This window comes from Triticum aestivum, chromosome 4D, assembly GCF_018294505.1.
Source record: "Triticum aestivum cultivar Chinese Spring chromosome 4D, IWGSC CS RefSeq v2.1, whole genome shotgun sequence".
In the NCBI taxonomy this organism is placed as follows: domain Eukaryota; kingdom Viridiplantae; phylum Streptophyta; class Magnoliopsida; order Poales; family Poaceae; genus Triticum; species Triticum aestivum.
In genome coordinates, this window is record NC_057805.1 from 169,090,698 (window position 1) to 169,162,786 (window position 72,089).

The following is a 72,089-nucleotide window of genomic DNA, read 5'->3' on the forward strand; positions in this document are numbered from 1 at the left end:
TCATTGCCACAGTATATAGATGAAACCCACTAGCATGAGTAGAAGTTGCTTGAGCCCTGATGTGCCTACTCATTCATGCTTGTTTGTCATGCCTGCTACTGCTTAGAGTTGAGTTAGGTCTGATTCATCGGGGATGAATTGGAATGGTGATGAACATGTCCTACTGTGTGTGAGATAAGTGTGTGAACACGATTTGGTAAAGGTAGCGGTGAGAGGCCATGTAGGAGTACATGGTGGGTTGTCTCATTGAAGCCGTCCTCAAGAACTAAGTTATGTGTTTGTGATCCATGAATAGCTACTACCACATGTTGGGCCCTGAAATATGACCCCGCTCAACTTATTAACCGCCCTTGTCCTCTGTCCAAGAGTTGCAACTGGTTTCTGGTGTTTGTAGGATATGTGTTGGAGGCTGTGCTTAGCGCTGACCCTAGGGGTGGGCTATGATGCGGTAGATACACCGTGGCCCGGTGTACCGAGTCACCCGTTTAGTGTCTCGGGAACCCTGCACACATCATTTGGGGCTGTGAGCGAAACCCCGGCCGGATCTCCTCGCGGATGGAACCCGAATATGCGATAAACCTGGACTAGAGACTTGTGTGGTTAGTCAGGTCATGGTCTACACCCACGTCGGCTTTCTCTTGAAGTCTGCCGAGCACATGTCGTGTGCAGACGCTAAGTGGGGGAAACTTGTGTGAAGAAGTACACCCCTGCAGGGTTATAAATGATCTATTCGAATAGCCGTGTCCGTGGTAAAGGACTTCTGGGTTGCCTGTACAGTTCATAGAAGAGTGAAAGTGGATACTCTAAAATGCGCAAGATAAGCGTGAGTGCTATGGATGGCATTCTCGTAGGGAGACGGGAGCGGATCCATAGTGGTGTATTGAATGGTGAATATGTGGACTCGTGTGCGCCACGTTTAAAGAGTTACTTGCAGTCCTAGTTTAGGATAGCCACCGAGTCAAAGCTGGCTTGCTACAGTTAAACTCCACCACCCCCTTTGTTGATAATGATGTACGTCTATCCTAAACAGATCTTCAAATTGGGAAAGATGAAAGATAGAAGAAGAAGAAGAAGACTAGCTAGAAGAAAAAGAAGAAAAGGAAGAAGAAAAAGAAAAAGAAGAAGAAGAATTTATATTCTCTTTTTTTGTCCTCTCCTGTTCTTTATCTTCTTCTTCTTCTAACTAAGACAGGTAAAAATGCTAGGTGTGTAGGTCATTTTAGAGCTAAGCTAGGTAAATAGGTCATTTTGGAGCTAACCTAGGTAAAATGGATCATATTGGAGCTAACCTAGGTAAACTTGGTCATTTGGGAGCTAACCTAGGTAAAATGATTCATATTGGAGCTAACCTAGGTAAAATTGGTCATTTTGGAGCTAACCTAGCTAATTATGCCATTTTTTAGTTAACTAAGCATATTATGCCATTTTTGACATAAGTAAGCTAAGTATAGGTCTTTCTTGAGCTAACCAAGATAACTAAGCATATTAGAGCTAATTTAGCATTTTAGAGCTAACTTAGGTCATTTTGGAGCTAACTTAGGTAAAATTGAACATTTTTGGAGCTAATCAGGCTTATTATGTCGCTTTCGAGGAAAATAAGCTAACTATATGACATATATGAGGTTACCAAGATTGTTATGCTATTTCAAACCTAAGTAAGTTAATTATGCCACTTTTTACATAAGTAAGCTAAGTGTATGTCATTATTGAGCAAACCTAGGTAACTAAGCATATTAGAGATAACTTAGCATATTACAGCTAACTTAGGTCATTTTGGAGGAAACAAAGCTAAGTATAGATCATTTTGGAGATCTGACATACCTGACATACTTCACTCCTTCTTCTTCTTCTTCTTCTCCGTCATCATCCTGATGCGCTTATAGCGGCGAGGCAGTGGGATGTACTATTCTAGCACAATTGGCATGGTCATGTCGCCCGATTGTGGGATCGTCAGTGCCACCACCATCGTGAGGTCATTGTCAGGCACCACCACCATCGCAAGGTCATCTTCAGGCAGCACCATCGCTAGGTCATCCTCAGCCACCACCATTACTTGCCCATCGTCAGCCACCACCATCGCTTGGCCATCGTCACCCACCACCATTGCGAGGCCATCGTCAGACAGAATAGGCTGCACCTCCTCATCCCCACTCTGCTCCTCTTCTACCCCACTCCATTCCGGATCGTCCTCGATGCTGCTTTTGCTGTAGCTAGAGCCGATGCTGCTACTCCCATTGTCTGACCAAATGCAACAAAGGATTTTTAACAATCAGTGTGAGACAAAGCCAAATGGACAGGAAGAAGAGGCAGAGCGTACTCGCATCGTCGTCGTCCTGGTAGCGCATGCGGCACATAGTCGTGTTGAACACCTTCAGGGTGAGCATGGCGTCGCCGTCGTACCTGAAGACAAGGAAGTACTCCTGGCGCAGGTCGTAGGCACGGATGAACTGCTCCCAGCCATGATACAGGTACATGTGGTCGTTCCTGATCACCACCTCCACGTCCCAAAGCCTGCGAAGCCTGCTGCTGGCCTGTCGCAGCTTCACATTCTTTGGCCGATGGCCGTCCAGCATCTTCATAAAAGTGTCAGGCAGCCTCTACAGCGTGGGTCAAGGAGTGATGTAGCAAACAGCAAAGTTATAATAAAGAGATGGGTGAAGGGGAGATCTCTCCTTTTATGTACCTGCCTCCTGGAGGAATTCTCAAGTACCATCGTGAAGAACTCAAAACCTTCCAAGTCATACTCCGGTGTGGACGAAAGCAGCCTGCGGTGGTGGCCTCCCCCATCTCTGGTAAGCAACAGAAGATACCAATTACTACCCTTACAACATTATCAAACAACATTACAGCAGAAGAAGTTTTGAGTAGTAGATAATCAACTACACCGACTCATCATTTCATATTCAAAAAGCATTGCACTTGTGGACATATGCTGGCAACAGCTAGAAGCCTTCCAAACTAGGGATTTCTTTAGACATGAAACAAAACTGAAACTGTAAACCAAATTGATGGTGATACCAATAATAAAACATTACCACTACCAACGATATTGATGGTGATATTCAAAGATAACACAAGGTCCATGTGTAACCAATATTTTTTCATTTATTTTTGGTGGAAAAATTATTTGAAATTTGGTGAAATATAGACAACTACAATTTTGCATGACATGCCATGGACCTTATGTCTTCTACTGTCACACTTCAACCAATATCATAATTCATTTAATATTTTTTTGCCAAGTGACAATTACATTGCGGAATTAAAATGGACAACAGTTCACATAGGGTTAAAAAATATCATTGAATGGTCAGTTCCTCACTCCATATCACATAAAAATTGCCGTTTTTGACAATTAATTGTTATTATAATATTTGTATAAAACATGAAAATCTGGAGATTCAACAAACACTCCTGACAAAAACCTATACATAGGATTTTCTCCCTATTTGATAAATTAAATTGATATATATGTCTCTTATATATAGTGGAAGTATGAAAACAGCTGGACAACATGCCACCTTTCTTTGATCAGCTGCACTCACTGCACTAGGTATTTGCTTGTCATATATGCATGTAGAAAATCCCAACCTTTCAGCAGAAATGGAACTGGCAAAAACTTTGGTCAAATAGGTTGCTGCTGGTAAACAGAACCTCATCTGTAAGGCTGTACATGTATGTTGTTCATTAGGATTTTACCCCATCCATTAAAGAGAGAAGAATCAATCTTTCTCGTTGCATCTGAAAATTCTCATTAATGGAAACTAATTGCTTCTTCTTTTCTATAGCACACTTTAATTAATGGGTACAAAATTTTCAGCACACCTAGGTTTTATTTAAAGAAAACATTCCCATGTTCTCAACACGGCCATCACAGTGAATACTTACTTACCATGCATATTTTTGTTATGTGGCAATGATATTCTACAGTTTCTAGCACTACGAGATATGTATAGCCTAAGGATGATGAGCAAAATAATCATGATCAACTAATCAGAAATCCAATAGATCAGCATGTCTCACTCGAACCAAACTGATATGTATGTTAAACAGCACATACAAGTAATATGAAGAAAAGAATGTTAGCGAAACCAGAAGGCACAAAGACATGTTCTCCAGTGAATATTTAAATTAAACTAAATGTAAACCAAAACTTAAAAAAAGAATCAAAACCTAAAGTAAACCTAAACTAAACCAAGCCTAAATTAAACTAAACCTAAACTAAATCTAAAAAAATAGAAAAAAGATACAAGTCCTCACCGGAGCAGGGGTCGCCGGAGCGGCAGGGCGGCCGCGAGGGTGGAGGAGAGGCCGTCGCGGCGGCCGAGGTGGAGGAGGGGGCGCCGGAGCGGCGGGCGGCCGCGGTGGTGGAGGAGAGGGGCGCCAGGGCGGCCGGGGTGGAGGAGGGGGTGTCAGAGCGGTGGGGCAGGCGCGGTCGTGGAGGAGAGGGGCGCCAGGGGATGCTGGGGTGGAGGAGAGGGCACCGGAGCGGCGGGGCGGCCACGGTGGTGGCGCCTGAGTGGCGGGGCGGCAACGGGGGTGGCGTGGGGCGGAGGAGGGGGTCGCCGGGGTGGCGGCGGCAGCAGGGGCGGCGCGGCGATGGGGGTGGTGGCGGCATGGGGGCGGGGCAGCCGGCAACGGGGGTGGCGCGGGGCGGCGGCGGCTCGGGCACGGGGCGGAGAGAGAGAGAGGGGACAGAGAGAGGGGTGGGCGTGGGTGTTGGCTTTTTAGTTAGGGCACCGTTCTTTGCCGTCTGCTAGCAAACAGCACAGAAGCTTTGCCGTCGGGTAGCGGACGGCAAAGAAAGTGGCCGTTAGGTGGCTCGCTCTAGTGGGACACCCTCCCTCTTTGTCGTCCACTAGCTGACGGCATCGCTTTTATGCCGTCCACTAGAGGACGACAAAGATACGGCTGACGGCAAACAATATCTTTGCTGTATGCTCCTTCTTTGCCATCCGCTTTCTGTAAGCTAATGGCAAAGACCATCTATGCTATCAGCTAGCAGATGGCAAAGAGGCGGCTGACAGCAAAGATTCTGATTCTAGTAGTGCATGCACGGATAGAAGCCTTTCGCAATGGCTTCAGCCTTGGTCTTGGGTAGAAGCTTTCTGTATACAATTGTGGGGACCCCGACTCCTAAGTCATGATCACCGAATGGACATGTACAGTGATCCTAGAGGTCAATGCTCACTGAACACACAGAAGCTGAATCACAAGATTCTTACATCCATACATACCGTATTACACAAGTAGGACCATTATGGTCAAGTCTTGAGTATAACTTCTCAACGGAAATCTCCGTCGATAACTTGCACCCATGCCTTCTGCCTTAACTCTACAGCCATTCTGACTAGGAAGCGTCCTTGCTTGCATGTTAGTCACCAAGGTACTCTTCATTATCTCATGTTCTTTCTTGCCTGGCCAATAAAATAACTAGTGGCAAGCCAATGAGTACTTTGAATGTACTCGCAAGCAACCCATGTTGTGGAACAAGGTACAGCAATGCATCATATAGGTAATTTTTTGCGGAAAGCAAATTTTGAGTGCTATGACATGTTCAACAATTTGTAAAGCATGCATCATAAGAACTTAAGTAACCATGAGGACCGGTTACAGATATCAACATAAACAGAGTTTGGATGAACTCCAGTTTAATCAATGAGTCAAGTCTTTTGACTTGATCCTAGTACTCTTCCATACCCACACACCAGGTTTCATAAACATTTGGACGTAGCCCAAGAGTGGTTACCCAACTGTCCTTGACCGTGTACATGGCTATTCGAATAGTTTGACACTCTGCAGAGGTTGCACACTTTACCCACAATACCTGGGAAGCTTTCGTGTCATCCACGACCCGCTGTATCTTAATTACTCGAGGTAAGCACCCGATCACCACGTTTCCCTAGCGTGAATAGCACAGAATCCACTCGATTGGCAACAAACCCCGTCCTAGAGTCATGTTTTAGTTCAGTGGAGCCACACTCCCATATCTATCACATAACATGAGCACGGGGGTACCAACGGTGTGTCCCGTGCCCTATGAAAACAGTCATGGCCGCCTATCCAAGCATGACCCCGTCCCGAGAGTGATCATGCCCCTCCTGTCAGTAGTAATGCGGGCGTCCATGTTAGCACGAACTGGGTAATCAATAATGCCCTTTCCCATATAAGGGTAGAGTGGTTGCGCATGTAAGGTTGGAGTAACGGTCGCAACTTGAACCAATCCATTTTGGAAAACAACACACTCACTTGCCTCGGTACACCACTTCTTTATCAAGTGGTTACCTAGCTCAACATCTCCCTCGGGCATTAGTGGCGCCTGACGGGGTTTTCAAAAAGTGTTTGAGAATACTTTTGTCTCCAACACCATGCATACCCGTCCCATTTGCGTAGCAACTACTTTAGCATCCTATCTACTCCCACCTACATAACCCTCATAGGAATGTAGGGTCATGCACAATGCAAGTATCAACTAGGAAGAAACAGAGGCAACCGAGCAAAGTGGTTACCACCTCAACATGATTCTGATGCAACTGTAATAAAGTGTTATATGACATGCATAAAAAGGGTTTCATGGACATGGTCGGAGGGTTGCTTGCCTGGCTTAACAAAGTCTTCACGGTCTTCATATATCACTGGTCCCACTCCGAGTACTCCATCTACTTCATCAACTATCGTCGAAAGCAATCACAATAAGCAACAGAAAAAGGCAAAAAATAAAAGTGCTCACTGATTTGTGTTAAATATTAGGATGAAAACTAAGAATGCAAAAATTCTTAGTTTTGGATTTGGAGTTGTGTAATATTAGAAATGGATTTTCATAGGGGAATATAAATGCTCAAATTTGAATTGAAATTTGAACAGTACAGAAAAGTTTGATGGATTTGCCTGAAAGTTACACCATTAAATAGGTGCGATTTTTATAAGATTTTAGGAATTAGAATTATTGCATTTGGATAAATATTTTATCCTGTGGAATTTTTAGAAGATTGACAGAAAAAGAAAAACTCGCACTATGCCTCTGGGCCAGAAAGGCCACAGTGCAACAGGCCCAGAGGGGATCCAGCCCGCGCGAGGCCACCACGTCGAAGGCGTAAAGGCAAAATACTCCTTCAGCCGACGGGCGAACCCGTATGCGCGCGTGTGCATTTTTAAACCTAACGTGTGGGTCCCACCTGTGATGACGTGAGGTTGACAGACAGGGCCCACGGCCGTCGTCCTGGACCTTCTTCCAGAGGCGACAGCAAGCTCGTCAGTGGTGATATAGGGCATGGATGGATGCACAGAGGGTTCCGTTGAGCTCAGGGAGCTGCCGCCGTTCGGATGGAGGTGGAGTTGGTCGCCGGGGTGGCCTGGTTCATCGGTGACAAGGACGCAGGGCGGCGGGACGTCGGAAGGTGGATGAACTGCTCCGCTCGGCCTGCACTCGATGCAGAAGAGAGAGGGGAAATGATCAGTGGGCTCTTGCGGCTCCAGATCAAGTGAGAGCGGGGGCAGAGAGCGGCGACCCGAGGCGGCGGAGCTCGAGCTCGAGGCCCTCTGGAGAGGAACGGGAGGTGCAGGGGTCGATTTGTAGTTGGAGGGGGTGAGTGGTGCAGAGAGTGGAGCTCGGGCTCGCCTTAAATAGGTTGGCCGAGGCTCACCGTGGACGTAGCCCACGGGTGCCCGTGGTGATGGCTCTGGTGGCCATGAGAGAGAGCAGGGGAGGTTGTATGGTGTTTGTGGGGGTGGTGTACGGTGCTGCGAAGGGGGAGGAAGAACGGAATGAGCTCGAGGCGGGGCCCCGGCGAGGGCCGTGAGTGGCGGAGCTGGGCGTCGTCTTATCATGCGCGGGGCGGCCAGGGGAGAGAGGGAGGAGGGGGCTGTCCACGTGTCGTGTCGTGGACGTCGAGGCACATCGTCGGGTGCGTGGGGGAGGGCTGAGGTGGTTGGAGGTGTTGGGCAGGGAGCCGCTATAGTGCGGGAGCGCATTGTAGCACGCTCCAAAGCATGTGTGTGGCCGGCATGGCCATATTTTACGCAATGTGGGCATGACCAAGGGTGTCTGGTAGTGCTAGGAGATGGTAAAGAAGAGGGGTGGAGAATTGGATGCCCTGGAGTGGCCCTGGTGAGAGAAGAGTGGTGAGGGACAGGGAATTTGAGCACGTCAAGAGAGAGAAAGAGGTGGTTTTACCCCCCCCCCCAATAATTGATCTATGGACTTGCAAATGTTACTGGAGGTATGAGGGGAATAGGAGGTGTTGTGGTAAAAAAATTGGCTCATGAAGATTAGTGGAGGAGGTCAAAATGGTGTTTTTGGAAATGTGGAAGAAGGTGTTTGACGCAAGTTTGATTCACTTGCACTCAACTACTCCTTGTGCCACTTGATGGGGGTGTTGAGCATGATCATTTGCCATTGTGGTAGAAATTTCAGCTCTTTTGGCCAAGGTTCACAATGTGACTTTTGTAAACCCTAGAAATCAACAGAAATGGACTTTCTTAGATTTAGCTAAGCTAGACTCTTCTCCTTGGTGCACCACTTGGTGTAGTCTCATCATTTCATGATTTGAACATGTCCACAAAAATTGGGATCAAAAGGAGGCAGTTGGCAGTGTAAAGTTGTTCAAACTTGGATCTGGTCAGGGAGGTTTTTGGGGCACTTTTGTGTACCAAAATTATTTGGATGGGAATGAAACTTGGCAAGATCATCACATTTGGCATGTGTGACTTGCTAGAATTTTCCTGGATTTATTTGAAAATATTTCTTATAGAAATATTTCAAATACTTGAAATGGACAAAAATGGTTCTGGAGGGTTTTGTCCAACATTTTGAACATGACCATGTGTTGAAACTCATATATATATATATATATATATATATATATATACATATATATATATATATGGAAAATGTATGTGCTCCGAGTTTCCCTAAATTTTCTCAAATGTTTTTGAAACTTTAAAATGATTTAAACCTATTAAAGACCATTTCCGGCCTTAAGAAAAACCTTTAAATAAAATAGAAAAATAACTTTGTAAATAATATTTTTGTGGTTTTTAGGAGTCCAATGTCTAATAGGAGTGTGATATAGTTTTTGAAAGATTTTTCATGCCCTAAATTAAGAACTTGTAGTTCAAGTCTCAATTCAGGGGTTTTTGGAAAAACCTAATTTAGAAAATACTTTTTGGCCAAATATTTTTGTAATAACATACTATCCTGTCCTGTACACATGGCATGATCATTGGGCAAAGTTTTGGACCAAGGAGAAGGAAAAACAAAGTTTTGGCATAAAAGCTGGAGGATTTATTTGATTTTTAGAGCACTTGCAAACAATACACAAAAATCAAATCAAGAAAAGACCAAAACACTCAAAAGTTTTTGTCAAACCACATTTTGTCATGATTTATTAACTGAAGTCTTGTGACATGAAAAACAGGGTGTGACAGACCTACCCCCCTTACAAGAATCTCGTCCCCGAGATTCCCAAACTAGGCCGAAAGGAATACAGAAACTTGGACCTGGGGTAGTCTCCACGTCCTCATACTGCTTCTGCTTCCGAGTGGTGCTCCACTAAACCTTGAAGTACTTGATGATGTGGCTTCGTGTATGACGTTCTGCTTGATCCAGGTTGCTAAGGGGTCTCTCGCGTGGGTCAGGTTGGGTGGGGGTCGATGGCTCGGTGATCGGTGTCCTTGTAGAGATCGTGCTTGTCGCGGGATATCCGCGGCCACCTATGGGACCGGGTGGCCCCTTGCTGGTTCGGCGGGGGGACGTCGCGTTGCACAAAGAGCAGATCAGCGCACGGCAGCACGGCAGAGGGCACACAAGCAATTTACCCAGGTTCAGGCAGCCACGAGGCGTATGACCCTACTCCTGCTTTGGTGGATTGATGGTGGAATGAGCGTGGTGACGCGCGGTACACTTGCCCCGCAGGGTTTGCCTCGGGGCTGCAGTGACTACGCGCGTATGGTGGCTTAGATTCATCAACATTCCAACCCTCTCTATGAGTACCATGTGCCTCCTTTTATAGATTAAGGGGTCACCACAGTGGCAAAGTGGTCATTATCCACCGATATGATAGCAAACAGTGTTATCATACCTAACTCTACGGGCTGACAGGATGCATTAAATGCGCCGCTTAGTGTCACATCACTGGTTGCCCTGCAAGGCCTGCCGGGCTGTCTTGCCAGCTCCGCACCTGTTCCCTTGACACGTCGCAGGACGGGTGTCATCTATGGGTTTCTTCTGTAGGAAATGGCTGCCATGTGGCGAATGGCTGCCACTTAATCATCTTGCGGCTTGACACCACACTGATTGACAACGTGGGTCATGCTTGAGTGGTTGGTGGGGTGGTCTAGCCCCCGCGAGCCCCCGGCAGGCTCTGCTGGGGAGCCTTGATTGCTTGCTTCTGGTGATGGCCTTGCCCCTTTCCGGGCTCGCCTGCCTGGCAAGGGAGGCCCTTCTCTTGCCAATATCTTTCTCCTCTAGCTTGACCTTGGTCTCTCTGAGCTGCATGTTGGTTCTTCGAATCTCCTTGTTCTTTAATCCCTGGCTTGTCCTCGGCTTTTCCGTGCACGAGTCAGGGGAAAATGTCTGCCCCTGTATATTTTCCCCGACATAAGCCCCAGGGCCTGAGCCACACGTGTCGCGTGGCACGTTGGGTTAGGCCCCAAAAAGTGCGCGGACACGTGGCAGGAGAGGGCTGTGAGCGATGGTTTGCCACAATGACTAGTCAATCCAACGTCCACTTTCGCGTAAATACTGCACGTCGTGGGGTCGTGGGACTGTTGCAATTAAGGTAAAACGGTAACTTTCTGAAGCATCATGCTCCTGCCCCACTTTCCCAGTCTTAACTGCAGGGTAATAGGAGCGGCATGATTCATCTGTCTCTCGCCCCGCTCCCATCTTCTTCCTCCGCAAGCCAAGCGACAGTTCCTCGTCTCGCTTCTCCTTCCATCGCCACTCAACGAATTGCTCCCCTCTCCCTATTGCCGCAGCAATGGGGAAGAAACCCATGAAGAAGTCGACGACCGTGGCAAAAGAGACCGCCACCGAGGGGAACAAGAGGTCGGCGGAGCTGAACAAGAAGCGGAGCAAGGACGTTGTCTTCGTTCCTTCCAACTTGAGCGGCCCGTCCTTCAGGCGAAGTACGGGTATCTGCGGGGTCGGCCCGTTGAGAAAGGGCACGGAGCGCCCTTGGTCTACGAAGTGCGTGAGGTGACCCCCCCCCCATTCTTATCAGTTCTTTGCCACTTATTTCATCTGCGGTCTGTGCCCTCCTTTTTCTGAGTTCTTTGAGGCAATCATGAACATCTATGGATTTCACCTCCTTGATTTCACACCGAATGCAATGGCGACCATGGCCATCTTCATGCATTTGTGCGAGAATTTCGTCGGGGTGAAGCCCAACGTAGATCTATTCCGACATTACTTCGTCCGCAGGTGGAGAGCAGAGTTAACCGCTCTGGGATCATCAGCTGGATACCACGGTCGAAGAAGAATTACCTCCCGAGGTATCAACGTGAGGGATGGGATGAATGGAGAGGGGATTGGTGTTGGATCCAGGACAAAGAAGCCCCCGAGTTTTGTGAAGTGCAGCAGGAGTGCGTCGAGCGCGGTAAGGATTGGAGCGCCAAGGGCCTTTCTTATGACGGGTTGCGCCCGACAATTAATAGGATCATCCGCTTGGCGGCTGCCAAGTTAACCATTGAGCATTTGGGGGCAGATTTTCTCCTCTGCCGCATCTCACCGCTGCAGAAAAGGGATAGGCCTACGTGGATGTATGGCGGTGCTGCGGGTAGGATGAGACTGCTGCCGGGGTTGGCCAATAACTTGTTAGTTTATGGTCATGCTTGGATGTGCGACCAGCTGTTTGGTCGTTTCGAGATGTTCAAGCTCCCGGCAACCATCGTTCCCCTGAACATCAACTCTGCCCGGGATCAAATACTGAAGTGGATGCCGGATTGCAATGCTGAGGGAGTCTCGGGCACTTGGCAGCTCCCTTCTCTGGACGAAGAGCTCTAGTGGTCAAGCACCTTGGTGGAGAAGGCCACCAGGGCTAAAGATGGAATGTATAAATGTACCTCTGTTGCGGAGGTAGCGTATATTCTGAAGAGAGTCGCGGAGGACAAGGATGCCCGCTGTGCAGAGATGGAGAAGGATGTGAAAGACGGGAAAGGTAAGGGGAAGGCTGGGAACGGGAGCTCTTCCCAGGGCGGCAGTGAGGCGCAAACCACGGAAGATACTGCCGGGGGAGAGCTTGCCGGGGATAACTTCGCCGGGCTAGATGCTCTAGCCACGGCTGCAAAGGAGCTCCAGGAGGGAGAGGAGGAGGAGAGGGAGGAGGGCGCGACAGCGGCCCTTGAAGAGGAGTGGCTTGCGGCAGGGCCCCAAGCCCCCGCACCGGACCCAGACCAACGCACCCATAGGCGCGCCATAGTCCGAGGAGCGGCGTCCTCCAAACCGGCACCACCCACCAAGAGGGTGAAGAAGATCTCCACCAAGACTACCAAGGCCAAGGGGTTGTGTCGCCGATCCCTCATCTTGCTCGGGCCAGGTCATCTTCTGCCAAGCGGTCGGTGGTCTCAGAGGAGGAGTCCAGCCCCCACTCTGGCTCGAGTTCCTCGCAGAGCTCGCCCACCCCGGAGCTCTTGATGTCACGGCAGGCACCAAAGCTGCCGGGGAGTTCCACCCATCCGTCTGTGAAGAGAGGACGGGAGTCCCCTCCTCCCACAGACTTCAATTTGAACTCCATGCTTATTGCGGAAGAGTAAGGAGGATTTCTTTCTGTGGTAGATATCTTCCTAAGCAGATTTGAATGCTTATGCCAACTAACCTCTTGTTCTTGTTGTTGCCGGCAGGGAAGTGGAGGAGGACGCGGAGACCCTTGTCCACCACTCCCGGAAGAGACTCCGGTGCCTCGGGTCACTGAAGGGCGTAGTGGGCTCGGCTTCGGTAGCGAAGGATGCAGAAGATCCCGTGCCGAGCCCCCAACTCAGCCCCCGGTCTGAGAGCGGAGACTTGACCCCACCTGCCAGAGATGGTGGAGACGGCCTTCCCGACCCTTCACGCGGAGGGGGCGAGGTCACGCAGGGTGAGCCGCTCCTTGAGGAGCACTTCTACCCTGCCAGCCAAGCCGAAGATATTGTCATGGAATCCTCCGTGGCAGGGACGGCGTAGAAGGCTGCCGAGTCTACCCCAGCAGAGGAAAAAGCTCACGACCCAGCAATGACTGTTGCCGGGGAAACAAAGACCCTTGCCCAGCAGACTTCCCCAGGTATCTAACTAAATTTTTCTTTTATACTCTGGCTGCCTCCACTTGCTTCTTTATTTGCTTCGAGGCTTCCATCATTCCGTTTGTTCACTGGCCCCTTCTATCTACAGACCCCCAGGCCGAAGAACCAGACTTGTTGGAGATGGTGGCGGACATAGGGAGGTCTACCACAGATGAAGCCGTGAAGGTCGCGGCTACTGAGGGGTAGGATCTCGCTGTCGGGGGAACACAAGGTCCCTTGGCAGTGATGGAACATTCTCTAGAAAGTGCCCCAGTTGAGGAAGTGGTTATCGAGGCGAAGATTCCTCTTCAAACCATGGGTCCACTCCATTCCCCCGGGGGCGCTGCTGATGCCCCGCCGTCTTCCTCGAAGACGCTGGTCGTGGTGTCATTGTTGCCTGATATCGGAGCTCCCGGGCCATCCTTGACAGACGCAGAGCGTGATGAAGAGCTTTAGCGTCTTTTGGCACCGCTATGTCTGGGAGGTGGGGAGGTCGACGACCTAGCTACCATCACCATGGACTTGTCTTTCATCGAGTCCATGGCGGTGGGCTTGAAGGAAATGCAGGCCCGACACAATCAGAAGTGGTAGGAGCTCAAGGAGCGGCGTGAATGCGCCGACAAAGTGGATTAGAAGTTGAAGGACAAGTGCCTGGAATTGCGTGAATGGCATGACAAGCAGTTCAAGGCGCTCATGAAGTAGCAAGAGATCCTTCAGACGATGAGGGAAGATGTAGTGGCTCGGGAGGGGCGCCTGGCGGATCACAAAACATCTTTAGATGCCAGGGAGCAAGAGATCTCCCTTCGGGAGGAGAATCTTGAAGCCACCCTCTGCGCCAGGGATGAGATTTTGGAGACCTTGGTGCAGCAACGAACCAAAGAACTGAACGACAAGCATGGGGCTGCTTTGGACACCCTTGCTACTGATCATGCTGCCCAGCTGAAGAAGCTTGTTGAAGATCTGGATGCCGCATCCTCTGCCAAGGCTGAGCTCGACCGGTAGGTGGCCAAACTTAATGAAGACCTTGCCGGGAGTGCCAAGGAGGTGGAGGCACTCAAAGAAGAGGCATGGCAAGCAGAACTTCACCTGGCTGATGTGCAGTCGCAGCTTTCTTCCAAGACTCAGAGCCTTGAGACCGCTAATAGCAACATGACTGATATGAAGGCGAGGATCGGCTCACTGGAGCGGTCGGCAGAGTCCCTTGAATCCCAGCAGCAGCTGCTATCTAAGGAGTTGGAAAACACCATGAGTCTCTGGTAAGATGCAGAGGATAGGCTGGATAATCCGGTTGACATAAGCAACCTCTGGATTAAGATCTTGATTGACATTGCAGAACGTCTTGGCGCCCAAGCTGCGGCGATGGGTATGGACGACCCAGTCTACTCAGCCAGCGAGCATGAGGTCCCGAGTGTCAAGCTGGGGACCTTCTTCGACGAGTTGATCCACAAGTTGAAGGTGCATGAAGAGGGGAGGACCGAGCATTTCACGACCAAGTCGCAGAGGCTCACTCGCAACGCCCTCTTCATGGTCATGAGCAACATCGCCTGTTGTTGGTGTCAATACCGACCGATCTTTGGTAGGGGGTCCCGAACTGTGCGTCCGAGGATCAAAGGTAACAGGAGGCAGGGGACTTGATGTTTACCCAGGTTCGGGCCCTCCTAATGGAGGTAATACCCTACTTCCTGCTTGATTGACTTTAATGAGTATATGGGTTACAAGAGTTGATCTACCTCGAGATCGTAATGGCTAAACCCTAGATGTCTAGCCTGTATGATTATGATCACCACTAAATACTATACCCTACGATTTATATAGACACCGGAGGGGGCCAGGGTTGTACAAAGTCGGTTTACAGAGAAAGGAAACTATGCGACTAGCCGCCAAGCTTGCCATCCACGCCAAGGAGAGTCCCATCCGGACACGGGGAAGAGCCTTCATCTTGTATCTTCACAGCCCATTAGTCCGGCCCATGTTACATAGCCCAACCATCCGAGGACCCCTTAATCCAGGACTCCCTCAGTATTCCCCGAACTTGCCTTCAACAACGATGTATTATCCACCTTATTTCTTCGGCTTTGCAAGGCGGTTCTCCGTTATATTCCTGCCTGATGATAGTTCGGTTGCACATTAAATACCATTTTCTATCGTTTCTTTGCTACCGCCGCCTCGGCTTCCACGTGTCAAACGAATGTGAACAATCTAGGTGTTCTTTTACAAATAACCCCTTGACCGTGCGGGAGAGGCGCCTATTTAAGGAGATTAGATCTGAGCGACCATTCCCAACATGGAAAATCCTTAGAACTCGCCATAGGAAATCACCCCAACATGGCTAGTGCTCCCAGCTCTTCCTCGCGCCCCAATGGCCCTCAAAAAGGCGACTAGGAAAGTTTTTCGGTATCCCATGCTCATCTGAGAAAACTTCAGATGCAGGGATATCTTCCGCCCGCAGATCTAGTCTGCGTTCAGGCTCGATTAACTTCCATCGACGGCGAAGCCCTGGTGGAAAATTTCCCCAATCCCTCTAAGGAGGAGTGGGTCTGCTTTGTCTCCTTCCTCTTGAGAGGCGTAGGATTCCCTATTCATCCTTTCCACAAAGGTTTACTGGAATATTATGGGCTTCAACTGCACAATCTGACGTCGGGCTCCATTCTGCATGTTGCGGGTTTCGTTGCTCTCTGCGAGTTGTTCCTAGGCTGCGAGGCCCATTTCGAGCTATGGCAGAAATTATTCTGCCTCGTCCCTCGCTCCCAAAAGGGGTCCATATTCAAGGTGGGCAGCGCCGAAGTATGGCGCATAGCCGGGACTGGATACCCGACCGGCACTCCGAAGAAGGCATCCGAAGACTGGCCCTCGGAGTGGTTTTATATTGAAGACGTCATTCTTCCGGACCCAATCCGGCATAGTCTTCCCGAATTCTCCAATGATCCTTTAAAGAAGCGCGCCAGCTGGAGTCCCCAAAGCCTCGAAGAATAAGATAGTGCAGAATTTGCGAGACTAGCAAGTAAGATCATAGTACTTGCCAACTCCGGGCTATCAATATTTGAGGTAATGGTGATTTCAATAACGCGATGCGTCCACACGCTCCAATCTAGGGGTTTCCCCATGTGGCATTACAACGAGGAGGACGATGCATCTCGTTGTTTACGCAAGGGTCCCTACAACTTTGCCGCCCTGGCCACCATCTTAGCTGATATTTTCAAAGGGGGGAAGGAAGACTTCACTCGCTTGAAGTGCCAAGAAGGTTTTTCCATGTACAACCCCATCGGCTGGGTAAGTTTTTGATGATCAGCTTCACTCAACTCTTTTCCAGAGTTACGCTAGTCGAATTTAATCCGGCTGCTTGTAATAGGAATGGAGAAAGATCGTCGAGGGGATCTACAGTCCTGCTTCGCAGCCAGAGGATCATGATCGGGACATAGATCCCGGATATGAAGATGATCCAGACATTTTTATAGAGCTTAAGGAGGGTGTTTTTTATCAGGCAAGCTATGATGGCACGGAAGTGGCCATTATAGCTGATTACCCCGGCCTTCTCCCCTCCTCCCATGTAAGTACCCAGGAGACGTCTCCTCCTAAAGAGTTTTCCCATCGCACCTCACCTACCGCACTTTCTCATGCTCCGAAGGGGTGACGCTCGGCTCGCCGAGCTGTATCGAAGGTTTCTTCTAGGAAGGTGATACATGCGCAGGGCGGGTCTTTAAAAAGAAAGGACAATGGTGATACTACCGCGCCCCGCCTTCGCCAAAGAGGTATAGTTCTTTATCACGCACCCGGTGGACAGACCAAATTGTGACATTTTTCATTGGGCCATCTTGCAGGAAGAGCATACGCCGGACTACATCCGGGGACCTCGCCGGCCGTGCGTCGACCAATTCGGCCCTGGACCCTACCATAAGGACTAGGGTTGATATGGGTAAAATGCCGGATTGTCATCTCCAAGAGGATTCAGATAATGTATCTGTCACCAATTCCGAAGTGGAGAGCGCGATGAATCATCAGTGGAGGAAAGAGGCCATGCGCGATCCCCGTTTTACCGTAGAGGCATTCCATGCCCTCAACTCTGCGGATGCATATATTCGAGCTGCTCGGGATGGGCTTACCGGAGCCACACAGCAGCTTTCAAAGGATATGTGGGTAAGAGCTTTTTGTAGATGCAATATTCATGTGCCAGTAGCCCCCGAGACTTGAAGTAGTTTGGCCCAACTGATTTAAGGATCGTTGTATTATCAGGTACTCATGGAGAAAAACGACATGCTATCCAAGGAGCTTGAACAATGGCAGACCAAGCTAACTGCTACCACTGCCGAACTAGAGAAGTCCAAGAAGGCACCAAATGGTAAGGTCAATCATTGTCCGGAAAATACGATTCTGCGCCAACAATGTTTTTTTTGTAAATATACATTGTTTTGTTTACTGTGGTAGGATCGTTGGATCAGCTGGAGGATAGAATGAAGGCTGCGCAGGCGGATCAACAGCGTCCCGAAAGGCAAGAGGCCGCCAGTCAACGTATACTGTCGCGGACCAGGGATGAGAAGAACAAACTACAGGATGCCAACATTAAAGCAAGCTGAGGAGCTAAAGGAAGTAAGAGCCCAACTGTCGGATACCTGGAAGAAGAACCGAAAGCTGAAAGGCGGCATATTTAGTATGTCCCTGAACCTAACTTTCGTAAGATCCCCTGATTGAAATTTTTTACGAGATTTGTTCTTGTAGGTTTCTTAACTGGGCAGCCCGAGGGAGAAGTGTTCGGATTTCAAGGCGACTTTGTGCAAGAGCTATCCAAACTGCACGAGCGAGCTCGGAAAGCAATGTGGAATATTGCGAAGGCTTTAGGGCCATCTGATTCCCCTCCAAGAATAATGGCGGAGCTCGCAGAGTAATTCAAGGGAGCTCGTCTTTGTTTTGAGCTGTGGAAAGCATCGGCATGTCGAGAAGGTGCACGAGAGGCCTGGGCCATGGTGAAAACATGGTATACCGGACTTGACCCGAACCATATGGCCCGGGTCGAACCTCGGGGACCGGACGTACAAGAAATTCCGGTTAGCTTGGTGTACGACCAAGTAAAGATAGCCGCCAAATTTTCACAGCAGGACTGTAAACTAGACGGACCGATAGATGGCATAGACAAAGAGTAGGCGTGTAATTTCATGTGGTGATACACTTTTATCGGCAAAGCTTATCTCCAGCCGAATTGTAAAAGATTTTCATGGCAGATTTTCCGCTTTAACCTCCAAAACCCAAGGGTGGAGTGTTTCCGAATACTATACCTGTGGAAAACACCTAGTATGTTCGGAAACCAGGCGATCCGGTCATAATGCTTGAACAGACAAACTGTATTCGGGGAGTTATGTTATATTGCTTTTATAACGTAAGAAACATCTTGCAGAAAGAATAGTTCCGTTAAGGGTTCCTCTCCCTGGGTCGGCATGCATTTATGCATGACTAAACCGTGATGCGAAAGAATCACAGGAGTCTTTGTATTTTGGTGGTTTATATTGCTAAGAAGGCAGTTCGTCTTTTGTCCGCCGACCAATTATTTCCTTAAGAACGCTAGCTTTCGGCTTCACCCGTTTGAGGTACATGTCCGGATAACCCGGTTGTAACAATGGCAGAGATGTTCCCTTTATGCCCTAGCCGAACGAGCGGGAACGTAGGGCATAAGCATAGGAGCCAGGAAACCCAGCTTGGCAAAAACTTAAGTCATAGAGGTGCATATAATGGTGAAGACAGGATGCATATGACCAAAAAACACGCATATATATGTTGAGCTTTATGCTCGGATAATAAGCTTCTATTGAAGGAAGCCCCCAGTTATGGTGTGGTGTGTACATTTAAGGATGTATACCCATCAAGTGTGCGGCTTAACCGAACACACACTAGAAGTCTTAAAAGAAACGAAAAGAAAAAGGAAAAAACTGAAGAAAGGAGAAAAAGGTGACGAACAATATGTCCGGACTTTAGGCGTAGAATCTTCGGATTCTGGCAGCATTCCATGGGTTCGGCTCTAAGCGATTGTCCAATGCATTGCGAAGGCGATAGGCTCCTCCAGTGAGAACTTCATCTATAATGAAGGGACCCTCCCAGTTGGGCTTGAGCTTGTCCTTTTTCTTCTCTGGTAGGCATAGAACGAGTTCCCCGACATTATAAGTCTTAGCCCGCACTTCTCTGATTTGGTATCTTCGAGCTTGTTGTTGGTAGAATGCGGAATGGGCTTTTGCGACATCGCGCTCCTCCTCCAGGCCATCTAAGTCATATTGCCGATCGAGCTCGGCCTCTCTCTCCTCGTACATGCGCACTCGAGGTGAGTCATGAATAATATCGCAGGGCAGGACAGCCTCTGCGTCGTACACCATGAAGAATGGTGTGTGTCCGGTCGTGCGATTGGCCGTGGTCCGCAGCCCCCAGAGTACAGAGTCGAGCTCCTCGACGCAGTGTTTATCCGACTCCTTTAAGGATTGCACTAGTCTAGGTTTGATTCCGCTCATTATCAAGCCATTGGCCCGTTCAACTTGACCGTTTGTTTTGGGGTGATACACGGAGGCATAATCGAGTTTGATACCTAGATTAGCACACCAATTTTTCACCTCGTCGGCTGTAAAGTTAGAGCCGTTGTCAGTAATAATGTTGTTGGGACATCATAACGGTGTACGACGGCGGATATAAAGTCTATCACCGGTCCGGCTTCAGCCGTTTTAACTGGTTTGGCCTCTATCCACTTAGTGAATTTATCTACAATAACCAGCACATATTTTTTCTTATGGCTTCCCCCTTTAAGGGGTCCGGCCATATCCAGCCCCCATACCGCGAAAGGACAAGTAATGGGGATTGTTCGTAGGGCAGTGGGCGACATATGGCTTTGATTGGCAAAGAGCTGGCATCCGACACAGCGTTGTACGAGGTCCTGTGCGTCTGCCCGGGCCGTTGGCCAAAAGAAACCTGTGCGGAAGGCCTTACTTACAAGGGCCCGGGCTGCGGCGTGATGGCCGCCAAGACCAGCATGTATTTCGGCCAAGAGATACCGTCCCTCCTCTTCGGAGAAACATCTTTGAAGGACTCCAGTAGTGCTTTTCTTATAGAGGTCTCCTTCATGATCCTTGTAGGCTTTAGAACGTCGAACGATGCAATGAGCCTCATTCTGGTCCTCAGGGAGCTCCGGCCTGTTAAGGTAGGCCAGGAAGGGTTCGGTCAATGGGGCGATTACTGCCATGATTACATGGGCGGAAGGCATTGATTCTGTGCCCGAGCCCCTGATGATGTCCGAATCTCCGGGGGGGGCGGGGTGATCGGCGCCGGACTGGTATTTCCGCTCTTGTCCTGCCATACCACGGATGGCTTGAAGAGCCTTTCCACGAAGGTGTTAGGCGGGACGTGGTCGCGTTTAGCGCCCATTCGAGCAAGGATGTCTGCTGCTTGGTTACTGTCTCGGGCCACGTGATGAAACTCGAGCCCCTCAAATCGAGCTGATATTTTCAGCACGGCATTGAGTTAAGCTGCCATCTTTGGGTCTTTTCATCAAATTCTCCATTTATTTGGGATATTGTGAGGTTTGAATCCCTGCGCACCTCAAGGCATTGTATTCCCATAGAAACAGCCATCCGGAGACCATGCAGTAGTGTCTCATATTCGGTTGCGTTATTAGAGTCCGTGTACATGATTTTCAATACGTAACGGACTGTGTCCAATATAGGGGATGTTAGGATGACACCGGCCCCCAATCCGGCTAACATTTTAGAGTCGTCCAAGTACATCACCCAGTTGGAGTATGTGCCATACTCTTTAGGGAGTTTGGCTTATGTCCATTCGGCGACGAAGTCAGCCAACACCTGAGATTTAATAGCCCGGCGTGGTTTGTACGTCATTTCGAATGGTAGGAGCTCGATGGCCCATTTTGTAGTGCGGCCGATGGCGTCTCGATTGTTTATGATATCATTGAGTGGTACCTCGAAGGCCACCGTGATCGAACACTCTTGAAAGTAGTGTCGCTACTTTCGAGATGCCATGAAAACGGCATATGCTATCTTTGCATGGTGTGAGAACCGCCGATACGTAGTATTCGGGTTTTGGAGTGGGAATTTATGTCCCTCTTTCTCTTGTTCCATGACGAGTATTGCGCTCACCACCTGGTGAGTTGCAGATATGTACAGTAGCATGGGTTCACCGATGTTAGGCGCAACAAGGATTGTGTTGTTGGCTAGCAGAGTTTTTATTTCTTCCAACCCGGCTGTTGCCGCGTCCGTCCACTCAAAGTGGTCGGTACGTCGAAGCAGGCGATATAGCGGCAGCGCCTTCTCTCCCAACCTGGAGATAAACTGGCTCAAGACTGCCACACACCCAGCTAGTTTTTGGACCTGCTTTAGGTCTGTTGGAATTGCCAACTGTGACAAGGCTCGGATTTTGGCCGGGTTTGCTTCAATTCCTCTATTAGAAACAATGAACCCGAGCAGCTTTCCGGCCAGAACACCGAAAACACATTTTTCCGGGTTGAGCCGTATGTCATATGTTCGAAGGTTGCGGAATGTAGGACGTAAGTCGTCCACCAATGATTCGACATGTTTAGTTTTGATGACTACATCATCTACGTATGCCTCCACCGTCTTGCCAATTTGTTTTTCCAGGCAAGTCTGAATCATGCGTTGGTAGGTGGCACTGGCGTTTTTGAGTCCGAAAGGCATAGTGTTGAAGTAGAAAGGCCCGTACAGGGTAATGAATGCCGTTGCGGCCTGATCGAATTCCTTCATCTTAATTTGAAGGTATCCAGAGTATGCATTGAGGAAACATAATGAATCGTGTCCTGCGGTTGCATCAATGATCTGGTCGATGCGGTGCAGTGGGAAGGGGTCCTTTGGGCAGGCTTTATGGAGGTCTTTAAAATCGACACAAAGGCGCCAGCATTTGTCCTTCTTTGGCACCATGAACAGGTTTGCTAGCAAGTCAGGCTGTTTTATCTCTCGAATAAACCTGGCTTCAAGTAGTTTGGCTAGCTTCTCCCCCATAGCTTGTCGCTTGGTTCGGAAAATCACCGCAGTGTCTGCTTGACTGGCTTGAACCCCTTTATTATGTTGATGATGTGTTCGGCCAGTCTGCGTGGGATTCGTGGCATATCCGAACGGTGCCAGGCGAAGATGTCCCAATTCTCACATAGGAATGCTCTTAGAGCGGCATCGACCGCCGGATTCAGTTGTGCTCCGATGGCTGCTGTTTTATTAGGATACGTCGGGTGGACTTGGAATTTGACTATTTCGTCTGCTGGCTTGAAAGAATTGGATTTAGGCCTTTTATCGAGAATTACGTTATCTCTATCCACTGTGGAGTGCAGAGCGGTGAGCTCCTCGACCGCAAGGGCCTCGAATAGTGCCTCAAGGGCCAGGGATGCGGTTTTGTTTTTCGCGCGGAGTGCTATGTCCGGATCACTAGCGATAGTGATAACTCCGTTGGGCGTGGGCATTTTGAGCTTCATGTACCCATAATGAGGTATAGCTTGAAAGCATGTGAATGCATCTCGCCCCAACAGGGCGTGATACCCGCTGTTGAAAGGTGCCACCTGGAAGATTAACTCTTCAGACCTGTAGTTCTCAGGCGTGCCGAATACCACATCGAGTTTAATGTTTCCTTAACATCGCGCTTCTCGACTGGGAATAATGCCTCGAAAGGTTGTACTGCTCTGCTCGATGCGGCTCCTATCCATTTGCATTTTTTCGAGCGTGTCCTCATAAATGAGGTTTAATCCGCTGCCACCGTCCATGAGCACTTTAGTCAGCCGACGGTCATCCACAATTGGGTTGAGGACTAGAGTGGCTGGTGCTCGAACTGATCGGGCCCGTGGTTCATTAGTGGCGTTGAAGGTTATCGCCATGTCATTCCAAGGATTGATTGCGGCTACTTGGTTGACTTCGACGAGGTCGCGGAGCGCCCTTTTGCCCTGATTGTTTGAAGAAATGGTCTCGAATACCGTAAGCACATTGAGATCGTTATCCTACGGGGAGTTTTTTTCTGGGGTAGTGTTGGCGAGGATGGCCTCACCGCTCTTTACCACCTGTCGAAGTATCCAACATGCCCGAAGGCTATGTGTTGGTTCGGATTTGGGCGTCATGTGTATCTGGCAAGGCTTATCGAACCATTCATCAAGGATAGTTCTATGTCCCGTTAAGGTCTTGATTTTCTTGTCTGTGGAGTAATGACCAGGTGCCCCGTGAGGGTGCATCCCTTTTGCCCGAGCCGGTGGGTGGCTTAAAGGCCAGTGGTTCACATCGAGCTGTCTAGGCTTTCCAGGTGCTTTCCATTGTGCGGTACTTCTGTACTATCTGTGCCAAATCAGAAGTGTAGTATGCGGCGCCGGTTGAGGGCATTGAGGATCCCCTCGTCCGTACAGTTGCGACAAAAGACTGATACCGCATCATCGTCGCAGCAATCTTTAATCTTGTTTTTAACAAGTAGGAATCTAGCCCAAAAGTGACGGACTGTTTCCCGAGGTTGCTGTCGTACATACATTAAGTCGCATATGTCTGGGGGACAGGAATTGCTTGGAGAGTATTGCTTGTGGTGGGTGGGAGGGCTTAAATCCGAGCCCTGACCCACTGTGGAGTCCGGAATTTGAAAGATTTCTGAGGTAACCGGCCCAGGATCTGAAGTGTCCCGGGAATTTTTGGGCTCAACGCCTGGTTCTATGTTCAGAGGACGAAAGGTCTCTTCTCGAAGATGGGTATCCAGCTCGCAGGGCTCGGAGATCCGAACATAGTTCGTTCGTAGCATAGGAGGAGAGGTATCGTCGACTTGCTCCTCCACAACTGTCACCAGCTGGGGACCTGATTTCCCTCTGATCAGGTTTAAGCCCAATCAGATCATAATCTGTTACGACCCCCAGGGTGGCGATGCGATCTAGCAGTTCATTCAAAGACTAGATATCTGCCGGATCCATCTTACTGACGTTTTCGGGGTCGATGCGGAGAAGATTTTTGGCGATCTGGGCGCCTATAGTGAAACTGCCAAGCTGGAGGATCTGCCCAGGAGCTAGGGCCCTTCCAGAGGTGATTTTGTCTTTGACGACAAGGCGAGCCATCGATCCTTCTATTGACAACACAGAGGAACTCTCAATGAAAGCACCGATGTCGGTGTCAAAACCGGCCGATCTCGGGTAGGGGGTCCCGAACTGTGCATCTAAGGATCAAAGGTAACAGGAGGCCGGGGACATGATGTTTACCTAGGTTCGGGCCCTCTTAATGGAGGTAATACCCTGCTTCTTGCTTGATTGACTTTAATGATTATAGGGGTTACAAGAGTTGATCTACCTCGAGATCCTAATGGCTAAACCCTAGATGTCTAGCCTGTATGATTATGGTCGCCTCTACGGACTAAACCCTCCTGTTTATATAGACACTGGAGGGGGCGTGATACGTCACCAATGCATATATAATTTTTGATTGTTCCATGCAGTTTTATTATCAATCTTGGATGTTTTATAATCATTTTATAGTCATTTTATATCATTTTCTGGTACTAACCTATTGACATAGTGCCAGTTGCCATTTTTTACATCGCAGGAAATCAATATCGGACAAAGTCCAAATGCCACGAAACTCCACAATGATTTTTTATGGGCCAGAAAGAAGGCAATGGGCCCTGGTTGCACCTGGGGGGTGCCCCGAGGGGGCACAAACCATCAGGGCGCACCAGGAGGCCCAGGCACGCCCTGGTGGGTTGTGCCCACCTCGGGTGCCCCCCGGACCGCCTCTTTGCTCTATAAATACCCCAATATTCCAGAAACCCTAGGGGAGTCGACGAAATATTCATCCAGCCGCCGCAGAGTCCAGAACCACCAGATCCAATCTAGACACCATCTTGGATAGGGTTCACCACCTCCATTGGTACCTCTCCGATGATGCGTGATTAGTTCTGTTTAGACCTTCGGGTCTGTAGTTGGAAGCTAGATGGCTTTCTCTCTCTCGCTGAATTCTCAATACAATGGTCTCTTGGAGATCCATAAGATGTTTGCGATGCGTTTGTTGGGATCTGATGAACTTTGAGTTTATGATCAGTCATATGTTTTTATATCCATGAAAGTTATTTGAGTTTCTTTGATCTCTTATATGCATGATATCTTATAGCCTCATATTTCTTCTCCGGTATTTGGGTTTTGTTTGGCCAACTTGATCTATTTATCTTGCAATGGGAAGAGGTTCCCGGTAGTGGGTTCGATCTTACGGTGCTTGATCCCAGTGACGGAAAGGGAACCGACACGTATGTATCGTTGCTACTAAGGATAAAAAGACGAGAACTATATCTACCGCCATATAGATAAAGGGATCTTGTCTACATCTTGTCATCGTTCTTATTGCATTACTCTGTTTTTCCATGAACTTAATACACTAGATGCATGCTGGATAGCGGTCGATGTGTGGAGTAATAGTAGTAGATGCAGGGAGGAGTCGGTCTACTAATCTTGGACGTGATGCCTATGTAATGATCATTGCCTGGATATCATCATAATTATTTGAGGTTCTATCAATTGTTCAGCTGTAATTTGTTTACCGTTTGCTATTTTACTCGAGAGAAGCCACTAGTGAAACCTACGGCCCCCGGGTCTTCTTTCTCATAAATTTGCTTTGCGATCTATTTTATTTGTGTTTTTATTCAGATCCATCAAACCAAAAATACAAAAATACTTTTCTGAACTTTATTTTTTTGGGGATCTATTATTTCAATCTATGTCCCAGCCACGCACCGTTTCTGGCGCCGTACCCCGAAAGGGATTGACAACCCCTTTACCACGTCGGGTTGCGAGGTGTTGTTCTTTGTGTGCAGGGGCTGTTTACGTTGTGTTGATTGGTTCTCCTACTGGTTCGATAACCTTGGTTTCATTTCTGAGGTAAATACCTATCGCCGCTGTGCTGCATCATCCATTCCTCTTTGGGGAAATACCGACGTAGCTTCAAGCGACATCAAAAGGAATTTCTGGCGCCGTTGTCGGGGAGGATCTTCATCATTACCAGGTTCCTAATCACAAATCTCATCTCCTTGTAATTTACATTATTCACCATTTGCCTCTTATTTTCCTCTCCCCCACTTCACAAAAATTTGCCGTTTTATTCGCCTCTCTTTTTCTGTTCGCCGTTTTCTTGCCGGATTTGTTTTGTGTGCTCTCTTGTTTGCGTAGTGATGATCCCTCAAAGAAAATATTATGATGTTCCTTGCCCAAATATTTTTCTTGAAATTGAGAAAAGTACTAAGGAATATATGACTACACAATTTGAGCACAATAAGTATTTTACTGAGGAACTTAAGGAGCACTCCGTTGTGCTGGATGCTATCACAAAACAACTTGATGATATTAGTAGAGAAGTTTGCAATCTCCAATCTAAGTATTCTTTTGCCGAAAGTTTGCTAGGAAAAATATCCGATGCACAAGCTACCTTAGTAAATGAAATGGCTGCTAACCAATCTCGTTAGAGGATAAAAGTGGTGAAGATCTTAAAATGATTTGTGTTTCTTCTATTGATTCCTTGTTTAGTAAAGTTAAGAATGATGAAAAAGGGACTGGAGAAGAGTCAACTTTAGGTAGAAGGCGTCCCAATATTTCGGAGGGTGAAAATCTTGTTGAGAGAATTGATGAAAGTGGGTTTGGAGAGGTCAAAACTTTAACTAGTGATGTGCCCACTATTTTGGATTACAAAGACTTTAATTATGATAGTTGCTCTTTGATTGATTGTATTTCTTTGTTGCAATCCATGATAAATTCACCCCATGCTTATGAATAGAATAAAGCTTTTACTAAACATATTGTTGATGCTATGATGAAAGCTCTTGAAGAAAAATTGGAATTGGAAGTTTCAATTCCTAGAAAATTGCATGATGAATGGGAACCTACTATCAAAGTCAAGATTCAAAATTATGAGTGTTTTGCTTTGTCTGACTTGGGTGCTAGTGTTTCTATAATTCCGAAATCTTTATGTGATGTGCTTGGTCTTACTAATCTTGAAGAATGTTCTTTGAATTTGCACTTGGCGGATTCTACTATTAAAAAGCCTATGGGAAGAATTAATGATGTTCTTATTCTTGCAAATAGGAATTATGTGCCCATAGATTTTATTGTTCTTGATATTGATTGCAATCCGTCTTGTCCAATTATTCTTGGTAGACCGTTTTTATGCACTATCGGTGCCGTGATTGATATGAAAGAAGGCAACATTAAGTTCCAATTTCTTTTGAGGAAGGGCATGGAACACTTTCCTAGAACAAGAATTCAGTCACCTTATGAATCAATCATGAAGGCATCTTATGGATCTCGCACCAAAGATGACAAAACTTAGATCCTTGCTTTATGCCTAGCTAAGGGCGTAAAACTATAGCGCTTGTTAGGAGGCAACCCAATGAATAAATTTTATTTTTGCTTTTTGCTTGCTGTTCTTGTGTGTTTACACAATTATGCTACTGTTATGATTGTGTTTTTTGTGTTTTAATTATTGTTTGTGCCAAGTAGAACCAATAGGATCTTCTTGGGTGATAGTTGTTTGATCTTGCTGAAAAAGACAGAAACTTTGTGCTCACGAAAATAATTGTCAAAATTCACCAGAACGTGATAAAATGATAATTCTTTTTGCAGAATATCAATATGCAAATTATCTAGGTTGTCCTAGTTTTTCAGAATTTTTGGAGTTCCAGAAGTATTCCAACAAATCAGATTGCTACAGACTGTTCTGTTTTGACAGATTCTGTTTTCGTTGTGTTGTGTACTTATTTTGATGGCTCTATGGTTTTCTTTGATGAGTTTTTGCCATAGAGAAGTTGGAATACAGTAGATATAATACAAAAACAAAATATGAATTGGTTTGATACAACACTTATAGTAGTGGTTTATTTTTCTTACACTAACGGATCTCACGAAGGTTTTGTTGAGTTTTGTGTGATTGAAGTTTTCAAGTTTTGGGTTATCTTACGATGGATGAAGGAAGGATGTAAGAGCCGCAGCTTGGGGATGCCCCGGCATCCCAAGCTATTATCCAAAAATGAGCAACCAACTAAGCTTGGGGATGCCCTCGAGTGGCATCCCCACTTTCTTCCAACAACTATCGGTATTTTACTCGAGACTCTATTTTTATTCGTCACATGATATGTGTTTTGCTTGGAGCGTCTTGTATGATATGATTCTTTGCTTGTTTTATTTTGTGTTTTAAGTCATCAATCCTTGCTGGAAACACCTATTTGAGAGAGCTAAAATTATGCCATGACTTGTTAGAATTGCTCTCTATGCATCACTTAAATCTTTTATGAGCTAGGACTTGCTCTAGCGCTTCACTTATATCTTTTGGAGAATGGTGTGCTTTGTTATTTTTGAAGAAATTCTCTCTTGCTTCACTTAGATTATTTTGAGGGAAAGAAAATTTGTTATGCTCATGATCTTCACTTATATTTGTTTGAGCTTGTGAAAAGCAACACATGAAAATTAGTCCCAAACTGATAGATATCCAAGAAGGATAAAGTAAAAAAATGTCATGAAGATAATTGGACAACATAAACTTTATTCTTAGTAATAGTTTTGAGATATGATGATGTGATATGTGAGTTATGTTGATGAGTAATTGTTCTCTAGTAAGAATATTGGTGTTAAGGTTTGTGATTCCCTATGCATGCACGAAAGTCAATAGTCATGCAACGAAAATTATATCCTACTTGTGGTGCATTACTCATTGTTAATTATGCTTAATTCTTTCTTACGAGATTATTCGTTTCTTGGTTGGTCGCTTCTCAATCTTTTGCTAACCTTCATTTTGCACCAAGTATGATCTCTACTTGTGCATCCAAAATCCTTTAAACTAGTTTTGCCACATGAGTCCACTATGTCTACCTATAAGCGGTATTCTTTTGCCGTTCTAAGCAAATTTGCATATGCGATCTCTAATTTTCAAAATAAACTTCTCTTTTATGTGCTTGTTTCGCTCGCAGGACGGTAACGGGTGGCTAATATTTTCCATACTGGATGTGTTATTCTCGAGATGAGTGTTTATTCACTTGTCATTGCATGAGGGTAAGGCAAAGGTCTTAGGGATGCCCAGTCCCGAAATGCAAAAAAATTGAATTTACTTTATGTTGTCAAATAATAAATTCCTTGGAAAGTGTTGGTATGGAGGGCACCCGTGGATACGGTTAGCCATGGAAAGTGAAAGTATGGTGGAAAAAGGAATAAACTTTATTTTCTGTTTGGGAACCGCCTATGGCAGATCTAGCATGGAAAGTGTTGGCAACTCTAAGTCGTTTTTGTTGGTGGGATGGATACACCTCCCAAAATGTTTTTATCTCTAATTTTTTCGCTTTGAGGTCTGGCACATCTACAAATCCCTACTTCCCTCTGCGAAGGGCCTTTCTTTTACTTTATGCAATTTTTATTTTGAAATTTGCGTCTCCATCTTCTCTCATAAAAAACACCAACTAGGAGGCAATATGATCATACTTAAGTATGGGTGTAGTTAATATTCGAGTGTGTTTCATCAATGGATAAATATTTGAGCATGATGGGCTAGGGATAACTTATTTTAGCATTGATATTTTGAAAGACATGGTTGCTTGCTCATATGCTTGAGTATTTAAATTATTATGTCAAAACTAGACTATCGCTTTGAATCACTTAAAAGTCCAAATGTCCATGCTATAAAGAAAAGAATATGAAATGACATGATGAACAACACTCCACATCAAAAATTCTGTTTTTATCACTTAACTACTGAGGACGAGTAGGAGTTAAGGTTGGGGATGCTGGTACGTCTCCAATGTATCTATAATTTTTAACTGCTCCATGCTGTTTTATTATCAATCTTGGATGTTTTATAATCATTTTATAGTCATTTTATATCATTTTTTGGTACTAACCTATTGACATAGTGCCAAGTACCAGTTGCTGTTTTTTCCATGTTTTTACATCGCAGGAAATCAATATCAGATGAAGTCCAAATGCCACGAAACTCCATGATGATTTTTTATGGGCCAGAGGAAGGCAATGGGCCCTGGTTGCACCTGGGGTTGCCCCAAGGGGGGCACAACCCACCAGGGCGCGCCAGGAGGCCCAGGCGTGCCCTGGTGGGTTGTGCCCACCTCGGGTGCCCCCAGACTGCCTCTTTGCTCTATAAATACCCCAATATTCCAGAAACCCTAGGGGAGTCGACGAAATATTCATCCAGCCACCGCAGAGTCCAAAACCACTAGATCCAATCTAGACACCATCTCGGATGTGGTTCACCACCTCCATTGGTGCCTCTCCGATGATGCGTGAGTAGTTCTTTGTAGACCTTGGGGTCCGTAGTTAGTAGCTAGATGGCATTCTCTCTCTCACTGAATTCTCAATACAATGGTCTCTTGGAGATCCATATGATGTAACTCTTTTGTGGTGTGTTTGTTGGGATCTGATGAACTTTGAGTTTATGATCAGTCATATCTTTTTATATCCATGAAAGTTATTTGAGTTTCTTTGATCTCTTGTAGCCTCGTATTTTTTCTCTGATATTTGGGTTTTGTTTGGCCAACTTGATCTATTTATCTTGCAATGGGAAGAGGTGCCCAGTAGTGGGTTCGATCTTACGGTGCTTGATCCCAGTGACGGAAAGGGAACCGACACGTATGTGTCGTTGCTACTAAGGATAAAAAGACGAGATCTATATCTACCGCCATATAGATAAACGGATATTGTCTACATCATGTCATCATTCTTATTGCATTACTCCGTTTTTCCATGAACATAATAGACTAGATGCATGCTGGATAGCGGTCGATGTGTGGAGTAACATTAGTAGATGCAGGTAGGAGTCGATCTACTAATCTTGGACGTGATGCCTATGTAATGATCATTTCCTGGATATCGTCATAATTATTTGAGGTTCTATCAATTTCCCAACAGTAATATGCTTACCCACCATTTGCTATTTTTCTCGAGAGAATCCACTAGTGAAACCTACGGCACCCGGGTCTTCTTACTCATATATTTCCTTTGTGATCTATTTTATTTGCATTTTTTATTCAGATCTATTAAACCAAAAGTACAAAAATACTTTGCTGCACTTTATTTTAATTGCGATCTATTATTTCAATCTATTAGAACTTTCTCCCGTCCACGCACCGTTTCTAGCGTCGTACCCCGAAAGGGATTGACAACCCCTTTAACACGTCGGGTTGCGAGGTGTTGTTATTTGTGTGCAGGGGCTGTTTACATTGTGTTGCTTGGTTCTCCTACTGGTTCGATAACCTTGGTTTCATTTACGAGGGAAATACCTACCGCCGCTATGCTGCATCATCGCTTCCTCTTTGGGGAAATATCGATGTAGCTTCAAGTGACATCAGGGCCAGGGTTGTACAAAGTCGGTTTACAGAGAAAGGAAGCTATGCGACTAGCCGCCAAGCTAGCCATCCACGCCAAGGAGTCCCATCCGGACAAGGGGAAAAGCCTTCATCTTGTATCTTCACAGCCCGTTAGTCCGGCCCATGTCACATAGCCCGACCATCCGAGGACCCATCAATCCAGGACTCCCTCACTTGTCGCCACCCAGAGCTCGATCTTGACAACAGCTTCAGGAAGCCGCCAGTGGGTGCGGACGTTGCTGCTACTGAAAAGAAGGCCACTCCCCGCGCCGACAGGGTTCTTCGCGTTTAAGTTATTCCTTCTGGTTCTATAACGAAACATGATGCATATTTTGTGTTTAGTCGTTTTATCACTAGTGCTTATGCGAAACTGATATTCCTTGCTGATTCTTTAAACGCGTGTTTACCCCGTTGAACTATATATGTTTGTGTCCGTATGATCAATTCCTATATACGCTTTGGATGCCTGCCGATATCATATTGCCGCGATTGTTGTAAGGGTCCGGCCCTTATCAATCATCTTGGCATGGATGCATCTCGGCAGGTTTTTCCTAAGTAGCTCTCGGTGCAGCCTCTCGACCTGCGAGCGTGGCTCTGGACAGGATGATGGTGCGATCAAAGAAACTAGCCGAGGTTCCATTGCATGAGGGATCTCTCGATATGAACACTCGCTAGAGTTAAGGGATAAACAACTGCAAGAATCTGAAACGCATCAACAAAAAGTGATAACATAGACTTAGCTTTCGTTTTGAGCTTCTTTTCCGTCTGCGGGGCCGCGCGCATTCGACTCGTCCGCGGCGCTTGGAGAAGTAGAAGGCAATCGGGTGATTCCCTTGCTCTCGGTAAGGGTTGGCATGTATTTCTTATAGCTGGCGGGCATAGGGGCATGGCATCGGGTTTCTCTGGTCTCCTTCCTTTTTGCTTCCCCTCCCCTCAAGTCAGTGCCGCGGCTGCCATCGCATGGGCTGTGCCAGTGCAGGCAGCCTCGCCGAAGTGTGCTTGCCGGGGCATCGGCCGATGGACTCATAACAACATTCTTCTCAGAATTACCCATGGTGGGGAAAATGCTGGACCGAGCGTCGCATGGTAATCATCGACATCGATGATGCCGAGGCTAAAGCAACTCAACTGCTGACGAGGTGGAGGGACAGGAAGGAGGGAGCTCGCGCCCGCATGCCTTGTGCCCCTTCGTACGGACAGTGTTCGGATGGCGATGACGCCGTACGAACCGCCGGGGTAAATCCAGTGTTACCAACCATGGTCTTGGTCGTGACCGTCGCTACGGAAAATCTTGGAGAGCGACACACGGCGCTAGAGTGGATCTTGCCCCGCTCCTCTTCTACGCTTCCGCGGGTGCCATGGTCGATGGCACCGTTGAACATGAGGATGGTGATGAAGATGACGCGTTGCGCACGCTTTTAGGTTCGCGCAAGCGAGCCCCCACCTGGTGCGCCAAAGATGTCGCGGGATATCCGCGGCCACCTATGGGACCGGGTGGCCCCTTGCTGGTTCGGCGGGGGGACGCCGCATTGTACAAAGAGAAGATCAACGGACGGCAGCCCGGCGGAGAGCACACAAGCAATTTAACCAGATTTGGGCCGCCGCGAGGCGTAAAACCCTACTCCTGCTTTGGTAGATGGATGGTGGAATGAGGATGGTGATGCGCAGTACACTTGCCCGGCAGGGTTTGCCTCTGGGCTGCGGTGACTACGCGCGTATGGTGGCTTGGGTTCATCAACTTTCCAACCCTAACTCTACGGGCCTCTTTTTATAGATTAAGGGGTCACCGTAGTGGCAGAGTGGTCATTATCCACTGATATGACAGCAAACAGTGTTATCATACCTAACTCTAGGGGCTGACAGGGTGCATTTAATGCACCGCTTATTGTCACATCACTGGTTGCTCAGCAAGGCCTGCCGGGCTATCTTGCCAGCTCCGCGCCTGTTCCCTTGATACGTCGCAGGACAGGTGTCATCTGCGGGTTTCTTCTGTAGGAAATGGCTACCATGTGGCGAATGGCTGCCACTTAACCATCTTGCGGCTTGACACCGCACTGATTGACAATGTGGGTCATGCTTGAGTGGTTGGTGGGGTGGTCTAGCCCTCGCGAGCCCCCGACAGGCTCTACCAGGGAGCCTTGATCACTTGCTTCTGGTGATGGCCTTGCCCCTTGTCGGGCTCGCCTGCCTGGCAAGGGAGGCCCTTCTCTTGCCGATATCTTGCTCCTTTGGCTTGACCTTGGTCTCTCTGAGCTGCATGTTGGTTCTTCAAATCTCTTGGTTCTTTAATCTCTGGCTTGTCCTTGGCTTGTCCAAGCACGAGTCAGGGGAAAATTTCTGCCCCTGTATATTTCCCTGATAGTGCTTGTTAGGGAGCTGAAAACACTTCCGAAGTTGTGATATGTGGAGAACATTGTGCACAATGGCTAACTTGGGTGGTAACTCTAGCTGATAGCCATCTTCTCTTCTTCTTGCAGTGATCTCGACGGGGGTCGATAACCATGGTGTGAGCATCTCTTTGACATGTAAATGCTTGGTTCCTTTAAGAGGAGTGGATCACAGATACACCTAGTCTTCGACGCGGAAGTTTACTTCTTGATGACGGTGGTTGGTATAGTTCTTCCTCCTTGACAAGGCGGTCTTCAGATGTTCCCTAACCAGCAGAACGGTTCTTCTTTCATCTTCAGGTAGAAAAGTATTTCAATAGTAAAGATGACAACCAACCTGTCCAAGTTCTCCATGAAGACATGGTTCACGAGGTACAAAAGTAGGCTGGGGTATCGATGGTGGTCACGGTTGAGTGTTGGCCAAGGTTTTCTTGACCTAGAGCCAAAGCCCACGGTCATGATCCGACCATGTTGTGGCTTGGTAAGGCTTAAGGGTTTCAGGGATTCTAGGGTGCGAGTGAACGTTTGTCATCCTATCCTTGAGCTCGGTTTCTGAGATGCCAATACTTCTACCAAGTCCTTCAAACAAATCACCTTATACCACCGAAAGCATTATCTTGTATAGGTCAACTCCAATCATCACTCATGCTATTCATATCCTCATGACTCCCAAGAGGAGCTCTAACAAAACCATACATGTCAACTATCCCCAAACTCATATCTATGCAAAAATCCATGGGTAGAACGTACAAGCTGCTAAGCTTGAATTAAACATCACAATCCAAGTGCTTAGCTTATTCTTCCAAGGTCAAGATATTAGATCCCTATCCTAAGGAAACACGTCATAAGCCACTCCAAGATTTTGTTTCCTTCTTATGAATCAACTCCACAACCCATTAACTTCCATCAATCACTATGTAATCCATTAATTCTACAAATCCAATATCTATGGATTCCCACATGACCACCTAATGTCGTATAATCCCCAAATACTTCAAAGGGTTGTCCTTACTATAGTCAGTCCACCAATTCCCATTATCATGGTCAAGTAATTCCAAGGTCAGGCTTATATAGTTCCTTAAATCAACTCCGACATTTAATCTAATCTCCTAGCTTATTGTCCACCGAGAAACATGGTATCATGACCGAGATTATTAGTCTAAATCCAGTTTACTCCGAACCATGTAGACTTACTCAACATCTATACTCCAATACGATCACCTATCTAAATCCAAATCACATGTCCAACGGAAATTACCACATGTTTCCCCCAAGTCATTATCGTAATATCAATTATCCCCTGGCTAAGTCAAATCCTTACACCTTCAAGAATTTCATCGTGTGATCATAATTGTCCTACAAAATCCAATTTACTCCCGAGGTAATGAATGGTATGCTACTCTATCAACACGATCCCACCAAGTTCATCTACCAACATGAAAGCCTCATAATCCCCCAAGGTGTCTCAGATAATTCCCCATGGTCACTAATATAAACTCATCAACTCATTTGTCCTCTATTCCCATATCCTCAAATTGGTCCTCCCTATGGCATCATCTTTTCTGGTGCTATATTAGGATCGTAATGTGCTAGTTCACTATGTCCACTAGTTCCCTAATGAACCATGTACTAAGCAAAGGTTTGTTGGGGCTCAACTGGTTCTCCTGCAATTATGCGGGTTAAGCACATGGTTAAGAATTCAAGTTGGGGTATGTCGTGAAGTCTCGAAGGGTCTAGGGATGGGTATCCAGTCTGGAGGGTTAAACATAACCCTACGGGGGTTGCACCTGGTCGACGAGGTGGTAGCAAAAGTCTTCATTGCTAGTTGGTTGCCGAGGTAGAATCCTTGGTGTATCTTTTCTTGTCGGTCTCCAGCTGAGGAGAGAGATGAGAGGGAAAAGTAGCATAGAGGAGGGGAATGCCAAAAAGGCAGTTATATAGTGCAAATACAAACAAACAAGTGCAAAATGGGCCAAACAAAAGAAACAAGGTATGGAAGGTGATATAGTCACGTACTTGTTGCCTAGGTAAAAAGTGCGACCTATATCAAAACACAAACAAATAAAAACAAGCAACACACAATCATGGTTCTATTCGAACCATCATACAGACTCGACCACGCATAGGAGGTACACGACTCATCCTACCCTAGGGGTTCTTGGACTCAGTAGTCGTGCTTTGCTCCGTGTCTCGTGCAGTCTTCTGGATTTTCCTCAGGTGTCGCTACGTCTCTTGTAGTTGTTCGATGAAACGATCCAGGTTGAGCCTGAAGAGTCTTCAACAACTTATCGTCTGTTGAAGTGATGGGGCGAAGGTGGCTCCTCGTAGCTGGCATTGACTTGGTCTTCTCTTGTCTGCTTAATCATGACGATCCCTTTTCCCTTCTAAGGCGTCGAGGGTACCAGGTAGGCAATCCTTTATGTAATGACACTAACAAGGCATAGTAGAGGTCCAATCTACCGGACACACTGTTGACAGTATCGTCACCGAGAGCGGGGGATGCCGAGAACCGTTGCGTTCTCATCCACCGGTAGTTGCCGACACAACAATGATAAGGACAGGGTTGCTCTACTAACGATGTATATCATGATCTTGCATATCCTATGCCCTGATCATCGTAGGCCAACGTTGCATCATCCTGGGGGAAAATTCAAAGGTGTCACCCTCCTCTTGGTCTTCATGTCCTTATTCCTCAAGGGTGTATCTTCTATTGGCATCGTCTTGCTATGGTGTCGCCAATTGATACGTCTCCAACGTATTTATAATTTTTTATTGTTCCATGCTATATTATATTCTGTTTTGGACATTATTGGGCTTTATTATACACTTTTATATTATTTTTGGGACTAACCTATTAACCGGACGCCCAGCCCAGAATTGCTGTTTTTTGCCTATTTCAAAGTTTCGCGGAAAAAGAATATCAAACGGAGTCCAAACGGAATGAAACCTTCGGGAACGTGATTTTCGGAACGAACGTGATCCAGAGGACTTTGACCCTACGTCAAGACATCAACCAGGAAGGCACGAGGTAGGGGGCACGCCTACCCCCCCTAGGCGCGCCCTTCACCCTCGTGGGGCCCATGTTGCTCCACCGACGTACTTCTTCCTCCTATATATACCTACGTACCCCCAAACTACCAGATATGGAGTCAAAAAGCTAATTCCATCGCCGCAACCTTCTGCACCCGTGAGATCCCATCTTGGGGCCTTTTCCGGAGCTCCGCCGGAGGGGGCATCCATCACGGAGGGCTTCTATATCAACACCATAGCCTCTCCGATGATGTGTGAGTAGTTTACCTCAGACCTTCGGGTCCATAGTTATTAGCTAGATGGCTTCTTCTCTCTTTTTGGATCTCAATACAATGTTCTCCCCCTCTCTTGTGGAGATCTATTCGATGTAATCTTCTTTTGCGGTGTGTTTGTTGAGACCGATGAATTGTGGGTTTATGATCAAGTTTATCTATGAACAATATTTGAATCTTCTCTGAATTCTTTTATGTATGATTGGTTATCTTTGCAAGTCTCTTCGAATTATCAGTTTGATTTGGCCTACTAGATTGATCTTTCTTGCAATCGGAGAAGTGCTTAGCTTTGGGTACAATCTTGCGGTGTCCTTTCCCAGTGACACTAGGGGCAGCAAGGCACGTATGGTATTGTTGCCATCGAGGATAACAAGATGGGGTTTATTTCATATTGCATGAGTTTATGCCTCTACATCATGTCATCTTACTTAAAGCGTTACTCTGTTCCTTTGAACTTAATACTCTAGATGCATGCTGGATAGCGGTCGATGTGTGGAGTAATACTAGTAGATGCAGGCAGGAGTCGGTCTACTTGTCGCGGACGTGATGCCTACATACATGATCATACCTAGATATTCTCATAACTATGCTCAATTCTGTCAATTGCTCAACAGTAATTTGTTTACCCACCGTAATACTTATGCTCTCGAGAGAAGCCACTGGTGAAACCTATGGCCCCCGGTTCTATTTTCCATCATATTAATCTTCCAACACTTAGCTATTTTTATTGCCTTTTATTTTACTTTGCATCTTTATTATAAAAATACCAAAAATATTATCTTATCATATCTATCAGATCTCACTTTCGCAAGTGACCGTGAAGGGATTGACAACCCCTTTATTGCATTGGTTGCGAGGATTTTATTTGTTTGGGTAGGTGCGAGGAACTCGTGCTTGGCCTCCTACTGGATTGATACCTTGGTTCTCAAAAACTGAGGGGAAATACTTACGCAGCTTTACTGCATCACCCTTTCCTTCTCAAGGGAAAACCAACGCAATCCTCAAGAGGTAGCAAGGAGGATTTCTCGCGCCGTTGCCGGGGAGGCTTACGCAAGGTCAAGTCAAGATTTGGACTCCCGACAATGAGCCATTTCTGGCGCCGTTGCCGGGGAGTGTACGCAAAAGTCAACATACCAAGTACCCATCACAAACCCTTATCTCCCGCATTACATTATTTGCCATTTGCCTCTCATTTTCCTCTCCCCCATTTCACCCTTGCCGTTTTATTCGCCTTCTTCTCGTATGCCTTTCTGTTTGTGTTTCCATGTGCCTTCTATTTGCTTGCATCTTTGCTTGCTAAAAATCTATTGATATGGATCCACTTAAAGTGTTCTACTTGGATCATCTTCGATCCTTGTGCGCTCGTGCTGAAACCCCAACTAGCCTAGTTGATGGGAAATCTTTAGATGAGCATGCTCATTTTGTGCGTCACCTTTTGTCTGAAAAAGGGAAGCTCTTATGGTATCATATAAATAGTTTGCTATGCTATGCTTGGAATCTTTGTGAAATTTGTGATTTTACTTGTTGCTCTAAGAACCCTAAAAAACACCTTCCCTACCTATGTGAGTTTAATGATAATGAAATCTTATCTTCTTATGCAAAGGGTGTTTATAGTTACTACGATATCGAACAAATTGAAGAATTTGTTGCTTTTAAGGGTGCTTATGAAGTTGCTTCTTTGATTGAAAAGTATGATATTACTCTCTACGAATCTGAAATTTTTGACATACTTAAATATTGCTATGAAAACTATGCTCATAATGTCTATGTCAAAGAATTTATTGAGAAAATGACCGTTGATTTGGAAGAAAATAATGATATGCATGAATCTATAGATAATTATGATTCCGATGATTTGATTGAACTATCCCTTGATGAACATGATGCTTGCTATTATTGTTGCCATGATGCCAATATTTATGAAGATGAATTTGCTATAGTTCCTTATGTTAAACATGAGATCGTTGCTATTGCACCCATACTTGATAGTTCCTTCGATGAAAAGCATGATTGCAATGATTTTACTATAAATTCTCTTGATGTCAATAATATGCAAAACCCTAAGCTTGGGGATGCTAGTTTTGTCATGACTACTATCTGTTGCAATGATCATGATTGGGGTGATTCTTCTTATGATCTTGAAAATCTATTTACACCCCATGATGAATATGAGATTGATAATAGTGTTTGCAACAATATTGAAGTGGGTTTGGAAGAGTGTCAACTTTAGATCCCACATATTTGGAGAAGGTTCCATCTTATGAAATTTTTGATAAAAGTGGGTTTGGAGAGGTCATGACTTTAGTTAATGTTAATCCCACTATTTTGGAAGAGTGTCAACTTTGCATGCATATGGATCGTGTTGAAAATATTTATTGTGATAGCTATTTTGTTGAATTTTCTTATGATCCCACATGTAATTATTATGAGAGAGGAAAATATGGTTGTAGAAATTTTCATGATAATAAATTACCTCTCGTTATGTTGAGATTGCTATTGTTTCTTTCCACTTCCTTGCATATGCTAGTTTTTGGTTGCTATGATAATTTGTCTGCCTATAAGATGCCTATGCATAGGAAGTATGTTAGACTTAGATGTGTTTGTCACATGTTTTATGATGCTCTCTTTGCACCTCAAAGAAAACTCGCTGCTGAACGTAGAGAATATGAAATGAGTTTTAATGATCTATCCTATTATTATGGCAATACCTAGATCTATCCTTACCTTTATGCCTAGCTAGGGGCGTTAAACGATAGCGCTTGTTGGGAGGCAACCCAATTTTATTTTTACTTTTTTACTTTTTGCTCTTGTTTAGGAATAAATGTTTTATCTAGCCTCTGGTTAGATGTGTTTTTGTGTTTTAATTAGTGTTTGTGCCAAGTTTAACCTATAGGATCTTCTTGGATGATAGTTATTTGATCTTGCTGAAAATTCCAGAAACTTTCTGTTCACGAAAATAATTGTTGAAAATCACCAGAACGTGATAAAATATTGATTCCAATTTCTGCTGATCAATAAACAAATTTTCTAGGTCGTCCTATTTTGGCTGAATTTTTTGAGTTCCAGAAGTTTGCGTTAGTTACAGATTACTACAGACTGTTCTGTTTTTGTCAGATTCTGTTTTTCGTGTGTTGTTTGCTTATTTTGATGAATCTATGGCTAGTAAAATACTTTATAAATCATAGAGAAGTTGGAATACAGTAGGTTTAACACCAATATAAATAAAGAATGAGTTGATTACAGTACCTTGAAGTGGTGTTTTGTTTTCTTTCGCTAAAGGGAGCTCACGAGATTTTCTGTTAAGTTTTGTGTTGTGAAGTTTTCATGTTTTGGGTAAAAGATTTGATGGATTATGGAACAAGGAGTGGAAAGAGCCTAAGCTTGGGGATGCCCATGGCACCCCAAGATAATCTAAGGACACCTAAAAGCCAAAGCTTGGGGATGCCCCGGAAGGCATCCCCTCTTTTCGTCTACTTCCATCGGTAACTTTACTTGGAGTTATATTTTTATTCACCACATGATATGTGTTTTGCCTGGCGCGTCTTGTATTATTTGAGTCTTTATTTGTTAGTTTGCCACAATCATCCTTGCTGTACACACCTTTTGAGAGAGACACGCATGATTCAGAAATTGTTAGAATACTCTATGTGCTTCACTTATATTTTTTGAGTTATATAGTTTTTGCTCTAGTGCTTCACTTATATCTTTTAGAGCACGGCGGTGGATTTGTTTTATAGAAACTATTGATCTCTCATGCTTCACTTATATTATTTTGAGAGTCTTAAAATATCATGGTAATTTTCTTTAATTATAATATCATGAGAAATTTGATGCTTGATAATTGTTTTGAGATATAAAGGTGGTAATATCATAGTTGTGCTAGTTGAGTAATTGTGGAATTGAAAAATACTTGTGTTGGAGTTTGTGATTCCCGTAACATGCACGCATGGTGAACCGTTATGTAACGAAGTCGGAGCATGAGGTATTTATTGATTGTCATCCTTTGTGTGGCGGTCGGGATCGCGCGATGGTTAACTCCTACCAACCCTTCCCCTAGGAGAATGCATAGTAGTACGTTGCTTCGAGGGCTAATAAATTTTTGCAATAAGTATATTAGTTCTTTATGACTAATGTGAGTCCATGGATTATACGCACACTTACCTTTCCGCAATTTTCTAGCCTCTTCGGTACCGTGCATTGCCCTTTCTCACATTAAGAGTTGGTGCAAACTTCGCCGGTACATCCAAACCCCGTGATATGATACGCTCTATCACACATAAACCTCCTTATATCTTCCTCAAAACAGCCACCATACCTACCTATTATGGCATTTCCATAGCCATTCCGAGATATATTGCCATGCAACTTTCCATCGTTTCGTTTATCATGACACGCTCCATCATTGTCATATTGCTTTGCATGATCATGTAGTTTACATTGTATTTGTGGCAAAGCCACCATTCATAATTCTTTCATACATGTCACTCTTGATTCATTGCATATCCCGGTACACCGCCGGAGGCATCCACATAGAGTCATATTTTGTTCTAAGTATTGAGTTGTAAGTAAATAAAAGTGTGATGATCATCATTATTAGAGCATTGTCCCAAGTGAGGAAAGGATGATGGAGACTATGATTCCCCCACAAGTCGGGATGAGACTCCGGACTAAAAAAAAGAGGCCATAAAAAAGAGAGAAAGGGCCCGAATAAAAAAACGAGAGAAAAAGAGAGAAGGGACAATGTTACTATCCTTTTACCACACTTGTGCTTCAAAGTAGCACCATGATCTTCATGATAGAGAGTCTCTCATTTTGTCCTTTCATATACTAGTGCAAATTTCATTATAGAACCTGGCTTGTATATTCCAATGATGGGCTTGCTCAAAATGCCCGAGGTCTTCGTGAGCAAGCAAGTTGGATGCACACCCACTTAGTTTCTTTTTGAGCTTTCATACACTTATAGCTCTAGTGCATCCGTTGCATGGCAATCCCTACTCCTTGCATTGACATCAATTGATGGGCATCTCCATAGCCTGTTGATTAGCCTCGTTGATGTGAGACTTTCTCCTTTTTTGTGTTCCCACATAACCCCTACCATTATACCTATTTCCACCATAGTTCTATATCCATGGCTTGCGCTCATGTATTGCGTAAGAGTTGAAAAGGCTGAAGCACGTTAAAAAGTATGAACCAATTGCTTGGCTAAAACCGGGGTTGTACATGATATGAATATTTTGTGTGGGGAAGATGGACCATAGCCAGACTATATGATTTTGTAGGGATAACTTGCTTCGGCTATGTTATTTGAAAAAAGTCCATTTTACTACCCTGAACAAAGTCGACGGTTCACATAACCCCCTGAAGTCCAAAATGGTTCGCTTAACCCCTTAATAGAAGCAATACCGTTCAATACTCACACAAAGTGGATTTGGTCAGGTGGTTTTGCTGAGTTGGACTCGGTCAAGGCTGTTTTGCTAACCGTGTGGTCTCCTCCTCCTTCCCTGTGTAGCCTCAGGCATCTTCGGCCAGCCGGCGATGCACATGGCCTGGCCACCGGCGGCGACAGGTGCGGGGAGCCGGGGGTCGCCAGCGGCAACCAGTATGTCGGGCTGGGGTTGAACTAGGAGCATCATGGCTCATTCTTTCCTTGTCTCTCTCAGATTGGAGCACGCACCGAGCACTACAGAGCGCCGCCAGCTGTCGACGTAGCCACCAGCCACCCCTAGCCAAACCACCATGTCTAGAGGCTCCAAAATCTCACGCCGGTCCTCTGCACCGAAGGATTCAAGCCCACATGCCCGGAGTTGACGCAATCGGGCTGTCTTCTCCGACTGCGGCCGCCGGACGCTGACGAATGATTTGCCGTGCATAGAAGAGCTCCGGCCTAGCCTTCGCCACCGTTAGACTCACAGGAAGCCTCTCTCAATTTCCCCTCTCCTTTAGAGATCGCACTTGTGTTGTAGTCGTTGTCCAAGCGAGCTCAGCACCGCTGTCCGCCATGGTCGCGGTGCTCCTTGTTCCCGAGCTCCCCTTGCGTCGTTATGCTACCTGCCGTGCCCCAATAGGTCCATAGATTCCACCCAGCTTTCTAGTTCGGTTGGCTTCGTGTTGTAACACCGACATCATAGGAGCCGTGCCTCTGCCACTGCTCAGCTCGTTGGTAGCCTACTTCCGGCCATTGCACGGCCTCCTACGACCACCTATGGATGCGCGCGAGCGCAAGCGACGCCCTGGTAGCCTCCAACGCCGCTGTCGTGGCCTCTGGCGGAACGCCGCTGTGATTTAAGGTCGCCGGCAGTTAACCCCGGTCATGCCTGACATGCGGCGTCATTTTTTAGGTTGATTAAGGTTAGTTGGAGATAGTGACATGTGGGTCCCCCATTGTTAATGATGCAGTTAGGTCTAAATAAACCCCCGGTTAGTTTCTGTGCAACCAATCAGCGTTGACCGGACCCATCAGTCAGTGAGAGTGGCTAGGAGAGAGGGACCCACCATAGGTCAAATACCGCCATTGACCATCTCCACATCAGCGTCTGATTGGGGCAAACCACTCAGGGATGTTTTTGACTGGTATAGGATAGTTGAGGGGTGGAAAGGAGCAGAAAAATAGATTAGGGGGTAAAGTGAACCACCCACTTTATTCAGGGTAGTAAAATGGACTTTTTTCATGTTATTTTGATAAGACATAATTGCTTAGTTAGCATGCTTGAAGTATTATTGTTTTTATGTCAACATTAAACTTTTATCTTGAATCATATTAAATATGAACATTCGTGCCACAATAAGAAGAATTACATTGAAATTATGCTAAGTAGCATTCCACATCAAAAATTCTGTTTTTATCATTTACCTACTCGAGGACGAGCAGGAATTAAGCTTGGGGATGCTTGATACGTCTCCAACGTATCTATAATTTTTGATTGTTCCTTGCTATATTGTATTCTGTTTTGGACATTATTGGGCTTTATTATACACTTTTATATTATTTTTGGGAGTAACCTATTAACCGGACGCCCAGCCCAGAATTGTTGTTTTTTGCCTATTTCAGAGTTCCGCAGAAAAAGAATATCAAACGGTGTCCAAACGGAATGAAACCTTCGGGAACGTGATTTTCGGAACGAACGTGATCCAGAGGACTTTGACCCTACGTCAAGACATCAACCAGGAAGGCACGAGGTAGGGGGCGCGCCTACCCCCCTGGGCGCGCCCTCCACCCTCGTGGGGCCCATGTTGCTCCACCGACGTACTTCTTCCTCCTATATATACCTACGTACCCCCAAACTACCAGATATGGAGCCAAAAACATAATTCCATCGCCGCAACCTTCTACACCCGTGAGATCCCATCTTGGGGCCTTTTTCGGAGCTCCGCCGGAGGGGGCATCACGGAGGGCTTCTACATCAACACCATAGCCTCTATGATGATGTGTGAGTAGTTTACCTCAGACCTTCGGGTCCATAGTTATTAGCTAGATGGCTTCTTCTCTCTTTTTGGATATCAATACAATGTTCTCCCCCTCTCTTGTGGAGATCTATTCGATGTAATCTTCTTTTGCGGTGTGTTTGTTGAGACCGATGAATTGTGGGTTTATGATCAAGTTTATCTATGAACAATATTTGAATCTTCTCTGGATTCTTTTATGTATGATTGGTTATCTTTGCAAGTCTCTTCGAATTATCATTTTGGTTTGGCCTACTAGATTGATCTTTCTTGCAATGGGAGAAGTGCTTAGCTTTGGGTTCAATCTTGCGGTGTCCTTTCCCAGTGACAGTAGGGGCAGCAAGGCACGTATGGTATTGTTGCCATCGAGGATAACAAGATGGGGTTTATTTCATATTGCATGAGTTTATGCCTCTACATCATGTTATCTTACTTAAAGCGTTACTCTGTTCCTTTGAACTTAATACTCTAGATGCATGCTGGATAGCGATCGATGTGTGGAGTAATACTAGTAGATGCAGGCAGGAGTCGGTCTACTAGTCGCGGACGTGATGCCTATATACATGATCATACCTAGATATTCTCATAACTATGCTCAATTCTGTCAATTGCTCAATAGTAATTTGTTTACCCACCGTAATACTTATGCTCTCGAGAGAAGCCACTGGTGAAACCTATGGCCCCGGTTCTATTTTCCATCATATTAATCTTCCAACACTTAGCTATTTTTATTGCTCTTTATTTTACTTTGCATCTTTATTATGAAAATACCAAAAATATTATCTTATCATATCTATCAGATCTCACTTTCGTAAGTGACCGTGAAGGGATTGAAACCCCTTTATTGCGTTGGTTGCGATGATTTTATTTGTTTGTGTAGGTGCGAGGGACTCGTGCGTGGCCTCCTACTGGATTGATACCTTGGTTCTCAAAAACTGAGGGAAATACTTACGCTAGTTTACTGCATCACCCTTTCCTCTTCAAGGGAAACCAACGAAGTGCTCAAGAGGTAGCACCAATGTTGTGTTCAAAAGAGGTGGGTGAGTGTCTGGCAAGGCGTCTTCCTTCTAGATTATCCACGAGGATTACAAGGAAAGTCGTGGTCAGGGGCATAAGGATTCTAGCGACCATTTAAAATTTATAAGGGGAAGAGATCAATAAGGAAAGTATATCTTGGTTTTTGAAAAACTAAGAAGGGGAAGAGAAGTATAGATAGTTTCTCTTTTTGTAAATTAGTAATAGTTTTGAAAATAGTCCTACCCTAACTAACAACCATGCTAACTAAGGCTTCCAACACTCAGGATGGCTCTGATACCAGCTCTATGGGGACCCCGACTCATAAGTCGTGATCAGCGAATGCACTTGTACAGTGATCCCAGAGATCAATGCTCACTGAACACACAGAAGCTGAATAACAAGAGTCTTACATCCATACATACTGTATTACACAAGTAGGACCATTATGGTTAAGTCTTGAGTATAACTACGCGACGGAAATCCTCGTCGATAACTTGGACCCATGCCTTGTACCTTAACCCTACAAGCATTCTGACTGGGAAGCATCCTAGCTCGCATGTTCGTCACCAAGTTACTCTTCATTATATCATGTTCTTTCATGCCTAACCAATAAATTAACCAGTGGCAAGACAATGAGTACTTTGAATGTACTCGCAAGGAACCCATGTTGTGGAACAAGGTACAACAATGCATCATATAGGTAAATTTTTGTAGAAAGCTAGTTTTGAGTGCTATGACATGTTCAATAATTTGTAAAGCATGCATCATAATAATTTAAGTAACCATGAGGACAGGTTACAGATATCAACATAAACAGAGTTTGGATCAACTCTAGTTTAATCAACGTGTCAAGTCTTTTGAATTGACCCAAGTACTCTTCCATACCAACACACCATGTTTCGTAAAATTTGGAGGTAGCCCAAGAGCAGTTACCCAACTGTCCTTGACTGTGGACATGGCTATTCGAATAGTTTGACACTCTGCAGAGGTTGCACACTTTACCCACAAGATCTGGGAAGCTTTCGTGTCATCCACGACCCGCTGTATCTTAAGTACCCGGGGTAAGCACCCGATCACTACCTTTCCCTAGCCGTGACTAACAAATAGTCCACTCGATTGGCAACAGCCCCCGTCCCATAGTCATGTTTTAGTTCAGTGGAGCCACACTCCCATATCTATCACATAACATGAGCACGGGGGTACCAAAGGTGTGTCCGGTGCCTTGTGAAAATAGTCATATCCGCCTATCCAAGCACGACCCTGTCCTGAGAGTGACCATGCCCCTCCCGTCACTCATAATGTGGGCATCCATGTTAGCACGAACTGGGTAATCAATAATGCCCTTTCCTATATAAGGGTAGAGTGGTTGCGCATGTAAGGTTGGACTAACGGTCGCAACTTAAACCAATCTGTTTTTGAAAACAACACACTCACTTGCCTCGGTACACCACTTCTTTATCAAGTGGTTACCTAGTTCAACATCTCCCTTGGGCATTAGTGGCACCCGATGGGGTTTCTAGAAGTCTTTGAGAATACTTTTGTCTCCAACACCATGCATACCCGTCCCATTTGCGTAGCAACTACTTTAGCATCCTATCTACTCCCACCTACATAACCCTCATAGGAAGGTAGGGCCATGCACAATGCAAGTATCAACTAGGAAGAAACAGAGGCAACCCGCCAAAGTGGTTACCACCTCAACATGATTCCGATGCAACAGTAATAAATTGTTATATGACATGCATAAAAAAGGGTTTCATAGACATGGTCAAAGGGCTGCTTGCCTGGCTTAACCAAGTCTCCGTGGTCCTCGTATATCACTAGTCCAACTCTGATACTCCATCTACTTCGTCAACTATCGTCGAAAGCAATGACAATAAGCAACACAAAAAGGCAAAAAATTAAACTGCTCTAAAATGCTCACTGATTTATATTAAATATTAGGATGAAAACTAAGAATGCAAAAATTCTTAGTTTTGGATTTGGAGTTGTGTAATATTAGAAATGGATTTTCAGAAGGGAATATAAATGCTAAAATTTGAATTTAAATTTGAACAGTATAGAAAAGTTTGATGGATTTGCATGAAAGTTACACCATTAAATAGTTCGCATTTTTATAAGATTTTAGGAGTAGGAATTATTGCATTTGGATAAATATTTTATCCTGTGGAATTTTAGAAAATTGAAAAAAATGAAAAAGAAAAAGTGGCACTGTGCCACTGGGCCAGAAAGGCCACAGTGCAGGAGGCCCAGAGGGGATCCAGCCCGCGCGACAGGCGAACCAGCTGACGGGCGAACGAGTACGCGCGCGTGTGCGTTTTTGAACCTGACATGTGGGTCCCACCCGTCAGGACGTAAGGCTGACGGATAGGGCCCACTGCCGTCGTCATCTACCTCCATCCAGAGGTGACGGTGACCTCGTCGTCGGCGATATAGGGTATGGATGGATGCACGAACGGTACCGTTGAGCTCAGGGAGTTTCCACCATTCGGATCGAGGTGGAGTTGGTCGCCGAGGTGGGCTGGTTCACCGGCGACCAGGAGGCAGGGCGGCGGCGCGTCAGGAGGTGGATGAACTGCTCCGCTCGGCCTGCTATTGATGCGGAAGAGAGAGGGCAAACGATCAGTGTGCTCTTGCGGCTCCGGATCGAGCGAGAGCGAGAGCAGGGTCGATTTGGAGTTGGAGGGGGTGAGTGCTGCAGAGAGTGGAGCTCAGGCTCGCCTTAAATAGGCTGCTGAGGCTCGCCGTGGATGTAGCCCATGGGTGCCCGTGGTGATGGCTCTAGTGGCCATGAGAGTGAGCAGGGAAGGTTGTGTGGTGTTCGTGGGGGTGGTGTAGGGTGCTGCGAAGGGAGAGGAGTGGAATGAGCTTGAGGCGGGGCCCCGGCGAGGGCAGTGAGTGGAGGAGCTAGGCGGCGTCTGATCATGCGCGGGGCGGGAGGAGGGGGCCGACCGCGTGCCGTGTCGTGGACATCGAGGCACATCGTCGGGCACGCGGGGGAGGGCCGAGGTGGTCGGAGGTGTTCGGCAGGGAGCCGCTACAGTGTGGGAGCGCACTGTAGCGTGCTCCAGAGCGCGTGTGTGGCCGACATGGCCATATTTTAGGCAATGTGGGCGCGGCCAAGGGTGTCTGGTAGTGCTAGGAGGGAGTAAAGAAGAGGGGAGGAGCATTGGATACCGTGGAGTGGCCCTGGTAAGAGAAGAGCGGTGAGGGAGAGGGAATTTGAGCATGTCCAAAGAGATAAAGAGGTGGTTTTACCCCCCAATAATTGATCTATGGACATGCAAATATTATTGGAGGTAGGAGGGGACTAGGAGGAGCTGTGGTAAAAAATTTGGCTCATGAAGATTAGTGGAAGAGGTCAAAATGGTGTTTTTGGAAATGTGGCACAAGGTGTTTGATGCAATTTTGAGTCACTTGCACTCAACTACTCCTTGTGCCACTTGATGGGGGTGTTGAGCATGATCATTTGGAATTGTGGTAGAAATTTGAGCTCTTTTGGACAAGGTTCACAATGTAACTTTTGTGAACCATAGAAATCAAAAGAAATGGACTTGCTTAGCTTTAGCTAAGCTAAACTCTCCTCCTTGGTGCACCACTTGGTGTAGTCTCACATTTGAGGATTTGAACATGTGCACAAAAATTGGGATCAAAAGGAGGCAGTTGGCAGTGTAAAGTTGTCCAAACTTGGATCTGGTCAGAGAGGGTTTTGCGGCACTTTTGTGTACCAAAAATATTTGGATGGGAATGAAACTTGGCAAGATCATCACTTTTGGCATGTGTGACTTGCTAGAATTTTCCTAGATTTATTTGAAAATATTTCTTACAGAAATATTTCAAATACTTTAAATGAACAGAAATGGTTCTGGTGGGTTTTGTCCAACATTTTGAACATGACCATGTGTTGATACTCATATATATGGAAAATATATGTGCACCGAGTTTCCCTAAATTTTCTCAAATATTTTTGAAACTTTAAAATAATTTTAACCTATTAAAGACCATTTCCGGTCTTAAGAAAAAACCTTTAAATAAAGTAGCGAAATAACTTTGAAAATAATATTTTTGTGGTTTTTGGGAGTCCTATGTCTAATAGGAGTCTGATATAGTTTTCGAAAGATTTTTCATGCCCTAAATTAAGTACTTGTAGTTCAAGTCTCAATTCAGGGGTTTTTGGAAAGGGATTTTTATATCTGTGCCCCTGGTTCCTTAGCTCTACTCATTCATCCCCGCGCTCCTAACTTTTGCTCAATTTTCCCCACTCCCTTGCTAGAAACCATCATAACTGGGCACAACGGACGTTGCCGTCGGGTCAAAGGCTTGACCGTTAACTCTGACTAGTGTGGCCACGCTGGACTGTGCCGCGTTGGGTGGTGTCGCTGTTCGACCATTGGGTTGTGGTTTTGTTGGGCCGTCCCTCGCATTAAACGTTTGCGCGTGCCGCCAGGACAGAAGCCTGCTATGCATGCACCCAGCATACCCTGCCTGCATGCTTCGATCGAGCCTGCATGCGCCGATGCCAATATGTAGCTTAAATAGCCGTAGTGCTATGTGTTATTTGGCCGTGGCAATAACGGGGTCAAATGTGAAGTTAGTAGCCCGTTTTCAAACCCACCGCAGCATCGGGAGTGTACACGCGTGGGAAACGGTGGTTTGAAAAGAAGAAGAAAAAGAAGATAATTGCACGCGTGGGAATCCGTGGTCATACCCTATATTATATGAACAAAAAGAGACAATTTTTGAAGAGCTTGTGGCCATTTTGAATTATAAAAATAAATTTGGCCCTTAAAATATGGTCATTTTGCATGATAAAAAGAGATAGAGAGCTTGTGGCCATTATACAAATGCAAAATGACCCTTTTTTTATAGTTTGTGGCCATTTTACATGATAAAAAGAAATTTAGCCCTTATAAATTTGGTCATTTTACATTTGTATAGAACAAAATGAACGATGCAAAAAACAGAGCAAACGATGCAAAAATACAGAGCTAGCACGTTCACAAAAAATAGAGCAAACGATGCAAAAAAACGACGCAATTCGACGGCCCAGAGCTTGGTTTCCTTTTGGGCCCAATAACAACATTTTTTCTTCACGGAGTCAGTGGTGGGCGAGTAGCCGAGCACAACCAATAGGATCGCCTCTCGCGGATCGCCCCACTATCCAACGATGCGGAGCCATCCTTGTGATCCAATGGCGCGGAGCCTGCACACAACCAGCCCACCTAGTTCCTTCTAGAAGGCCAGATCTGAGGGCTGTCGCTTGGCACGAGGGTATGATCGGACGGCTGACATTGGGAGCTAGGGTTAGGCGAAACCCCGCGGGGTTTAGAGGGGTTTTGAGCTGGTCAATGGGGTTTCGAAGGCTTTGACTGAGCATAACTAATTTAAAAAAATCAAAAAAATATTAAACATTCGTCGTTCGTCGTTTTATAAGACAAACTAACAAGGAAAGATACTAAACTTTGTCTATGGTCATTTTCATGAAAAAACCCTAGCTGGCACGATCGAGGTCAAATGAGCACCATTAATTTTAAAAAAATCAGAAAAATATAAAACCTGCGCACAATGTTGTCTTATGTGACATGTTACCAACCAAAAATCATAAACTTGCTCTAGGGTCATTTTCATGAGAAAACCTTCACACATATGAGCTATCATGTACATGATTTCATAGAGTTCAAGGAGAGGAGGTGGTGTTACCTTCTGTTTTTGAAAAATTTAAAAAACTTAAAAAATTAAAAAATAGTGAGACTTCGAATCTACACTATGGAAATTGAATATGTGTTAATAAAAAACATTTGGCTCATTTAGAGTAGGTTAAAAAAATGATTACAAATGCGTTCTTTACCCTAGCCTCGGAGCTCATTTGGAGCACATTTTCTCAAATTCAAATTTATTTAACCTCCTCTAAGTCAGTTCAAATTTGCGCCCCAAATGCGTCGGCGCGGACGTCGAACGGACGCCGCACGCGCTTTCTCGCTGTCCGCCGCGTCCCCACCTAGTGGCCTCCCACTCACGGTCAGCTTAATTTATGACCACGGGACCACGCGTCAGCGACGGCGGTCGCCCTTTTTTAATCCGACCGTGCGGCGGGGCCATCCTCTTCCAAACTCGCCGTCCCCATCTAGGCAAGCTCTCTCCCCCATCGCCGGCAAACCCTAGCAAAAACTGTAGCCAACCCTAGCCAAATGGGGCTCTTCTCCGGTGCCGGCAGCAGCAAGTCCAAGGGCAAGGCCCCCGCCGTCCCTTTCCCCTCTGAGTTTGTACCGCCTTCGCCGGTGCCGGCTCGCCGGCAGAGGGTGCGAGTAAGCGTTCTAGTGCACCAGGCGGAGTGGCACTGGCAGCACCGCGTCCCTTTGTCGTACCCCGACATCAACCTGCCGCACGGCTGGCATCTGGATCCAGAGAGGATCCCAGTGCCGGCGGCGCCATGGTCGACTAGGGCGCACGCGAAGGAGGTACGGCGCCGGCAGGCAATGCTGACGGCGAAGCAGCGCCGGGACTCCACGTACGCCACCGACTCGCCTAACTGGGCGAGGTGGTTCGCCTTCGAGCACGAGGAGGCGAGGCAACGCGGCTTGCCGCCGCCCCCGCTCGTCGTCCAGGAGGAAGACCAGGCGGCGGTGGCCTTCTACCAGGTGGTCCTTGAGGCGGTCTACCGCGAGAGCGAGGAGGATGAGCGGCGCAGGATGGAGGCAGTGGAGGAAGAGGGGGCTCGCTACGAGGCGGCCATGGCGTAGGCCCTCGCCCTCTCCGTGGCTAGCGATTGCGTGAGTCCGAGCTGCAGCCGGAGCCCGAGCCGAACCCGGAGCCCATCGCGCGCTTCTCCTGGACGGGAGTGGTGCGCGAGTGGGTGTCCACGCCACCGGTTTGGATGGGGGCGACCCCGGAGCAGGAGGCGGCGTACCTCGAGATGTGGCGCCAGAGGAGAGTACAAGGACATGCTTGAGCGCGACCTCGAGGAGGAGGCGCGCGAGGCTAAGGAGGAGGCGCGCCAAGCCGCGGCTGCATAGGCAGCCGCACAGCCCCCCGCACCGGCACTGCCCCCGCCGGAACAGCTGCCCGAGGGCTACATCACCGCCGCCTGGAATACGGCGTTCCCCTGGGCCAGCCCTGCATCGACGCTCATCGACCTCACCCACCCCGAGGACGACGACGACGACGCCTGGGAAGCGCTGGGCAGCGCGCCGCCTCGTAGTTAGGTTGTTTTTAATTTCTTTTAATGCTAATGTGGACGCGTGGACTCTCGCCGGCCTTCTTGGCTGGCTTTAATGATTAATTAAGTTGTTTTTATTTTAAATATGCATGCACAAGTTTTTTTGTCGGCGCCATCAAAATGGGTCGGGCCAGCGTTGGGCGCACGAGCCGACCCAAACGCGTTGGGCGCAGCGAGGGGATGTTGGGAAAATGGTAGGGGCGGTGGAGGTGGTTGCCCTCTTTATATGATGTGCTACCCCACGACCGCGGTCTTGCATGCACCCACGTATACGCGGCCCCACTCATCAGCTAACAGCCAAAGGAATTGACCCGATGGCAACGTCCGTTATAACCAGTTATGAGGGTTTCGGGCAAGGGAGTGGGGAAAAGTGAGCAAAAGTTAACAGAGTGGGGTTGAATGAGTAGAGCTAAGGAACCTGGGGCACAGAAATAAAAATCCCTTTTGGAAAAACCTAATTTAGAAAATACTTTTTGGCCAAATTATTTTTGAAATAAAATACTATTCTGTCCTATACACATGGCATGATCATTGGGCAAAGTTTTGGACCAAGAAGAAGGAGTATAAAAGTTGGACGATTTATTTGATTTTTACAGCACTTGCAAACAATACACAAAAATCAAATCAAGCAAAGACCAAAACACTTAAAAGTTTTTGTCAAACCACATTTTGTCATGATTTATTGACTTAAGTGTTGTGACATGAAAAACAGGGTGTGACAACAATATCTTCTTGGCATATTCAGGAGTAACAAAGTGATACTGAAACCATTGTTCTGCCCAATATCTTCGAATCCATTGCACACATGTTTTGCGCTGTGTATAGGATTCATATGGATCTGACTTGTACATCTCATATAGATCTGGTCGCAAGTCCAAAGCAGTGTTGTCCCGGCTACCTACCACCCTTCTTTGCAGATTTGCCTGATGCCATTGGATTCAAACTAAAAGGCTTCACAACAGTGTGTGGCTTCCGGCGACTGGTCAGACATGAGCTGGCTTTAGGTGATTCAATGTGATGTTGTAAGAACTCTGCAAATGAATGCAGACTATGAGAACCAAGGGATTATCCCACGGACATGTACCTGTGATAGCATTAAAGATGCGAGGGAAGGGGAAGAGGTCATATGCATCTCAGAAGAATTTGAAGATAAATTAGTTTGAAGACATGACCTCACAACGTGAAGACATTCACTTATAGATGTAAGTTGGTTCCAGAGATTTGTACGAATCCAAAAGTAAGCACAAGTGAGGAATCAAACTAGTTGTGAAGCATTCATAAGTGAAAGTACTATCTAGAATATGTGATTCAGAATAGATAAGATCCAGATTTGGAAGTGTAAAAACAACTTTTGGAGGATGTGGGTCCTTTAATAGATCTAATAAACGGTAAAAACTGGGTTCTTATTTACTGCACGAAGAACTGCTAGATGGGAAAGTTGAAGGACGAGCAGTCCGATCTCTGGCGCCCTAACTTGGCGGCGGAAGACAACTACGGTGGCGGCGGGAGGAAGAAGTCCATGGCCGGCGTGAAGACAACATCGGAGAGGTCGCGACAACGAAGCGCTTCATCTCCGACGATGACGGATGCTAGCGGTAGCGCTAGGGTTTGAGTGCCACTGCGAGGGGAGAAGAGATAATGCCCGCAGGGGCTGAGGTATTTATTAGGAAGTGGGAAGGTGCAGTGTAATTACTCAGGTGCCCCTGGCGGTTCATATCTGAAGGACACATGGCAAACATGCAACTAATTGAAAGTTGAGCCACGACCCCACGCGCGCGTGGTTTTTCGGGTGGTCGTTCCGGCTTCTCCGGTACTCGGGCAAAAAGGATAGAGATAATAAAAGCAGTTTTAAATGTGTGTCTCTATATCTTAAGCTGAGAACGACACGGTGAAGACATTTGACACGTGTCAATAGAATGCATATGAATAGTCAGAGAGAATTTGAGAGAGAATCACAAAAAGGGGTAGGTGTCGGTGTCAAAACCGGCCAATCTCAGGTAGGGGGTCCCGAACTGTGCGTCTAGGGATTGAAGGTAACATGAGACCAAGGGGACATGATGTTTACCCAGGTTTGGGCCCTCTCAATGGAGGTAAAACCCTACTTCCTGCTTGATTGTCTTTGATGAGTATAGGGGTTACAAGAGTTGATCTACCTCGAGGTCGTAATGGCTAAACCCCAGCTGTCTAGCCTATGTAAATTCTGATGAGCCCTATGAACTAAACCCTCCGGTTTATATATACACCGGAGGGGTCTAGGGTTTACAAAAAGTTGGTTCATGAAGGAAGGAAATTACATATCCGGACATCAATCTTGCCGTCCAAGCATAGGAGAGTCCTACCCGGACACGGGGGAAGGCCTTCCGCCTTGAATCTTCATGGCCCATCAGTCCGGCCCATATCAAATAGCGCGGACACCCGAGGACCCCTAATCCAGTACTCCCTCAGTAGCCCCCGAACTAGCCTTCAAATGACGATGTAGTATCTGGCTTACGTCTTTGGCTTTTGCAAGGTTGGTTCTTCAACGTACACTGGACAGATAATAGTTCGGCCCTAGCTTCCTTGTTCCGTGTTAAAGATTCCTTCCTTATCTCGATTTCCACGCGCTTGGGCGAATGCGAACTGTAACGCCCCAAGACCGACGCTTCCGAAGACTTCCATATCTTCGTGATCACCGTGTGTTTCTTTTGTGCTTCCTCTTTTATTTTTTTCATTGCATCATGTCATCATGCCATCATGTCATTATTTTTTTAAAACTCAACTAAATAAATTGCATGGATCTTTGATCCATTTAAATCGAGGGAAATGCACATGGTGATTTCTCTTTACAACATATAAAAATCTCCCAATATTATTAGGGAGCTATATTAAAATATTCCATTAACTTTGGAATTAACCATAACACACTTGCAAAAATAATTCCGTGCCTTTTCTGCTTCAAGTTTGGTCTCCAAACTCTGCCCTAAATTCTTTCTTCACTTTCCGGAGCTCCACCAAAAATCCGAACATTTTTGGACCTTCCCAACCCTCACTTCCTATTCAAATCATTTGAATTAAATTCAAATGCATTTGAATTTATATCTTTCAATCATGCCACTTCTATTTTTCTTGGAACAAGCGCATTTTTATGAGTCCGGGAAAATAATCCCCATGCCCAAATTCTTTGTCCACCCATTTCTTTTCTCTCCCCTTCTTTCTTTGTTTTTCTGTTTATGGAAGAGGGTTGAAGGAGGGAATTGAAGAGAGCCCAGCAGGCCACGAGGCCAAGCCGCCCCACTTAACCTATACCCTAGCCCGATCGAACCCCCTATCGATCCCCATCTCCTTCCCTCCAGCGCCGCCAGTGCCCGACCCCCTCTCCCTCTCCTCGCGCCCGATCCCCATCTCCCTTCGCGCGCCAGCACCCGACCTCCTCCTCGCTCCCATGGCGTCGCCAACCACACCCACCACCGGCGCCCTGCAGCCGCCGCCGTCTTGCAGCTGTGCTGCGCCCCACCTCCAAGGCCCGAGCGCCTCTTCCCCTCCTCGCCATCGCCGCCCTAGCGAGCGAGCCCCAGCGCCCCTCCATGCGACGCCTCCTCTTCTGCTGCTCCTACATCGCCCTGCTGCCGGCCAAGTCCCGGCCTCCAACGACAGGATCAGCCCCGAGCTGCCGCGCCTCCGCTGCCGGCGCCCTCTCCTTCCCTTCATGCCTCGTCCTCGGTGCTTCGTCCCCGAGCCCCATGCGCCCGACGTTGTGCCGTCTCCCCGCGCCGGCCCCGCCACCGAGTCCCGCCGCTGGAGCTCGCCCTCGTCCCGACTCCGGCCGGATCAGGTCCCGCCGGATCCGCCATCGCGTGACCCAGATCCGCCGATGCCGCTCATCCATGGTGCCATGGCCTCTGCCCCTTGTGGCCAAACGACGTTGCCGCCGGCGTGCTCTGCCAGGATCTGGTGGATCTCGGCTTCCCCTGCGGCTCTACCGCCCCGCCATGTTCCCGGAGCTGCGGTGCCCTGCATCGCGCCAAGTCCCGCGGCCGTCGCCCCTGCATCGCGCCAAGTCCCTGCATCGCGCCCCGTTACTGTTGACTTCCTCAAGTTCAGGACGAAGACCCGACACCCATGTACGATTATGCAACGAACGGTGGAGTTACACGAGCTACAAGTACCGCGACGACCCCGGGGACTGGATTCTGTCAAGTTCCTCTATGATATGTGTACCACTACTTCCACAACATGTCGTGTACGACTACCGTCGCTCGGATTCGACAAGACAACGTGTACCGCTACCGTCGCCAAGTTCGACTACCGCACGTTTACGCCAAGTTCATCTACGAAACGTGTACAACTACTTCCCACGACGACCCGTGAATGACTATTTCCTCTACATCGTACCGAACTTGATCCGTTCCGAAACGCATGCTTCAAAGGTATAACCACCGAGAACGACCGCCCGTGAACGAATGCATGTGTTGTATGAGTTGCTTGCGTTTGCACCGTGCCCGACTTGTTCGTCGCATGCTGTCACTCGTTTCCTTGCCACCGTCTTTTGGGACACCCGGTAACCGGGATCACCCCACCATCTTGCATGGCACGCTCACGCCACGCTTCCTTTTGCACCGGTATCTCCATGAGCTACCAGAACCGATATGTTGCCATGGCATCATTTTCGGATTCGTTGCCGTGGCACCCCTTTCTTCTACCACGGTGACAAATGCTTCACAACATGCTTATGTCAACATTTTCATAAATTGCATAAAACTTGTACATGTCATCCGCATCATGATAATAACATTTAAAACGTTTAAAATTGTTGTTTGCTTTAAATTGCTAAATGACATATGGGGATTTTTCCGGAATTGTTGTTTGTTGTTCCGGCCTCATTTAAACTTGCCTAGATTGGTAGTTCTCTTATGCCTCACCTCTTGCCATGTTAGTCAACATTTAATATTGTTGGGTACATAAACGGGAGAGAACTAAATAATTAATGTGGTGTTTTGTCAATATGCAACTCGTTGCATATTGAGCTCCACTTAATTTGTAGTATTCTTTGTTGCATTTTCCCATGCCATGAATCATTAAACCGGACATGCATCATACTTGATTGTGCATCATGCCATGTTTATGATTGTGTGTTTACTATGTTGTTTGTTTCTTTCCGGGTTGCTTCTCTCGTTAGCTTCGGTTTCTTTCCAGAGTTGTGAGGATTCGTTCGACTCCGTCTGTTTGTCTTCTTCATGGACTCGTTCTTCTTCCTAGCGAGATCTCAGGCAAGATGACCATAACCTCGAAATCACTTCTATCTTTGCTTCCTAGTTGTTCGCTCTATCGCTATGTTGCGCTACCTACCATTTGTTATATCATGCCTCCCTTGTTGCCATGTCAGCCGCTAACCTTTTCACCTTTCCTAGCAAACCGTTGCTTGGCTATGTTACCGCTTTGCTCAGTCCCCTTTTATAGCGTTGCTAGTTGCAGGTGAAGATTAAGCTTGTTCCTTGTTGGAACACGGATTTTATGAACTTTGTTGGGATATCACAATATCTCTTATTTAATTAATGCATCTATATACTTGGTAAAGGGTGGAAGGCTCGGCCTTATGCCTGGTGTTTTGTTCCACTCTTGCCGCCCTAGTTTCCGTCATACCGGTGTTATGTTCCTTGATTTTGCGTCCCTTACGCGGTTGGGTGATTTATGGGACCCCCTTGACAGTTCGCTTTGAATAAAACTCTTCCAGCAAGGCCCAACCTTGGTTTTACATTTGCCTCACCTAGCCTTTTTCCCTTGGGAGTCGCGCATCCCGAGGGTCATATTTATTTTGACCTCCCCCCCCCCCCCGGCCGGGCCAGTGCTTCTCTAATAGCTGGTCTGAACCGAGTAGACTGCGGAGCCCCCTCGTGGAAACTCGAGGTCTGGTTTTACTCGTAGGATGTCTCATCCGGTGTTGCCCTGAGAACGAGATATGTGCAGCTCCTATCGGGATTGTCGGCACATCGGGCGGCTTTGCTGGTTTTGTTTTACCATTGTCGAAATGTCTTGTAACCGGGATTCCGAGACTGATCGGGTCTTCCCGGGAGAAGGAATATCATTCGTTGACCGTGAGAGCTTATAATGGGCTAAGTTGGGACACCCCTGCAGGGTATTATCTTTCGAAAGCCATGCCCGCGGTTATGTGGCAGATGGGAATTTGTTAATATCCGGTTGTAGAGAACTTGACACTTGACCTTAATTAAAATGCATCAACCGCGTGTGTAGCCGTGATGGTCCCTTCTCGGCGGAGTCCGGGAAGTGAACACAGCTTTTGGGTTATGTTTGACGTAAGTAGGAGTTCAGGATCACTTCTTGATCATTACTAGTTGACGACCGTTCCGTTGCTCCTCTTCTCGCTCTTATTTGCGTATGTTAGCCACCGTATATGCTTAGTGCTTGCTGCAGCTCCACCTCATTACCCCATCCTTTCCTATAATCTTAAATAGTCTGGATCTCGCGGGTGTGAGATTGCTGAGTCCTTGTGACTCACAGATACTTCCAAAACAGTTGCAGGTGCCGATGATACCAGTGCAGATGACGCAACCGAGCTCAAGTGGGAGTTCGACGAGGACCTTGGTCGTTATTATGTTCAGTTTCCTGTTGATTAGTAGTGGAGCCCAGTTGGGACGATAGGGGATCTAGCATTTGGGGTTGTCTTCTTTTATTTTGGTTCTGTAGTCGGACCTATGTGTGTACTCTGATTGATGTATGATTTATTTATGTATTGTCTGAAGTGGCGATTGTTAGCCAACTATTTATCCCATTCTTCTTCATTACATGGGATTGTGTGAAGATGACCCTTCTTGCGACAAAACCACAATGCGGTTATGCCTCTAAGTCGTGCCTCGACACGTGGGAGATATAGCCGCATCGTGGGCGTTACAAGTTGGTAATCAGAGCCATCCCCGACTTAGGAGCCCCCTGCTTGATCAAATCGCTGGCGTTGTTGAGTCTAGAACAAAAATGTTTTGAGTCTTAGGATTATATATATCGGAGAGTAGGATTCTTTTTACTCCTCAGTCCCTTCGTCGCTCTGGTGAGGCCTCCTGACGTAGAAGTTTTGACTTTTCTCTCCTCAAATTCCACTAAAAAAATTTTAGGATCACGTGGGTATCTTCGAATCGTTCCGATGGTTTTGTGACGAGAACATTGTTCTTGGTGCCTCCTGACATTTAGGGGTTGTGGCAGTGTCCCGGGGAGTTGAGCTCCGAGGTGTTGTCGTCACAATTTTATCGTTGCAGTTCTGGAATAGCTGAGTTTCGCCGACATCGAAAATCTCTTTTATGCAGTTGTTGGTGAGATCACCTCGACGCCACCCAGTACTTGGGCGGGAGTTTGGGAGTATTGCCATAACTCGTATAACGGATGCTTTTCGAAGGTTGAGGTACATGATTTCCGAAGATTTCTTGGTTATGTGTTGACGGATGGATACAACTGGATCTAGGTATTGTTAGTTTGGGTGATATATTTTGTGTCCCCTGTATCCCCAACACCTGATTGCATAACCAGAAAGTTTCGGGAGTTTATAAGTGGGAATTCAAGTAGCTCCTAGGATATCTTTCCGACAGATGCATGATATGAGATTGGGGTTCGACGTCTAGTGGTCCGCCTTTCCACGGTTGGTTTTACAGTGGTCTCGTAGTGTCTTAAAGAGTCCTTGGCTATGCCGACTCGGGGACGCTTCGTATGTCATGTGCACTGCCTTGTACATGATGGTGATGTACGATCGAGCCCGTGTGGGCCCCACCACGAAAACTTCGGACGAAATCTCTATCATATGTTTGTTCCGGCTTATTCCGCAAGACAAATCCTTTGTTTTGTTTTAAGTTGTGGTATTCGAGTTGCTTCAATGTCAAGTGTTGATTCCATACCTTATCCTAAGCGGTGTTCTCATACTTCTATGTGAATACTAATCCTTCTTGATCATCGAGATTGCCATCTTAATTCTATTTCCAACCGGTGCGTTTCTCTTCTAGATGATCCCATCATTCTCCCCATCCGCAAGATCAATTATAAGTTTTCTCAATGGTGTTTGTTTCATCCGTCCCAAGGTGCCTTTGTTTTTCCCGGCCTCCCACCCTTTTCCTTCAAGGAATCAGATGTCTTAACCAAGTATCATTTTATTCATGTGAACTCCCTTCATTCTTTTCAATCAATGTTCTTACTCGGTGGTTCTCATGAAGATGTTCTTCAAGTTTATTATTCTTCGTTATTTTTCTTCTCCGGTGGACTCAAGTCAAGCTTTTAGTGTTGATCGTATTATTTTCCTCGTTTGAAATTCTTTCTCATGTCGGTGCATCTCTTAATCATCCACCTCTTGCTATTCATGTTATCTGGAGTGCTGAAGACATCTCAGAAGATTCGCATTTCCATTCCCAATCCGTTCAAGCTATCTTGAGGTTGTTATCTCTTTTGAGCCATTTAATTCAACCGGAGCAATCTTTCTTTTAATCATTCAACGGTGTATCTTTTGAGTGGGCCCTAACCCACAGGTCTTTTCCTAGGATCTTACCTGACTCTTCTAATTTTCCCGGAGCTATTGCCAAATTCTTTTCGAAGTTTGACGTAAGAATGAAGTATCATCAGTCATATTTCATCTCCAAGATCGCTTTCAAATTCTTTTCATCGTTGGTTCAACCTTTCTAATTTTCATCCCGGAGTATCTCAACAATTCATGGTGGTGTTTCTCATCATCATTCTCAACATTTGAAGACCGAAGAAGAGTTTCTCTTAAATCTTACTCCATTCTCTTCAAGATTCATGGTTATAACTTGATGCCATCCTCTCATAATTGTTGTCGATTGTGAGAATTCTTTTCACCCACCCGGAGCATTTCAGAACTCTTTCCAGTTTGATTCTTCGGCGCCCATCATCTCAGAATTATTCATTCAAGCTTTCAGCTCTCGTCCTCCAAATCATACTGGTGCATCACTCAAATATCCTCTAATCAGTTCATGATCTCTTCGTTCTCGTGTATCTAAATTCTGTCAAGTATCTTCATTCATTTTCTAATTCTTTCCGTTGAATTGTGCCTTTGCTACTTTCATTTTCAATTCTCGCGGTGGTTCGTTCAAGATTTCTCTTCCCTCGTTATCATATCAATTCATTCGTTGTTTCCAAATCCTACCGGTGGTTCGATGAAGACCTTCCGAAGTTGAGCAATATCTCTCTTTAATCCTTTCTACGAGAATAAGTAGTATGCCAAATCCGTTGCTTGTCATCAATTTAAACTGGTGAAGGATATGCATAACGTAATTCTTATTATGGCTTCATCCAAGTGATCTAGTTTCTTCTTTCCGGAGTTGTTCATCATGTCACATTTCTCGGTTTGAGAGGCTTCATCTTTTTTCTTTTCCGGAGTTCCAAGCTTTCTGCATTATCTCGCGCGAAGCTCCATCTAAATCATTGCAAGGATTCTTTTCATTCTTCAATTGTTCTTCAAGATTTTTCTCGGAGTTGAGATCCGTCAAGCCATACTTCAAAATAAACATGGTGCTCAACACATGTTTTGTTTTGAGGAGTTCAAGCATTCTTCATCTTGCATTCCGTAGTGGAATTCTTCCTACCTTATCTTTTGAGGTGGTGTTATCTCATTCTCGATAATTTTCCTTCGGGTTTCATGATTCACAAAGTTTTCAAGAGTGACATATTTAAATCCATCATTTTATCTTCGTTCAAGAGATCTTTTCAACAAATCAATCTTTCGTGGAGTTGTATTGGGTTATATTTCACCTATAGCCTTCCCTAAGGAATGTAGCTATTTGTGGAGCTTATCAATGATCCAAGTTTTCTCCTATCCTCTTGGTGAAATAAGTTTTTCAACGCCTTGGTGCTCTCACTCAAACCAATGGTTTCCGTTAGTGGCGGGTTGTCACCTCATAATTTTGAGATGTGTTCCATAAGCCCACTACAAGCTTGTTTTTTTCGTTGTTGATTTCCCAACAACTCCGTTATTACCTTCTTGGAAGGATGCTTTCCAAGCTCATTTGTGGCAGAAGTTGTCATTTTCTTCTCCATTCTTCATTCCAAGGATCTATCTTCTTTTATTTATTTCTTCCGGAGGCATTGTGATGTTGCTCTCTTCACTCATCTTCTCGGTTTATGAGGACCGTGTTCTTTTCGTGCTTATCCATTTTCAACCGAAGTGTCGTGCCCTCTTTTCAAGTTCTTCCCATTCTGTCAAGTTTTTTTCTCCTTCCTCAACCGGAGGGCTGTCGGAAATCTTTCTTACCCCTTGTGCCATTCTTTCATTAGTTCCGGAGGCAGTGTGTTGTTAATTTCATCGAGTATCCTCTCATCTTGTCAAGATCATGTCCAATTCCTTCCATTTTCTATCAGAGTGCTGTCCAAATTATGTCATTCTTGTTCCTTGTTTCTCTTTTCTATCGGTGTGCTTTCATATTAATTTTGATCCCTTAAGCTCTTGTTTCATGTCCTTCAACCTACAAGGTTCTCGCAATGTCCCTTGTTCCCCTTACTGAACGGAGTGTTTTAAATTTTGTTCACCTCCGTTGTGTCATTTCCTCAAGCTTTGCGACCTCTCAAGGTTCTTTGGTTTCACTCGTTCGTCAAAGAAGCAACTTTGTTTTACCTCTTCCTCTTCCGCTTTTCTCTCTGGAGCCATCCTAGATCTCGAGACGAGATCTTCTTGTAGTGGTGGAGTGTTGTAACGCCCCAAGACCGACGCTTCAGAAGACTTCCATATCTTCGTGATCACCGTGTGTTTCTTTTGTGCTTGCTCTTTTATTTTTTTCATTGCACCATGTCATCATGCCATCATGTCATTAATTTTTTAAAAACTCAACTAAATAAATTGCATGGATCTTTGATCCATTTAAATCGAGGGAAATGCACATGGTGATTTCTCTTTACAACATATAAAAATCTCCCAATATTATTAGGGAGCTATATTAAAATATTCCATTAACTTTGGAATTAACCATAACACACTTGCAAAAATAATTCCGTGCCTTTTCTGCTTCAAGTTTGGTCTCCAAACTCTGCCCTAAATTCTTTCTTCACTTTCCGGAGCTCCACCAAAAATCCGAACATTTTTGGACCTTCCCAACCCTCACTTCCTATTCAAATCACTTGAATTAAATTCAAATGCATTTGAATTTATATCTTTCAATCATGCCACTTCTATTTTTCCTGGAACAAGCGCATTTTTATGAGTCCGGGAAAATAATCCCCATGCCCAAATTCTTTGTCCACCCATTTCTTTTCTCTCCCCTTCTTTCTTTGTTTTTCTGTTTATGGAAGAGGGTTGAAGGAGGGAATTGAAGAGAGCCCAGCAGGCCACGAGGCCCAGCCGCCCCACTTAACCTATACCCTAGCCTGATCGAAACCCCTATCGATCCCCATCTCCTTCCGTCCAGCGCCGCCAGTGCCCGACCCCCTCTCCCTCTCCTCGCGCCCGATCCCCATCTCCCTCCGCATGCCAGCACCCGACCTCCTCCTCGCTCCCATGGCGTCGCCACCCACACCCACCGCCGGCGCCCTGCAGCCGCCGCCGTCTTGCAGCCGTGCTGCGCCCCACCTCCATGGCCCGAGCACCTCTTCCCCTCCTCGCCATCGCCGCCCTGGCGAGCGAGCCCCAGCGCCCCTCCACGCGATGCCTCCTCTTCTCCTACTCCTACACCACCCTGCTGCCGGCCAAGTCCCGGCCTCCAACGACAGGATCAGCCCCGAGCTGCCGCGCCTCCACTATCGGCGCCCTCTCCTTCCCTTCCTACCTCCTCCTCGGTGCTTCGTCCCCGAGCCCCACGCGCCCGACGCTGTCCCGTCTCCTCGCGCTGGCCCCGCCACCGAGTCCCGCCGCTGGAGCTCGCCCTCGTCCCGACTCCGGCCGGATCAGGTCCCGCCGGATCCGCCATCGCGTGACCCGGATCCGCCGCTGCCGCTCATCCATGGCGCCATGGCCTCTGCCCCGTGTGGCCGAACGACGTTGCCGCCGGCGTGCTCTGCCAGGATCGGGTGGATCTCGGCTTCCCCTGCGGCTCTGCCACCCCGCCATGTTCTCGAAGCGCGGTGCCCTGCATCGCGCCAAGTCCCGCGGCCGTCGCCCCTGCATCGCGCCAAGTCCCTGCATCGCGCCCCGTTACTGTTGACTTCCTCAAGTTCAAGACCAAGACCCGAGACCCATGTAAGATTATGCAACGAACGGTGGAGTTACACGAGCTACAAGTACCGCGACGACCCCGGGGACTGGATTCTGTCAAGTTCCTCTATGATATGTGTACCACTACTTCCACAACATGTCGTGTACGACTACCGTCGCTCGGATTCGACAAGACAACGTGTACCTCTACCGTCGCCAAGTTCGACTACCACACGTTTACGCCAAGTTCATCTACGAAACGTGTACAACTACTTCCCACGACGACCCGTGAACAACTACTTCCTCTACATCGTACCGAACTTGATCCGTTTCGAAACGCACGCTTCGAAGGTATAACCGCCGAGAACGACCGCTCGTGAACGAATGCATGTGTTGTATGAGTTGCTTGCGTTTGCACCGTGCCCGACTTGTTCGTCGCATGCTGTCACTCGTTTCCTTGCCACCGTCTTGTGGGACACCCGGTAACCGGGATCACCCCACCATCTTGCATGGCACGCTCACGCCTCGCTTCCTTTTGCACCGGTATCTCCATGAGCTACCGGAACCGATATGTTGCCGTGGCTTCATTTTCGGATTCGTTGCCGTGGCACCCCTTTCTTCCACCACGGTGACAAATGCTTCATAACATGCTTATGTCAACATTTTCATAAATTGCATAAAACTTGTAAATGTCATCCGCATCATGATAATAACATTTAAAACATTTAAAATTGTTGTTTGCTTTAAATTGCTAAATGACATATGGGGATTTTTCCGGAATTGTTGGTTGTTGTTCCGGCCTCATTTAAACTTGCCTAGATAGGAAGTTTTCTTATGGCTCACCTCTTGCCATGTTAATCAACATTTAATATTGTTGGGTACATAAACAGGAGAGAACTAAATAATTGATGTGGTGTTTTGTCAATATGCAACTCGTTGCATATTGAGCTCCACTTAATTTGTGGTATTCTTTGTTGCATTTTCCCATGCCATGAATCATTAAACCGGACATGCATCATACTTGATTGTGCTTCATGCCATGTTTATGATTGTGTGTTTATTATGTTGTTTGTTTCTTTCCGGGTTGCTTCTCTCGTTAGCTTCGGTTTCTTTCCGGAGTTGTGAAAATTCGTTCGACTCCGTCTGTTTGTCTTCTTCATGGACTCGTTCTTCTTCCTAGTGGGATCTCACGCAAGATGACCATACCCTCGAAATCACTTCTATCTTTGCTTGCTAGTTGTTTGCTCTATCGCTATGTTGCGCTACCTACCACTTGTTATATCATGCCTCCCTTGTTGCCATGTCAGCCGCTAACCTTTTCACCCTTCCTAGCAAACCGTTGCTTGGCTATGTTACCGCTTTGCTCAGCCCCCTCTTATAGCGTTGCTAGTTGCAGGTGAAGATTAAGCTTGTTCCTTGTGGGAACACGGATTTTATGAACTTTGTTGGGATATCACAATATCTCTTATTTAATTAATGCATCTATATACTCGGTAAAGGGTGGAAGGCTCGGCCTTATGCCTGTTGTTTTGTTCCACTCTTGCCGCCCTAGTTTCCGTCATACCGGTGTTATGTTCCTTGATTTTGTGTCCCTTACGCGGTTGGGTGATTTATGGGACCCCCTTGACAGTTCGCTTTGAATAAAACTCTTCCAGCAAGGCCCAACCTTAGTTTTACATTTGCCTCACCTAGACTTTTTCCCTTGGGAGTCGCGCATCCTGAGGGTCATCTTTATTTTAACCCCCCCGGGCCAGTGCTTCTCTAAGTGCTGGTCTGAACCGAGTAGACTGCGGGCCCCCCTCGTGGAAACTCAAGCTCTGGTTTTACTCGTAGGATGTCTCATCCGGTGTTGCCCTGAGAACGAGATATGTGCAGCTCCTATCGGGATTGTCGGCACATCGGGCGGCTTTGCTGGTTTTGTTTTACCATCGTCGAAATGTCTTGTAACCGGGATTCCGAGACTGATCAGGTCTTCCCGGGAGAAGGAATATCCTTCGTTGACCGTGAGAGCTTATAATGGGCTAAGTTGGGACACCCCTGCAGGGTATTATCTTTCGAAAGTCGTGCCCGCGGTTATGTGGCAGATGGGAATTTGTTAATATCTGGTTGTAGAGAACTTGACACTTGACCTTAATTAAAACGCATCAACCGCGTGTGTAGCCGTGATGGTCCCTTCTCGGCGGAGTCTGGGAAGTGAACACGGCTTTTGGGTTATGTTTGACGTAAGTAGGAGTTCAGGATCACTTCTTGATCATTACTAGTTGACGACCGTTCCGTTGCTCCTCTTCTCGCTCTTATTTGCGTATGTTAGCCACCCTATATGCTTAGTGCTTGCTGCAGCTCCACCTCATTACCCCATCCTTTCCTATAAGCTTAAATAGTCTGAATCTCGCGGGTGTGAGATTGCTGAGTCCTCGTGACTCACAGATACTTCCAAAACAGTTGCAGGTGCCGATGATACCGGTGCAGATGACGCAACCGAGCTCAAGTGGGTGTTCGACAAGGACCTTGGTCGTTACTATGTTTCGTTTCCTGTTGATCAGTAGTGGAGCCAAGTTGGGACCATCGGGGATCTAGCATTTGGGGTTGTCTTCTTTTATTTTGGTTCTGTAGTCGGACTTATGTGTGTACTCTGATTGATGTATGATTTATTTATGTATTGTGTGAAGTGGCGATTGTAAGCCAACTCTTTATCCCATTCTTCTTCATTACATGGGATTGTGTGAAGATGACCCTTCTTGCGACAAAACCACAATGCGGTTATGCCTCTAAGTCGTGCCTCAAAACGTGGGAGATATAGCCCCATCGTGGGCGTTACACGAACGGTTTGCAATTTTTTATTTAAGAGGGAAAATACTCTGCTCTATGGGGACAACACCTATATAAAGAGGTCAAATCCTCCAAGTGCCATCCACATCGCGCAGGAAAAACGCCAAGTTTAGCCACAAAAAAGCTTCCAAACATGGCCAGCGCCCCGGGTTCCTCTTCGCGCCCCCATGGCCCTCAAGAGGGTGATTAGGAGAGTTGTTCAGTGCCTCGTCTCCAGCTGAGTCAACTCCAGATGCAGGGATATCTTCCCCTCACAGATCTAGTCTCTCTTCGAGTGGGATTGGCCTCCATCGGCAACAATGTGATTGCTGAAAATTTCCCCAATCCTAATAAGGAGGAGAGGGTGTGTTTCGTTCCATTCTTTCTATAGGGCTTAGGACTTCCGATCCATCCCTTCCTCAGGGGTCTATTGGATTTTTATGGCATCCAACTGCACAACCTTACCCCAGGTTCGATTCTACACATCTCAGGTTTCGCGGCCCTCTATGAGCTGTTCTTAGGCATCGAGGCCCATTTCGAACTATGGAGGAAGTTCTTTTGCCTTGTTCCCCGCCATCGAGGAGGCTATATATTTGAAGTGGGCGGCGCCGAAGTATGGCGCATAGCCGGATCCGGATACCCTGTTGGAACTTCCAAAGAAATATATCCACAGTGGTCCTCGGAGTGGTTTTATATGGATGACATTCCACTGCTGGATCCAGTTTGACGCGGCCTCCCTGAGTTTTCCAGCGCTCCTTTAAAGAAGTGCCTTAACTACCGTCCCTGGAGTCCTGAGGAGGAGGACAGTGCGGAAATAAAAAGTTTTGTCAGCAAGGTCAGATTACTAGCCCATACCAAGCTATCGATAGTCGAGGTTATGTCCATTGCAATAAAGAGGTGCGTCCAGCCTCTCCAGTCCAAAGTAACTCCCTTATGGTGCTACAATGGAGAAGACGACGCGTCTCGTTATAGACGCAAGGGTCCGGATACCCCTACCGAACTGGCCACGATCTTGGCCGATCTGTACAAGGGTGAAAAAGAAGAATTCCTTCGCTTAAACTGCCAGGAAGGCTATTCCATGCACATCCCCGTTGAATGGGTAAGACTTCAATTGCCTGTGTTGCTTTATTGCTGTCATAGTATACTAATCAAATTTTTTCTTTGTTGCCATAAAACAGTCATCGACGAAGACGACTGAGGACGTTCACTGTCCTGCCCCACAACCAGAGGATCACAACCACCGCGAGGACCCTGGATTCTGCGAGGATCTAGATATAGACATAGAGTTCGCTGATGGGGTGTTTTATCAGGCGAGTCTTGACGGCTCGAAAGTGGCCATTACAGCCGACTACCCCCGCCCCTATCCCTTCTCCATCATAAGTATTCGAAGAGCTTAAAAAGGAAGTCCCTACTTGCACCTTTGTCCATTGTACTAATCCGTACTCAACAGGATCGGCGCTCGGCAGACCGCACCTCCTCTATGGCAGCCCCTTCGCAGGGTAGTCGTTTAAAACGAAAGGAGGCTGGGGGCACCGTAGAACCCTCACCATCTTCAAAAAGGTATGTTCATTTAATACGTGCGTAGGCACGAGTGCGGATGATTGAAGCTCCCTTCTATCTTTGACTCAGGAGGAGCACGTGGCAAACAGTGGGAAAACGCCCTGCAAGCCGGATGTCAGCCAATCTGGCACCGGACTCGTCAGCTAGGACGAGGGCTGATGTTGTGCCAATTCCACCATCTCATCAGGATTCGGAGGACGTATCTGTGACGAACTCCGAGGTGGAGAGCGTAATGAATTACCGTCGACTGAAAGAAGTGGTGCGTGCTCCAGCCTTTTCCGAGCAAGAATTTACCACTCAGTTCGTTGGATGCATATATCCAAGCAGCCCGAGACGGGCTTGCCAAAGTCAACCAGCTGTTTTCGAAGGATATACAGGTAAAAGTTTATGCAATTTTGGTAGACATACACCATTAGCCCCCAATACTTAAAGCCATGAAGCCCACCAATTTAAGGATCGATATTACCTGTAGGTTGTCAAAGAGAAGTACACTGCGCTAGCCCAAGAGCTGAAAACAAACCAAACGCAATAGAATGCCATCGTCGCCGAACTGGCGGAAATGAAAAAGGCCGCAATGAACACACCCAAGGGAAAAACACGGGGAGGAAAAAGACAAACAAGCCGAAGAGATACAGAGCTTAAAAGCTCGGTTATCGGCCGCAAAAAAGAAAATGAGAAGCTGAAAGGCGGCACGTTCGGTATGTCTTTTAAAACCACTATATAAACTCATCTTTAGTCCACAATCCAGAATGTCATAAATCTGTGGCTCCAGGTCTATTAACTGGTTGACTGGAAGAACAAGTATCCGGATTCCAAGGTGATGTGCTGAAGGAGCTGTCTGTGGTGCATGCGCGGGCCCGGAAGGCCATGAGGAGTATGGTCACAGCTCTATGGCCATCCGACACCCCTCCGGAAAGTATGGAGGGTTTGGCAAGCTTGTTCAAAGGTGCCCGATGCCGCTTTGAGCTATGGAAGACATCCGCCTACCGTGAAGGCGCATGAGAAGCCTGGGCGATGGTGAAAACACGCTTCACCAAGCTAGATCCGAATCATATGGCCCAAGTGGGACCGCAGGGACCGGATGGGAAAGAAATTCCTTTGAACTTGGTGTACGACCAAGTAATGGTAGCACTTTAGGATAGACAGTGTGATAGATGGAATAGGTAAGGAATAGGCATTTGATTCGATGTACTAATCTACTTTATGATCAACATGTATTCGACAGCCGAACATGTGAAAAATTTGTCAACGCAGGCTTTTGGCCTTAGCCTCCAAACCAAAAAGGTGGAGTGTTTTCGGATACTGTAACGAAGGAAACATTCATTATGTCTGGAAACTAGGCAACCCAGTCATTATGCTCGAACAGGCAAAAAATTTAGTTCCAACAGTATGTTATATTATGTATGTAAGAAACATCTTCCATGGAGAATAGTTCCGTTAAGGGTTCCTTTCCTTGGGATGGCATGCTTGAATTATGCGTACCTGGGTGTTACTCCATATAACAGAAAAACTATCCTGTAGTGTTAGAAGGGTTACAATAATGTAACAATCTGTCATTTGATTGCAGACCAATTATTCTCTTAAGAAGGCTAGCTTTCGGCTTCACCCATCTGATGTACATATCTGGATGACCCTGTTGTAACAATCAGAGAGGTGCTCCCTTTACACCCTAGCCGAACAATCGGGAATGTATGGCATAAACACAGGACCAAGGCAACCCAGCTTGGCAAAAACTTAAGTCATAGACGTGCATATAATGGCAAAAGGAGTGTATATGAACAAACAACGTATACATTTTGAGCTCTAGGCTCTAAATAATAATATGCTTCGGCTAAAGAAGCCCCCAGGCGTCGTGGGGTGTATACATGTTAGGATGTGTACCCCTTAAGTGTTCGGCCTATCCGAACATATCTTGGGAGTCGTATAAAGACGAGAAAAAAGAAACGAAGAGGAGAGAAAATGGAAAAGAAACATGGCTGAATCTTAGGCATAGAATCTTCGGAGCCGAGCAGCGTTCCATGGATTCAGCTCTAGGCGATTATCCGATGCATTATGAAGGGGATAGGCCCCTCCTATGAGAACTTCATCTATAATGAAAGGGCCCTCCCATTTTGGTTTGAGCTTGTCCTTCTTCTTCTCTGGGAGGCGTAATACGAGCTCGCCAACATCATAAGTTTTGGCCCGGACTTCTCTGCTTTGGTATCGCCGAGCTTGTTGTTGCTAAAATGCGGAACGAGCGTTTGCAATGTCATGCTCCTCCTCCAGGCCGTCTAAGCCGTCCTGCCGATCAAGCTCGGCCTCTCTCTCTTCATACATGTGCACCTGAGGTGAGTCATGAACAATGTCGCATGGCAAGACAACCTCTGCGCCATACACCATAAAGAAGAGGGTGTATCCGGTCATGCGATTGGGCGTAGTCTGCACTCTCAAGAGTATGGAATCGAGTTCCTTGACCCAGTGTTTATCTGACTCCCGTAGGGATCGCACTAGTCTGGGTTTGATGCCGCTCATTATCGGGCCATTAGCCCGCTTTACCTGACCGTTTGTTTAAGGGTGATATACGAAGGCGTAATCGATCTTAATGCCCAAATTTGCACACCAATTTCTTACCTCATCGGCTGTAAAATTAGAGCCGTTGTCAGTGATGATCCTGTGAGGGACACCGT